This window comes from Coenobita brevimanus, chromosome 104 (assembly GCF_032717465.1).
Source record: "Coenobita brevimanus isolate Jiangsu-jjx chromosome 104, ASM3271746v2, whole genome shotgun sequence".
NCBI classification, from domain to species: Eukaryota; Metazoa; Arthropoda; class Malacostraca; order Decapoda; family Coenobitidae; genus Coenobita; species Coenobita brevimanus.
Window position 1 is genome coordinate 48,578,969 of NC_137057.1, and position 67,944 is coordinate 48,646,912.

Sequence of the window (67,944 nt, forward strand, 5' to 3'; positions counted from 1 at the left end):
TGGTGGTGGTGGTGATTTGTCAATAGGAAATGGGTGAAGGTGGTGGTGGTTGTGGTGGTGCTTTGTCAGTAGGAAATGGGTGAAGGTGGTGGTGGTGGTGCTTTGTCAGTAGGAAATGGATGAAGATGGTGGTGGTGGTTGATTGGGATGATAATACAGGTTAGGATAACAGTAATGATGATGAAATGTTGTGATAGTGATGATGGGTTAGGATAATGATGACTAAGGCAATTACGATTATTTAGGAATATGTTAAGTGAGTGTTAATGAGGCTGAGGGTAACGTGCAAAAGAGATGGACAGAGAGAGGATATTTAGTGCAGAAAAAAGTGGTGAATCAGTACAGTAGGGATGGAGGGAGAGGGAAAGAAGAGAGAATGGACATTAACCCTGTTGCTGTTTAACAAGTATTTTGGTGAGAATCCCTCTGAGCATTAGTTTGGGCAGCATCTGTGGCGTAGGGTATCCAGCATCACTCCTGGTAATGTGTGTCTAGTTATTTTTCATCTTATTGGTAGGAAACTGTCCAGCATTTTGTGGGTTGAAGGTGTCAGTGGGCACTTGAGATGTGTACAATATTGAAGGAACGGCATAGTTGATTAGTTTATGGTATAGGATGGCCCAAAATGGAATGAAGGTCTTATGTAGGGTACAGTAGAGGAGTGGATGGGGGAGGGTGGATTCATATCATATCATAGAGGCTGCAACATACTTGTGTGCATCGGCCTTGGTGACCTAATGGCAGCTCTTGGGATGGAGTAACAGATGAACAAGTATTGGGTGAAGGTTTAGCATTGGCTGGTGCAGGGTGGAATGGGATGGAAGGGAAATATTCTGAAAAATATAAAAAATAAGATAAAATTAAGGATTGGCTTAGGATGGAATAATTGACATGGTGATGGGCATACGTGGAGCATTGCTTGGTTCCAGAATAGAGGGATGTTTTATGCCAGGACCAAGTCAGAAGGTGTTATGAAATGGTATATAGTAGCAGGATGAACTGGGAGTGTTTGGTTCTGAGTGACCTGGGATGGGACTATGGGTAGGATTTTAGTACTTTGTGGTTAGGTCGTTTTTACCCAGGCTTAATTTCTTGATGTGAGCGTTGGATATAGAGGGAACTGACATAGATTGATGGCCAGGTTTTATATAATTGTGTCCAGGATTGAATATTTGTGTGAAACAGCACTTGGGTGATAGTTTTATTTTGTGCCATTTTCCATTCAGCCTGGCCACCCCACTTCTGATAGTAGGAATAGGGTTAGCATGATGATGTCAGAGAATAGGGAGAATCATTAATGAGTATGGAGCTCTTAGGACAAGATTTATTTTGTACAACTGCCTGGGAAATTAGCCCCACATGGCCATTGCTGCCATTTTCATTTTAATCAGGCCACCACCACCAGATGATTTTATTCAGTTTAGAAAAGTACCTTATTAAGAAAGGGGTTATTGAAGGCTCTGAGAAACCTCTGCTGCTCGGAAAGTTTATCCGCGTATGAATTAAATTATTTGGATAGCAAGAATGAAATAGCAATAGCATCCATGGGCTTCAGTGCTTAAGTTTTTATGTGCAGCAAACCCTGGGTAAGGTGTCATTTTTTCATGCATACTGTATATTCGTGAACACGAAAGGTACCAATGTGACTATCGGTTTAATGCAATCAGGCACACTGTAATGGGCTGTATGGTGTCACTGTTTGCTCGTCAAGTGTGCTGAATATCATAATAGAGTACGTTGCACCATATTCAAACTATGGCTTTATTACCATATTTTCTGAAACATAACCAGACTTATTTGAAGAGAAATAAGTGAAATAACAAGTAGTCCAATGGGAGTTTCCAGTTGTGGGAAAGTATAGGTAGTGGTTATGTAATGAGGTGATGGAGTCTGGTGGGTGTGTAGCAGCAGACTGTGGTGAGGTGAGACCGATGTCTTGGTAACACATAGACAGCTCACATTGGCCAGACTGATTAATGTGTCTGTCGTCCACTGCCCCATTCAATTTTGCTTTGTTGCCATTGCTTCATTTTAAAAGGCTCCAAAATGCTAGTGTGTTGGCCGTGTTCACCTAAGGGCAGCTCTGCATGCAGCCCAAACCCGAGCAGGCTCTCTGTTCCGTGTCCCTGAAGTCACATTGTTTTACATTTAGAGGCCATTGACCATACTGGCATGTGTAGATCTTTCACTTGATGGCAGCTCTCCATGTCTCACGATCTTTAGCCATTTCCGTAGTCCTATATCCTGAAGGTCTCCTCACAGGACTTCATCCCATACTGTTCTAAGTCTGCCTCTGGACATTTCTCCACATACACCCTCTCCAGACAATACCCTTCCTCCTTTCAACATATTACTGGGGCATAGTTTTTTAATACATGTGTGGACAAGGTGTTTGGGATCATTTTGGCAAGTAATTATAGGGAAATAAGTAATGAAGAGTGACTTCACCTGAGTGGATAGTACAGTACCATACCATGGGGGCCATTCTAATGGGTTTCCATTGCCTGATTAACACAAAGCTTGGCTACACAGATTTGGTTAACTCTGCAACTTAGTAGAATAAGGTAGCCATATTACCCAAGGGTTTGCTGTATAACATTAACTTTTTAAGCTTGTCAGGTGCTTTTGACAATGTTTTAGGAGAGTTGGGTTCTTGTTTTTCGTAGTGCAGTGCTTATTTTTATATTTTACGATCTTCTTACAGCTCCAGATATTGCAGCGTCTTCTCTTTTCGTTCCAGGTGATGTCATCATCCTTCCCTTATCCTTCCCCACAACTTCCTAAGATTGCTCTTCTGTCACCTCTTGAACTCTCTCCTTTATCTCCTCACAAACCCTCTTCTTTGACTTTTCCCCTTTTCCCCATCATATCTTGACTCCACCTCCCCTCCTGCCCCTTTCATTACAGGTGTGAAAGGTAGACCATCAACCCAGGGGACCAAGATGATGGCCAGTACCAGCCGACTCCAGGACCGTCGTTCTTCCTCTCTACTCTCTCTCTCTCTCTCTCTCTCCTTCTTCCTTTTTGTGTATTTCCTTCTCTCTCTCTCCTTGTGTGTGTTGTGTGTGTACCCCATACCTCCCGTGTGTTGTGTGTGTTCCCTTACCTTACCTTTCCTTGTACCTTACCTCTCCTGTATGACTGTGTACCCCTAACCTTTCCCCTGTGGTGGTGTGGTGTGCAGGGAGGGGGGATGGAGGGAGGGCTGGGAAGGGGGGGGCTCAAGAAGGGGTGGGTAGGTAGGAACCCGGGGACATAGTGTCCTCTCCCTGATGGGTCGGGGATTGGGCAGGGAGAGGGCACTCTGTCCCTCTACCCTCCCTTTCCTGTGCTTCCTCCTTCCACTCTCACAGCTTTCCCTCTGTCTCTTCTCCCTCCCTGGCCAGCACCAGGAACCCCGGCCAGCCACAGTGGCCTCAACCTGTGAGGCGGCAGTGTGGTGGTGGTGAGTCCAGTTGTGTTGTGGCGTGAGGGCTGTGGTGGGTGGTTAAGACTGTGCTGTATAGGGTAACTTGTACAGTACTGCCTGGCCTTCCATCATACCCATACCACATCAGTGTGTTGTGGAGTGAGGCTTGTGGTGGGTGGTGGGTCAGTGCTGTATAGGGCTACCTTGTACAGTACTGCCAGGCCAACCACCACACCCACACCACACCATTCGTAACAACTGGTTCACCTCACCTCCTGACGTCTCACTCACTGGTGGGTGTGGTAGTGAGAGTGGTGGTGGTGGTGGCAATGGGGGGGTACATAGAGTACCCCCTCATTGCCACCCCCCTCCACTACTACCCTCACCCTACACCCAGACCACTGGGGTCACTGTGGCTTCCAAAAGCTTCTAGAAGCTTCTAGAATGTTCTAGAAGGTTCCAGAAGGGGTGGAATAGACTTAGGTGCTGGTCAGGGTAACACCACACCACCAAGTATGACTGTTTGAATGGAACTCTTCTTTTCTTTTTTCTTTTTTTTTTACAGCTTTGGTGATTGGCAGTTAAGAAGACTTCTTTCTTCCACAGGTATAAATTTTGTTTATTCTGAACTGTTCTTGGATGGTGTTACTTCTTTGTACTAAATACATTGTACGAGATGGATGGTAAATAAAAAGAATATTGTACTCTTACCTTTTATTACTCCTAAACATGTATATTTGGGAAGAAGACAGAACATGTTACTGAACTTAGAATTATAATACCTACACTATGAGAACAATAACAGATGAATAAATATTACATACTGAAATAACTGAAGATGATACATGAAAGATGAAGTATGACAAAAGGAACAGATAACTGTACTCTGTTGGGGAACTGTAAGCCAAGATGAACATAAAACTCAGATGCAGTTATATAAAAAGGCTAAGTATTATTAAACATCAGTTAAATAAAAAGGCCATCAGTAATCCCAATTCATGAAACAAAGTACAAGTTATCACAAGGCCAACTATGATAACTGAAAGTAAATTTTGAAACTGTGGTCATTTATTTTTAAAATGTGAATGATGACATACTGAAGACATAATACCTTATACTACCCCACTTGCAAGCCTGCATATAATTTAGAACAGCTACTGTACTGGCAACTGAAATATAACTTGCAATAAACTTAGCCACATACCTAGTGTTTCTTCTGTCCAACTTGCCTTGGGCTAGACTTTGGGATTTATAAACATTCATCACTATCCTGTTAGTTACACTAGTAAAGGCAGATCATGAGTACAAATGAGGCCCTGGCCTTAGTGACACTATCAAGTGCTTAGATAAAAATGTTCAAGCTGTATAATTCTGATAACTCTGGACCCAGTTATTATTATGCTAATAAGATAATGAACTACAATCACTACTCATTTTACGTTGATTCACTTCACAATAATTTGCTACAACGATAATAAAAAAGTTCCACCCCAAAATCCAATTTACGATAAATTTTCCACTATAACGATTTTGCCATTGGAAAGTGCCAGGTACACGCAAGGTGACCGTCACTCAGGTCCCACCACCCCTTCAAAGCCCTGTCTTTTCAACTTGTTCATGTGTGCCCCCGTTATCGTCACCTCAGCTAAACATCGTACTACAGTAGACATCGTGTAGCACCAGGCCAACTTTACACGTGTGATATTGAGATGTTGCAACGATTTACTGTACGTGAGTAACTCTGCCTGTACTGGTGTGGTAGTGTTTCTCGGTGAATTACTGTACAGTACTGTGGGTTTGTGTGCTCAGTGGTAAGGTCAGTGCCAGTGTAGGCCTCAGTGCTATGGTTGGTGCAGGTATAAGCCCCAGTGCTAAGGTTGGTGCAGGTATGGGCCGGATTCCCCTCCCCCTAACCTGTTCCTGTCTGACTCAGAGGCTGACCACTAGTGCCTGTAAGCACAGGCTGTCCCCCAGCCTTGGGGGGGATGACTTGGACCAACACAGGAAGGAATGAAGGTGGGTTGTCATTTATGGTTCAGTCTTGGTTGGGTGACTTTGGGAAGTTGAGTTGACGTAACCCCCCTTTTATAATGTGTTTCTATCTCCCGATTTACGATAAAATCGGTATACGATACGGTATGACCTGATGTAACCCCATCATAAAACGAGTAGTGACTGTAACTGGATTCAAGTTACTGCATTCACAAAAGTTGCACTACTGAACTTTTGTTTTTCCCCTGTTTACTTCTGGTGCTTGGAACACTTACTAGGGGCCTCATAAGAAAGACATTATGGCTTACAATACACTGATAACAATCTGAATTTACATGTCAAAATGCAAGCAAGTAAGTGGAGCCAAAGAAACCTCATGAGTACAGAAAATCCTGGAAAAGTATGTCCCAAAACATTACAACTAATACTACAATTTGAGTGAAACAGCAATCAACTCTACGGGTGCCAACGGAGCCCGACTTAGTGTATACTCTTTTCATCATGACTTTAGCACATATTTAGCCCTCCTGAAGCTCATTTCACATAGTTCAATGATCGTAAGACAATATTATGCCTCTATATCCTTTCCACAGAACTTCTTCATAAGCTAGCACCATATCCTAAAGTTAACCTACAACTCAGCATTCAAGGTGGTTAGATGAAAACAGTATGCTAAGTCAGAGCACAGGAAGTAGAGGTCATTCTTCTGCCCATCAGCCTCGGGGCATCATTTTTAGTCCTGCTATTACCTGAGTACATTACTTAGCTTTGGGGAGACCCATAGTAGCGGAGAGTTAATAAAGGGTACTCTAGTACACAGAAACGACAATGATTAAATGGATGTGTTGCGTGTCCTTGAATGCAGGGCCGGGGGGGGGAGGGCTAGGTTTATGATTAAAGAGTTGGGAGGGAAGATAGGACTGGAGTGTATTGCTGCAGTGATGAGGAGGGGCAGACTGAGATGGTCTGGGCATGTGGAGTGGATGGGGGATAACAACTGGGTGCAGAAAGTGATAAGTGTGAATGTTAGGTGTACAGCTGTGAAAGGCAGATTGAAAAAGACCTGCGACAAGATCACAGAGTGTGACCTTGGTGATAAGGGACTGAATAGGGAGGCTGCCAGAGATTAAGCAGCGCGGACAGCTGCCATTAGGAGAACATGGCCAACGCATGCAAGCATGTCAGAGCCTTTATAAACAACACAATACAATCTAAGCCCTCAAGGTTGAAAAGTCTCTACTGAGCTGAACGTAACAATGGGGGGGGGGGGAGGGTCATCATAAGGAAGGGACTGACTTTCATTTTGGTAATGTTTAATACTGTATTTTAGTCCTGCTACCGCCTTTATAGCTGAGCAGCTGAGTGGTTGGTGCTGCTAGTTATTTAGCTGTCAGGCCTTCAGTGCCAACTTTTAAATCCTGTGGTGTGGGCAGATGGCACCACAAGGGTCTACCCACCCTCTGTGGGCTCGTAGGTACAATGAGTACCAAGTGTAACACCTTGAGGAGGTAGCTGGTAACCTGGCCTTTACACAAGGGGAGTGGCTGAATAATAATATACCACAGGCTCAATGGTCAAGTTACTGAGATGAACACTGCAACATCCCACCTACCCCAACCTTTATTACAGGCTACCTTTTAACATCCAAAAAGTTTTGATCACCTTAGGAAAGACGTTTCAAACTAAAGAGAGACAATACTGCCCATAATCTAAATAAAACTGTCTGGCAGACCAATAATAAAGTACAAATGATGTCCTTGGGCTAATGGGTTTTAACAGCAAAACTGAATGTTAAAATAGGGCAACTTACTACAAGAGCGCTCAACAGTCTGTGGTTTGAATACAGCACATTAACATACTATCTCTGGCCACCCCTTATATACAGAGATAATACTACTAGTTTTCTGTTAAAAATCATGTTCAAAAATATCACAATTTTTCCACACAATTGGTACAGGTAGCGGTGTAGCAAGATGGACAGCAATGGCCAGCAAACCCCTGAAATATACCTGGTCACACTAGAGTCCCAGCAGAATACTCCTAAACCCATTAGTTCTCCTAGGGCCACCCCACAACCTGGCCTGGCCACTCCATTTTTAAATTCCTAATTACATCTAACAGCTGGTACTGAAAACTAAGTGAAACAGCCACATCAGTTTAAATATGCAGCAATGGAACTTTGACTGGCAATTTTTATGCAATTCACCATGAACCAAAAAAAAAAAAAAAAAAAAAAAAAAAAAAGCAGATAGAGGAATTACTATAATCCTCTTCTACACTTGGGATGCCCTACCGACAAGCTATGGGCTAAATACAGCTAATACACTCTTTCCAGCCATCATTCATGAATCAAGTGTATACAACCAGTCCTTTAAATAATTCATGGATACCTACTGGCACTTTTTCATTATAATTTGCATAATACTGTCCATTGGGGGATACTTGCAAATCCAATCTAAGGGTAAAGCAATGGAACTCTAACGTATTCAGTAAGGACATCACTATGAATTATTCTTGCTATCTACAAACTATTTTATTCAGCTAAGTGAAGGCTTTTCCAACACTGCCTCTCTCACAACTTACACTGTTCCCTTCACTGCCACTGTCACTTCAATGTTTCTGTCCCTTTCAATATCTATTCCTTTCACATCTGTAGTTCCATCCCTATCACTTCTATAGCTGTCCCTATCACTTCTATTGTTCTCCCTTTCACTACGATATGTCTATCTTCCTACTCTGTCCATTCTTTCACTACTACACATAAACTATACATCCATTCTTTCACTATTATACATCAGCTATACGTCCATGCTTTCACTATACCTATACATTTGTCCCCTTCACTGCTACATGTCTGACTTTTCACTGTCTCTCACTAATAATGGCCATTCCTTTCACTACTAGTCTGCTCCTTTAACTATCACGATCTGTCCTCTTTCACTAACCTTTCACTGCTAGTCTGTTCCTTTCACTAATCCTTTTACTACTAATGTCCCTTTCATTGCCCCTTTACCACTAATTTGTCCCTATTACAATTTATCTGCCCCTTTCACTGCCATTTCATTACTAAGCTGTTCCTTTCACTGCCTCTTTTATTACTAATCTTTCCCAGCTGCTGCCCCTTTAATTACTAATGCCCTATCATTCCTTCTCTATTACTAACCTGTTCTTTTCACTGCCCTTTTTATTACTAATCTGTCCCTTTCACCGTCCCTTTATTACCAATTTGTCCCTTTCACTACCCTTTATATTACTAATCTGCTCCTTTCACTAACTCTCTATCTAATCTGTCCCTTTCACTAACTCCCTATCTACTAATCTGCTCCTTTCACTAACTCCCTATCTACTAATCTGTCCCTTCCACTAACTCCCTACCTACTAATCTGTCCCTTTAACCCTCTATCTACTAATCTGTCCCTTTCACTAACTCCCTATCTACTAATTTGTCCCTTTCACTAACTCCCTATCTACTAATCTGTCCCTTCCACTAACTCCCTATCTACTAATTTGTCCCTTTCACTAACTCCCTATCTACTAATCTGTCCCTTTCACTAACTCCCTATCTACTAATTTGTCCCTTTCACTAACTCCCTATCTACTAATCTGTCCCTTCCACTAACTCCCTATCTACTAATCTGTCCCTTTAACTCCCTATCAACTAATGTCCCTTCCACTAACTCCCTATCTACTGTCCCTTCCACTAACTCCCTATCTACTAATGTCCCTTCCACTAACTCCCTATCTACTAATGTCCCTTCCACTAACTCCCTATCTACTAATCTGTCCCTTCCACCAACTCCCTATCTACTAATGTCCCTTCTACTTTTACATCTATGCCCTTAAATAATAAAAGTCAACCTCACAGCTTTTCCCACAGAGCTGTATTTATTTTATTTATTCATTTATTTACATAATTTTAGTACTCATTTTGCTGAACCACAGGGCACTTCTTCTCTGGAAATTTTGCTGATAATTAGTAAGTTGTAATTAATGTCAAGAACCTCTATTTCTGATGGCTCCGTCCTCCATTTTTGTTTGGGTTAGGGTTAGTTTGCAGTGTAGGTTAGACTCAGGTTAAGTTTGGTTAGTTTGGGTTATTAGATGGTTAGTCTGTTAGCTCATTCACACTAGGTTGCACTTGATTTGGGGCCTTGTATGTTTGAATATTCACTAATGCCATCCTGGCCAAAACAGTTTTCCTTACAGCAATGCCTTCTCTGACAAATTTTGCTTATGGTGCCGATGAATAGTCTAATGCACTGGGCCCCATGCATTAAAACATTCATCCACACCACACCAGCCAAAATTATTTTCTCTGCAGTACACTGACTGACTAATTATATCAGAGTATCAGAGATCACAGCAGCATACAACAGAGGTCACTGCCACCACATACAGTACAAGGAAAACAATTTAATACTGTACGTGTTATATCCAACATTAAAATCCTTTTCTGCCAAGCATGTTAGTGGCATCAGTGAATATTCTGTGTGTGAGGCCTCGTATGGTGCATGTCAAGGAGGGCAGCCATCTTGCCACTGAAGGTTTTCCTTTATATCTTTACTGGAAATTATACTTTTCTTAATATACATTTGCAGCAAAATGACCAGGGCAGAAACCCCCACTGATCTGATGAAACATGACTGAAAAAGTCAGTTTTAAGTGTGACAGGCGACAGATTGAGCAGTGTGGAGAGCCGCCATTAGCCGACCAGGGCCAGCATATGGACGCTGGAGCCTACATACATATTAAAACAAGGCCTAACATAAAATAATAAAAATGTATAAGCTCTGTGTGGTACATGCCAGACTGGCCTTTTCACAACTACAGATTAATCTCCTTCATAAGTCTTTTTTACATATGTCTCATTCATTGCTCTTTTTACCACCACAACATTCACATCTTCATTAATGCGTTTACTATTAGAACCTTTCATTGCCCCCTTCACTACTAGATGATTATCCTTCACTAAACTTTTTGCCACTAAACTCTTCACTGTCCCTGTAATCTCTCTCTCACTACTAGAAACCTATACACTGAACTAATCCTTTCACTCCTACTCTCTTCACTGTTCCATTTACTACTAGTGGTCTGTCCCTTTCACTATTTTAGTTTCACCCCCTTCACTATCTTTTATAGTTGTCCCATTCACTGCCCCTTTTACTACTAGAAGACTGTACCTTCATTAACCCTTCACTACTGTCTCATTAATTACTAGTCTGTCCCTTTCACTGTCCCCGTCACTACTAAATCACTATCCTTCAACAATCCTTTCACAATCAAATTCTCAATCTCCCTTTCACTACAACAGGTCCGTTCTATTCACTGTCCCTTTCACTAATACAGGTCTGTCCCTTTCACTACTAGAACTGTCCCTTTCCTTACTAGATGTCCCTTTCCCTACTAGATGTCCCTTTCCCTACTAGATGTCCCTTTCCCTGCTAGATTTGTCCCTTTCACTAGTAGATCTGTCCCTTTCCCTACTAGATCTGTCCCTTTCACTAGTAGATCTGTCCCTTTCCCTACTAGATCTGTCCCTTTCCCTACTAGATCTGTCCCTTTCCCTACTAGAGCTGTCCCTTTCACTGAGATCTGTCCCTTTCACTATTCAACGCCCCTTCCCTCCACTAACCCTTTCACTAATACACATCCATCCTAGCATCTGTCATCAGTAAGAATAATATATACATGATGTCCTTAGGCTGAAGGATTAACAGGCGATGTTTCTGTAACAGGCGATGTTACTTATTCCTATCCCATAGATAAATCTCAACGAATTTCACACAAACATTGAATTCAAAATGCAGCAGTCTTTCAGTTCTGTTAGGTTAGGTCTCTGAAGGGATCAAGGCCTGAATGCTACTTTTTCATTACCACATAATAAGCCTCAAACACTTACTTTAAAAAAAAAATGCAAATCTGTAATAAGCCTTGAGCACAAGAAAAGACCTTGCAAATCTGTAATAAGCCTTTAAAAAAAAAAAACAAAAAAAAAAAAAAAAAGCACCAGCATAGCCCTGTGAACCTCCTGTGGGTCAGGTGCAATGGATCTCATCACAGCTACTCAAAGTGGGAATTTCCTGCTGCTCAGATGTTCACCAAGGTTTTCACTCCATCAAAGTACCTGGCTGCCTGTGTGGTAGTAAATCTTGTGCTGGAATAGGCTGTGGCTGACATGCTAAAGCTCTGAGTCCTACAGGTGGTCAGGGATTTTTCTTGCCTGTAAAGCACCACAGGGGAGTGTGTCAGTCTCCTACCCTTAAATGTTATGGATTATGGCAGCCCACCCTCACACCCCTACACTTTGAATGGGGCAGAATGGGTCTGGCTGTCACTATTTCATTGAACACCACCACAGCTCTGTCCAACTTGCTTTGCTTTGCACTTTTGGAGAGACTTGCAAGTGTTTCTTTATCTCCTTTGTGGAGTAGCTAGCCAGCCAAACACTTAGTTCTTCCTATGTGTGTGTGTGGAGGGGTGAGGGGGGGAGGGGTTGTCCATAATTGGTGCTTGTCTCTCATTCAACTTCATTTCAGCCTGCCCTTTTCTTTTCTTTTCATTGTCGTCTTTCCTTTGTTTGCACCTCTTGGAGTTTGTTCCTTTCTTCCCTTGGTTATTTTGTGCTTGTCCAATTCTGTTGCTTTGCTTTCCCTTGTGTTTTGTTTTGTTTGTTTTTTGCATGCACCACTCCCATCAGCATTTTTCCTCTTCTTTGTTGCTGAAGTAATGGGCATCTGACACTGCCTCTCCATGACTTCCAGCAGGATCTTACCAGCTGTTATTACCACTTGGCTTGCTTGCTCCCAGAATGTTCAGTCTGGCAGGTCACCTTTTCCCTTCCCCTTGATTGTAGAAGCCAGCTGGGAAGTGAGACCTCTCAGAGTTTAAAGCATCTGGTTATAAACTGACTAGGAATGAAAACATTTGTGAAGGTAAGCAATTTGTGGTGTGCATTTTGAGGGGCTCTGATGAGACCAACTCCACTACACTTGACCCAGACTAGGTTCACAGCATTATGTACAATCATTATCAAAAGTACTGTTGCTTTTCCTGCTTTCCCTCCAGACTCTGAAAATCTGTGATGAATCTGCAGATACTAACAACGATGACTTTAGCTACTAATCACTGTCATCAGTATCGGCTGCTACAGACTCACCACACTTATTTTCAAAGTCCATGGGGAAAAGCAGGAAGTGAAAGGATTTTATAATGAAGAAGTAGCAGCCGTGGCTCAGTGGGTTAGACGCTCCGCTCTGACCGAAGGGTTGGAGGATCGAATCCACCCAAGGGTCATTGGTAGACATCAGGAAGGGCATCCGGTCATAAAATGCTACACGCTCCAAACCAAAGTCCTCTACCCAGGGGCAACGCTTTATCCCTTATCCAAAAATGGGGTACCTGGCGTAAAACTCACTTCTTCTCTCTTCAATGTCCTGTAGACAAATGCCTAGCCATGCTCTCATCACAGGTCCTCTTCTCTACCATGTGTGTTACAATACTCAAGGCATATTACAGGCATAGTATGTGGGTAACAAGATTCAGGCAGTACACCCCTTGACCTTGGATATACAGGGTCTTATTCTGTACTGGGCCATTTTCAAATTTTCATCATCATCATCATCTGCAACATCACCACCATCATCCTGACCATTTTTTTTGCCACCGAAGGAAGGAGTATAGTAGATGGGATTTCTGATATTTGTGTTAATGTAAGATATTCACGGAAGAGATATTCACGGAAGAGATAAGCGCAGCGTGTGAGGCGGTTTGTGGAGTAAGGAGGAGATGCAAGGGTGTGCAAGGGACAGCATGGTGGAATGATGAGGTGAAACGAGCTGTGGAACAAAAGAAGAAGGCATATGGTGAATGGTTGGCGAGTAGAGGTAGGGGAGAAGATGAGAGAGAGAAGAGAGAGGTATATGTGAGCAGGAGAAGGGAGGTTAAGAGACTGGTGAAGGAGAGTAAGAAGAAAGTGGATGAAGAGTTTGGGAGGAATCTGAGTGTGAAATGGAGGGAGAGTAAGAAATTGTTTTGGAAGGAGGTAAAGAAAGTAAGGCAGTGTGGAAGGGGAAATAGTAGGGGAGTGAAAGATAGGAATAATAGATTGTTGGTGGAGAAAAGAGAGAAATTGAGGAGATGGAAGGAGCACTTTGAGGATTTGTTGAATGTAGAGAGTGAGAGCAGTGTGAGTATAAGTGGTTGGGGAATGGCTGGGAGAAGAAGAGATGAGAGGAGGGAGGAAGAGATCAGTAGGTCGAAGTAGTGGAAGCGATGAAGAAGATTAAGCTGGGAAAGGCCCCAGGAATTGATGGAGTGTGAGGTGAAATGCTTAGGTATGGGGGTGAGATTGTTGTGGAGTGGATATGGAAGTTGTGTAGATTGGCTTGGGAAGAGGGAAGGGTTCCAGAGGACTGGAAATCAGGTATAATTGTTCCTCTGTACAAAGGAAAAGGGGAGAGAGAAGTATGTGGTAACCATAGGGGTATTTGCCTTCTTAGTGTGACTGGTAAAATATATGGTAGAATACTCATTGATAGGGTTAGGCATATGACAGAGGAGCTAGTTGGAGAAGAACAAGGGGGATTTAGGAAGGGAAAAGGGTGTGTAGATCAGATATTTGTTCTAAGATGCTTAGTGGAGAAGTATCTAGAGAAGGGAAGGAAAGTGTACGCTGCCTTCATGGACTTGGAGAAAGCTTATGACAGAATAGATAGGAAAGGTATGTGGAAGGTATTAAGAATATATGGAGTGGAGGGGAAATTGTTGAGTGCTGTGAAGAGTATGTACGAGGGAGCTAGAGGCTACGGTGCGAGTGGATGGTGAGCTGAGTGAGTTCTTTGATCTCAATGTGGGACTGAAACAGGGGTGTGTAATGTCTCCATGGCTGTTTAATATATATATGGATGGGGTCGTAAAGGAGGTACAAGGTAGGGCAGTGGATGTGGGGGTGGCCCTAATGAATGAGGGTGAGATTTGGAAGCTTCCGGTGTTGCTGTTTGCTGATGATACAGTATTGTTGAGTGAAGATGAATGGGAGTTGCAAGGTTTGGTGAATGAATTTGGGACAGTGTGTAGGAGGAGGAAGCTGAAAGTTAATGTAAACAAAAGTAAAGTTATGGTGTTTGAGAGGAATGAAGTCACAGAGTGTGAAGTGAGGTTGGATGGTGAGGATATGGAGAATGTGAGTGCATTCAAGTACTTGGGTAGTGTGATGAGTAAGGATGGAACTTTGGGGGATGAAGTACGTGAAAGGGTACAGCAGGGAAGGAAGGTTGTTGGCACACTGAAAGCAGTGATGAGAAATAGGGAGGTGAGTATGGAAGTTAAGAAGTCACTGCATGATGGTATTGTGATCCCTACCCTGACGTATGGAAGCGAGGCGTGGACCTTGCAAGAGGGGAACAAGTCAAGAGTGAGAGCAGTGGAAATGAGTTACTTGAGAGGAGCATGTGGAGTGACATGGAGGGACAGGTTGACGAATGAAGAAGTGAAGGAACGCTGTGGGGTAGATGTGGATGTGGTTGAAAAGATTAGGAGAAATACACTGAGGTGGTTTGGACATGTGGAGAGGATGGAGAATGAAAGACTGACTAAGAGGGTGTATGTAGGTGAGGTGGAGGGAGGGAGAGGGAGGGGTAGACCGAGGATGAGGTGGAGGGATGGAGTTGAGAGGTATATGAGGGAGGGGGGGGTGAGTTGGGGGGAGGGGAGTCAAATGGTGGGTGACAGAGTGACTTGGAGGCGTTTTGTCTGCGGCCACCCTTTGCGGGATTAGGGCGTCGGGCTATAGATAGAATAGATAGACAAAAATATTACTTACTACTGACCCTTCAGCCTGGGGATGTAAGCTTTATTTTACTGCAGCTACATCCAAATCACTTTATATATACAGCTGGCATCAAAGTCTAGTTGCCTCTTCTAACTGCTGGATTCATACATGATTGAATGAAACAGCCGACGAAGGTATATATTATCATCTGAAGATGAATAATATGCACCTCAGTCCACTACACCACATTCCAGTGTCTATAAATCCAACAATGAAAAGAAGGCAGAAGAGAGACCAAGACTTTTGAAAATGACTGTACCTGGTGTGTGCAAATATTATAAACTTTCTGCCTCAGGATGTCTTAATTTATCCACCCAGCACCAACAAAGTACTGCACCACCAGGAGTTTTAGGAAAGGGGCTTGGCTAAGTATTTACAAACTTCAGGCAAGAGTGGCTGCTTGATTGCCCCTTAGTGGTACTGTATAAGTAAGGGCAGTAAACCCCAAACACCCCTCAGAATTAAGAGCCACATTCACTTGGAGCACCTTGACTTGCTAGACCACCAGGAGAGAGTTTTATTCCACTTACGAAAGATGTCCCCAGGCTGTTGGGATTTAAATACATAACATACAAATCCCAGTGTATGATAATATTCTGGGGACAAGTACTGAATACACCAACTGAGTGGCACAGTACGATACCTAAAAAATGAACTCCTGAGAAAACAATAATAAATACAGCAATGGTAATCAATTATAATGCCTATATAAATATATATCCCTGAGACTGTGAGGCCAGAATACTAGTTACCAACATCAACATCATCCCAACCCTTTTCCCATCACCATCATCATCATCCCAACCCTTTTCCCACCCAACAATCATCATCATCATCCCAATCCCCTTCTGCCACCTAATAATCATCATCGTCGTTGTCGTCATCACCATCCCCTTTTCCCACCTAAGTATGGGGTGATGGAATAGTGTAATAATGTTACAGGAGAATACAGGAATGCTAGAACTATGATGCTGGAGTACTACAAGACCAAAATATGGGCAAACTGGTATACTGAGAGACCACAGAATACAAATGTTCAAGTACTAAAAGGCCATAATATTATACTAGAGCCTCTCATCATCATCACCACCACCACCATCTTAGCCTTATTCTCCCTAAGATCAACATGGTGGGTACGGTTCAGAAACACGATAAAATAAAACATGATATAAGAGGAATCTATTTGGTGGTGGACAGTCATGTACCCTCCAATATTATGGATTACTGGAGCCTAGCCTGGGGCCCCTATACCTTAAAAAGTACTAGTGATATGTGACTGGATGTTAAAAGATGAAACTATAAATAATACAGTAAAACCTCACTATATTGCACAAAACTAGTGGAAATAAATGATAGGAAAAAAAGCCAATGTTTGATATACACCAGCCTTCACTGCATCCAAATTTTTCCTGGATATACCAGACTCTGCTGCAAGTAAGTAGATTCAAACTCCAAGCTGATACTAACACACTGCAGCAAGTCTTAATACATATCTTATTTTTGTTAATAGTTTCCAGCAACTGACATAACGTAATTAGGTGGTTTCAGTCCTTCATTTAGCTTCCATTTCGTAGATCACATCAGCTGTATTATGTCTAACCTTACTATGTGGATTCCTCAAGGGATAGCATGGCATAATCTGATTTGATTGTGATATAATGAGGTTTTACTGTATTTAGCCCCTTCAATATGAGAGGACTTTACAAACTCCGATTAATTCATCTGCATAGCAAAACTAAACTTGAGAAATTACAATGAAAGAGGTTTATGGGTAATGAACTAATGATTCTATGCCGTTCCCTATTTCAAGCTTTTCCAAGGTTAGATAAAACAGCTATACAGTTGTCCAGATATATTGGGGCAGCTGATGACCCAGTTGTTGACACCTCAGTCCAAGTACCAGCAACAGCCTGGCACAGGTGTGATCTCAAGAAATGACTGAGGTCTTTTTTAATCGTGTAATGCCACCAAGGTAAGTAGGTTGGTCATCTACCCATAAATGTATTGAATTTTTTGGGACTAGCCTCTACACCCTGGAGACTAATTGGGATTAGTTGTTGGCAAAAAAAAAATCAACTGTCTCAGTGAGACTTCCTAACACCTCCTCCTTACCTATTTATCATGCCACGTTCACCTAAATAGTCTGTTGTGTGTTATTTATATCATTAACAGACTGTATAAAATAACACACAATAAAAACAAGCCACATGCAGGAATAAAGAGGTAAGAAGGAGGTGCCAGAAAGGGTCCTGAGCTGACAAAAATACTGGTCTAGGAGATGCCAGATTAAAATATAAAAATGAGTCATCATATTGAAGGGGAAGTACAGTTGCTCCCCCACTTACCAACTTAACTGGCACCGAGATAACGTTTGCTACTCGAAAAGCTGGTCCAAGATTCGTATTGTTACTCAGAAAGTTTGTTAGAGAATATGCACTAATACCTGAGGCCAAATACTGTATGCACAAATTATAGGATGACATTAAGAAAACTGGTAGAAACTGAATATCACTGATGTACCAACTGCTTCAGGCAAATGTGATTAATACCCCTGGCAGTAAGTCTTAAGTACTGGACTGGAAACAGTCTTTTGTATGTCACTTAACTTTATGACTCTCGTAACTCATATCCAAAATCCATAACTCAGTAGTACAAGCAGTGTTTTATACATATCGAAAAATTTATCTAATAAATGCTTCCCAGTGTTCATTATCTCCTTAAGTTCCTATATCTGCTAATGTTTGCATCTCTGAAAGTTGGTAAGTAGGGGAGCAACTGTATACAGCTGTGTCTCCCTCCAGCCTCCCTCCTCTCCCCCCCCTCACAGAGAAGGGAGGGTTTCTGGAGGTGACTGCTGTCCATGTAACATTATTAATCTATACTTAACACTGTACAAAACATCCAGTCACATACCCAGAGTACTTACTCTATTGCCTGTATTCTAAGTGGTGCTGGAGATTTCCTTAACACCTCTTCCTTAGTGACTTATTCTACACTTCACACCTGACCATTCTCTAGTATGTTACCGATGAAATTATGTTAATGTTAAAGTGTTATACAGGAGAATGATCAAGGTGTACTGTGCAAAATAAACCACTGAGGAAGAGGTGCTAGTCTTTAACACCAACTAGAATACAGCCACTGGAACACTAATTTGACTTGTAATCATAAGAAACCATCAAAATTTCCCGCATTCCAGTATTTTATCTCCCAATGTTCCACCTCAACAATATACTGTACTGCACTGGCCTCACAATATTCCATAAATCCACTAATGTTCCACCTCAACAATATACTATACTGTACTGGCCTCACAATATTCCATAAATCCACTGATGTAGCACATCTCAATAGTCATGGCTATGTTCTATTACACTACCATCATCATCAACCTCCCAATATTCCATCATCATCATCATCATTACCATCTGAGTCCAACCCCCCAGTATTCAATTATCATCATCTAAGTCCAACCTGTCCACCTAATGCTATCTGACTTCAAACTGGCAATGAATCCCGAGATTTAATCACCACCATCACCACATACCCTTATTCCCCAGCTACAGATCAGGGCAGGTAGGATCCAAAAAATTACATTCTGCTACTACTCCAGCCTCCCTGTATCTCTCATTTAACACTTCAGGCTCTTGACTCACTCTTCATAATGAATATATTTGATACCATTTTTTGAGCTAGGAAAAAGGGTCAGGATGACGATAATCAACAGAACAGAAGAGCATTGACTGAGGAGATTAGAAAAGATAGCTAGGTTCTAACTCCTTCACTATCATGTTAAATTCAATACTGTGGCAACAGCCACAATAAAATGGAAAAGACACCATTGATTGAAGAGGTAAGTGGATGCAAGTTTATAATGTTCATGCTAACCCCTTCAATCCAGTGGTCTGTTTTCCCTCTTATTCTTGCTACCTACAGAATTTATTCAACTAAGAAATGATCTATTGTACTGAACAGGTTACTGAAAGCTGTAACTAACCCATCCACTTCAAAAATGTCACTCCTAAACTAAATAAAATGGTCTGGTTGTAGCAAGAATGAGTGAAAAATAATTCATTGCACTGACATGGTTAAGGGAGTCCCTGCCCTACCCAAATTTAACAAACATTATAGCACCGATAACAACAATTTCGTTAATAAAAATGTTTTGGTAGGTTGCTGATGCTGTTATATTACCCCCGTCTCTCTGGCATCACAGTTCCGTCGACCAAAGTAACTGCTTCTGTGGTGCTGTTGTAGAGGTAAAATACAGCACATTTCATAACTGTACAGGGAACTGGGGCCCCATTGTGATAGGCAGCTCACCAGGGTGAGCCCAGGGTGACAATGGCAAACCAAGACTGTAGGCTGTGAACACTACCTGGATTCTGTGGTATGTAGGATGGAGGCAGGATGGTGTGCTGTGGCATCATCTTTACCACACTGCCACATCTCACCTGAACATCATTGGAATGGGTTAGATTTCCAGTACCACATCCCAGTACTTTCTCACATTACTCCTCTGGTCACTGGGTTCACCTTGCCTGGCCACCTGTGTAGTTCTTCAATCATCTACTTCTCCACCTGTCTCTTCCTCCCACTCCATCTCTAAGTTCCCATCTGGACATCAATGCCACATCAGTCCTGCAAAATATCACTATCATCACCATCCTGTTTCCCATTACACAGGGATCTAGAAGCATCATCATCATCATCATCATCATCACCATATTCCACATTGCAAAAGGGCGATGGATCCAGGAACTACTACTACAGTATCAGGTATTACTATCATCATCATCGTCGTTGTCCTATCCCAAATTACAGGAAGGATCCAAAATCATTATATCTAACAATATGAAAAGTGAGTAGGATCCACAATAATCATTCATCATCCCCTAAACCCACTTCTCACATAAAAGTACAACATCTACAGAATCATCACCAGTCACCCAATTTCCCACAAAACAAGACAGCGGGATCCAAAATCACCATCATTAATATTCTCACTTACCAAAGGGAGAGAAAAACCCAGAAATATCTTGTCTAACCATTCTAACCCAATTTCCCATACAACAAAAAGAAATGGGTAAGGATGCAGCCCAGGAGTAATGACTGGCTAGTTACCATGCTTGTAGCCACCATTTACTCTCATGGTTGTATCTGCCTGGGTCAACAGTAGTCAACTATCTACTACTTTACCCGAAATTAGCTAAATTAAAATGCTGCCCCGTAAATGAAGAATTACCAAACCCTTACCAGCAGAGGTGTTTCAGCCACTGGTGTAGTAATTCCATCCTTATGTCCCGTTGTTATTGATACCCAGTCCATCATACATAACTAATCATAATTGTCTGCAGAATATCAATAATGTTTTCACCAATCCAGCTCTCTTCTCTAAGGCACTGAAGTCCTCATTAAATTTTTTTATAACTATTCTGTGTTATATTTTCCACAGTACACTAATGGAATACTGCCTCCTGGAGTTCAATTGCAATCTGCAGTACAAAGCTGACTCATCCAAGTAACCCAATTTACAGTACCATACTTATATTGTATGGAAAGAGTTGAACTGGCTCTCCCCCAAGCATACTCACTATACACCAACACTCACTAGGTAGTCACACACACACACACACACACACACACTAAGCCTTAAGAGATCAATCACTACCTTTGGTTGCCAGGTTTAGTGAGTCTGCACCAAAACTTCACGTAAAAGGACTGTACAATGTGCAGCAGTTTTTTCGGGTTCTGCTCTAAACTTACAGTAAAACCTCAACTTAAGTGTACTTCGACAAACAGGACATAAGATTTAATGGACACAATGAAGCCACTGGATTTCCATCTGCTATAAAGAACAATGTCTGTTAAATGGGGCACAACGGGTCGCAATACATGTTTCAGGAAAAAGTGCATTGACAAGGATGTGAAATAAACTGCAAAATGGCAAAATTATGGACCAAGTTAGTATATAATGGGTATGGTTTTCATTTTTAGTACTAGAATATGCAGTTTTACTCATTTACTTTCATTCATGTGCTTGAAATCCCACCTAGGGGTAGATATTTGTCTTTATCAGTTCAGGCTTCTCCCCTATTCATTCAGTATAATGAGGTTCTACTGTATCACATTACCACTGTACCTGGCATCCCATAAGGAGACTGACATATTAGCTCTTTATAATAACACAACGGGTTCTGTTAATGCCGGCACCTTTTTCTATTACTGATCTGACAATATACAGTTGGAGCACTCACCGATACTGACATGACACAGCTGACACTACATTACCAAATAAATCTTCCTCCATGAATAGTTTCTACGGCTCTTTTAACCCCTTGGCTGCTAAGAGCCTCACTGAGGCGGACCTACCGTTAGCCTGCTACAGATCTCTCAGAAGGAGCCCTCTGATTTCAAATTTTGCGCCTTTGATTTTGGCAGGAATGCAGTACGTATCAGCCCTCCCAAGCACAGAGTTCATATGCAGTGGTTTTCTGAATCGCCCAGCATCGCCAGGCTGGTGGCGAGCGAGTGGGGTGAGTGGCAAGGCGGCCATGGACTCAGAGCGACCCGAAAAAACTGCCAAAAATGGCCCTTCTCCAACCTGTTCCCACGATGCCATAGAAGGCTCTACCTCTTCACAAACACGCTCATACGTAAGTAGGAAGGTGTCGACTTCTGATGCATGTGCTTTTTCTTTTATTTTTTGTCTCTATAAGCAAACATGAGTTGAAAATGACCGATTTTTGCCCAAAGTAGCTGCAACACGGCACAACGTAGCTCAGAGCCTGCCGCAGCCTAGGGGTTAACCAAGGATAATTATTTCTCTGACGTAAATGCATCTTTACTGAAATACAGGCCTCCCACATATCCATTATCTTATCAAACTCAACCTTGGTTTGCTGGTGCTGCCCTACCAATCCTGAATACCCACACAACTGGGAAGCCTTCAATATGAGAAAATGTAGGGTCAAATGCTGAAAAAAAAAATATATTATCAGTAGACATTATGCTCCGTACACGGACCATCTCAATAATTCTGCAGAGCATACCCAGCTCAGTACTCAATCCTACCTGGCTTACTGCAGAACTTTCAAATCCAGGCCAGTGCGGCAATTAATTTTGTAAGTTTGTATAACCTTTCAAGCCGATGAGCATCAGTTATTATTGAGTCTGGCCATGTAACCCCAGCAGGACCCCATCCCTCCAAGGCAAACCCGTCAACATTTCTCAAACTGAGGAACAAATGCTAGACCCCACTCAGGAACCTACCAAGAAATATCGTAATAGTTCCTAACCTAACTTTGGCTGAAAATGCTGACCATATACCCCGGTTAGAGTCTGATCAGGTTTGGTTAGACTAAGTCGAGGTAAGTTTCAATTCATTATGGTAGTCCTGGTCTTACTAATTACACAAGAAAAAATACATGCAGCAATGAATGGAAAAAAAAAAAAAAAAAAAAAAAAAAAGCCCTGTAAAAAGAATTAAAAAAAAAAATTGGTGCAATTTTTCTGCTGCTTTAACTTACAGCATTACTCTGTACAATAGTCCTACATTCTTCCTAGTCTTCAAACCCATTCTTGTTCAAGATTGGTTGGAAGGAGAAGGCAGTACAGTATGTCTGAAACCATGCAGTTTCAAGAAATCTTCAGGACACGTCACCCACTACGCAGCAATGAAAATTACGATCATGAAAAATATACATGGATAATCAACAGCACATCGTCTGGAATCAGAATATACCTGATTAAATCATGGTGGAGAGCCAGATCTTCACCACTGGGCCTAAAACAAAATCCACGGACACTGCTGGTTACATGGAATAACACCTCAAAATTTTATCCATTCATACCATCGCCATCTTCTAGGTATGCATATTTTCCCTTTCATAAAGCCACTCTAGCGACTCTGCAGGACTTCTTTTTCTTACTAAATTACATCACATACCTTAAACAGCGACGCAACCGATATTGAAGTCCATCACCGAACCCCAGTCCAACCAACCACCACCATGTTTAAAGGGAAAAGAGACAGATGAAGGATGCTATGCGTGACTCGTGAGTTACATTCTCACCGTTTTAACAGGAGCTGCAACCCTGACATATCCCTATATGTATTTTGATTACCCTTTAGGGCTTTATCACCAAAATTCAACCATTATTTGGGTACTCATATTCCGAAATTAATGACTTTCAAACTTTAAGTTGGTATTTAAAACCCGGAATGAAGTGCTTGCAGCCACCGACAAAATGTCTTGAATGAACAAGTTGTTTATAGAATTCTTTTGGAATGAATTAATACTGGCATCGGATAAGCATGATTAAATGAGTAAATCATATTAACGCTGAGGGAGAATGATGAATGAGTGAATAATGAACAGACCTTTATGAAAAAGCATGCTAGTTGAGATATCTATGCGTCTATTCACCTGTTGGAAACTCTACGTGCACTGTTTCTTGCATCACAACATACCAATGAACTACCTTAACTACTGCTTACTAACATAATTCCAAAATAATGAAATAAAGAGAGCAGTGTAAATGAAGGAATATTTGCACTGAATGTTAGCTCAATGTTGCCTAAGCAAAGCCGATTTTAATTTGTATCCCACAGATTTTTTTTTTTTTTTTTTAGCGTTCACTAGATATATTTATCTTTATAATGAATGACTCGCTTTATAGACGATTTAAAAGTAAAAAGCCCTTTACAACACACAGCATCACACTTGCTGACAAGGGCATTCCTCCTCCCTCCTTCTTTTCCCCCTGAATCCTTCTCTCGCACCTTCCTTTCCCCATTTTTGTTTTCTTTGTCCCACCTTTCTTCTCCTCCTCTTTCCTATTTCCCCTTTCCTCTCTTGGACCTGTTCTATCCTCAGGTTGCCTGCCCTCCTTGCCATCATATCTAAACTATACCTCGTTTACTTTAAGTTGGTCTAAAACTGCTTCTTCTCCAGCTTCAATTCTGAGTGTAGCAGTAAATTAGCATTATACTAGTCATGAAGTGCTATGGCAAGGACGTAGAACCATCAAACATGTGAAACGAGATGCAAAAAGAACGAAAATCAGGGCCAAGTTAATGTGAAAGTACTATAGTATCCCTTACCTTTATTTTATTTATTTTTTTTTTTTTTTGTCCACCTATTTCAACCTGACCGAGTTTCCTAACCGCTTTCATTTCAATGGACAAGTGTGGTGAGACTGGAGAGTTGATTTGACTAGTGACCAAGAAGACTCATTCCTACCTCAATTAAGGCTAATCACTTTTATGCAACCACGATTATTGAAGGTGTAAGATTGGACCAGCTCTGTCGGATGAAACCAAGCCCAGTACAGTTCGAGAGAGAGAGAGAGAGAGAGTAGTCCTTGGCAGATTATAATTATTAAATGAAGGAATAGGCATTGACATATTTCTTTATTAAATTACAAAATCAAATCCTGTGAAAAGCAGTAAAGGACTACGCATACAGATTTCTTTATAGTATTTTAAAAATCTAGCTCATGGAGAGGCAAAAATGGGATAGGCATACAGACATTTTTTTAAATTATAGTATAAAAAGTTAATGCAAAGAGAAGCAACGGAGGAACATTTTTTTTTATTATTATTACTGTACATTCCATCCAGTGAGAATTAGCATTAGAAATAGTTACAACCCCACGCTCATCTGAATGTGATCCCGTTCAAATTTTGGCCAAAGATCCACCCCTTCAGCAGTCCACCATCCTCCTTTCGGAAGGTAAAGAAAGAAGTGAGGGATGTTTGTGTGGCAGTGAAGTAGTTCAGCTATATCAGTGCCACCACATGAAGGCGTCCCTCCACAGCACCGAGAAGCAATGGAAAAAATCACAATCATTCTCAGGAACACAACGCACTGAGGTGATGGAAAGGGATGTCTACCTGTGGTGCCATCAGCCTGGTTATACAAGCGTCCCTCAACTCAATCCCTGTTCCACAAGAGGAGAAGGATGGACTGCAGAAGAAGAGCAATGGCAACCTTCAGTGCACTAGGCTCTTGTTCAGATAAGCCTGGGACAACAACAATGGCACAGGAATTCGATGTTCTAAAACACTGGCCAGAATAGCTCAGTGGTAACGCTCGTGATTTATGACAGTAGGGTTGGCAGTTGGAGTCCGCACCAGAGTAGCGTATTTCTGGTGAAAGCTGTAGCGGTCTCTCCAAGGATCTCTCCATTGGTCCTAGCTCTGTCCATCCACCTATCTGTTTATCTAAGTCACGGCTTCTTCATGGTCTTTTCAATGAGTCCCGGGTAGCCAAACCAGACATTGAAGTGCTGCGTGGCCAGATAGCGATACCCCTTGCCCACCAGGAAGTTAATAATTGCTGGCTCACCCTCAGGAGTCAACACCTTCTCTACGCATAGGATTCTGATCTTGACCTTATCCCAAGGCACTGTCTTGAGCACCTGAACGAGACCTATTATTATTATTATTATTATTATCATCATTATTATTATTATTATCCATCCATCCATCATCTATTATTATTATTATTATTACCGGTATTTATTATTATTATCATTATTATCCATCCATCCATCATCCATTATTATTATTATTATTATTATTATTATTATTATTATTATCATCAGCGTCCTCCTCGTCATCATCATTATTATCTTCGTCATCATCATCATCATCATCATTATTATTATCCATCCATCCATCATCCATCATTATTATTATCATCGTCCTCCTCGTCGTCATCATTATCATCATCATCATCATTCTGTATCTTCTCTACACACCATATTCTGATCTTTAGGGGAAGTGTACTGTGAAGAATAAATCGCGATGAGAGAAGTGTTACGACATTGCCTCATCTGCCCTCCCTCCGCATCAAGATATCAGAAATCAGTCTTTTGTTATTACAGATGTGATATAAAGCTGACTCTCTCTCTCTCTCTCTCTCTCTCTCTCTCTCTCTCTCTTACCTTCATCTCTCCTCCCTCTATATCAAGGGAGAGGAAATCAAACTCAGTCCTGTTCATGGCTAGTAATATGGAGTAAAGTGGATAGGCTTCAACCTCCACTGTCTTGTTACTAGCGCCATCCTCTCTCACGTGACCAACTACCCCATGATGTCCACGTGCTCTGTTGGTAAATCATCATCATCATCTTCATCATCATCAACATCTTCATTTTTATCATCATCATCATCATCATCATCAACATCTTCATTTCCATCATCATCATCATCATCAACAACATCTTCATTTCCATCATCATCATCATCATCATCATCAACATCTTCATTTGTCATCATCATCGTCATCACCATCATTACCATTATTAGTATCATCATCATCAGCCATCATCGTCATCTATTGTTTAATTATCATCATCATCATCATCATCAATAACATCTTCATTGCTATCATCATCATCATCATCATTAGTATCATCATCATCAATCATCGTCATCTACTGTTTCAGTGTCATCATCATCTATTATTATTATCATCATTATCATCATCATCATACCTAAGGACTGGTTGAGGTAGGGTTCAGAGAAAAAAATCGCCTAATGGATGGGATTAAGTATAAAAAAAAAAGTACACACACATCGACACACACTGAATTGAATGAACTTTGGTACACATACATACAGACACACACTGGCTCTAGCTGGATTAATATACACCGAGTTCTGTTGGTATACACACACAACAGATTTACACACACACACACACACACACACACACACACACAACTTTCATGTGTGTGTGTGTGTGTGTGTGTGTGTGTGTGTGTGTGTGTGTGTGTGTAGTTACATCGCCTGCCTTATAGACATGTGAATGGCAAAACAATGGCTTTTTGTATATACACCTCAAAACACGTGATGGATGGGACAGAAAACAATGTGTGTGTGTGTGTGTGTGTGTGTGTGTGTGTGTGTGTGTGTGTGTGCTTTTTGTACATACACCTCAAACACATGTGCTGGATGGGACAGAAAAAACAGAAAACAATGTGTGTGTGTGTGTGTGTGTGTGTGTGTGTGTGTGTGTGTGTGTGTGTGTGTGTGTGTGTGTGTGTGTGCGTGCTTTTTGTACATACACCTCAAACACATGTGCTGGATGGGACAGAAAAAACAGAAAACAATGTGTGTGTGTGTGTGTGTGTGTGTGTGTGTGTGTGTGTGTGTGTGTGTGTGTGTGTGTGTGTGTGTGTGCGTGCTTTTTGTACATACACCTCAAACACATGTGCTGGATGGGACAGAAAAAACAGAAAACAATGTGTGTGTGTGTGTGTGTGTGTGTGTGTGTGTGTGTGTGTGTGTGTGTGTGTGTGTGTGTGTGTGTGTGTGTGCCTTTTGTACATACACCTCAAACACATGTGCTGGATGGGACAGAAAAAACAGAAAACAATGTGTGTGTGTGTGTGTGTGTGTGTGTGTGTGTGTGTGTGTGTGTGTGTGTGTGTGCGTGCTTTTTGTACATACACCTCAAACACATGTGCTGGATGGGACAGAAAAAACAGAAAACAATGTGTGTGTGTGTGTGTGTGTGTGTGTGTGTGTGTGTGTGTGTGTGTGTGATTTTTGTACATACACCTCAAACACATGTGCTGGATGGGACAGAAAAAACAGAAAACAATGTGTGTGTGTGTGTGTGTGTGTGTGTGTGTGTGTGTGTGATTTTTGTACATACACCTCAAACACATGTGCTGGATGGGACAGAAAAAACAGAAAACAATGTGTGTGTGTGTGTGTGTGTGTGTGTGTGTGTGTGTGTGTGTGTGTGTGAGAGAGAGAGAGAGAGAGAGAATCCACTTACTCAAACGACACAAAGGAGAACTCATCAGTAAAAGACAGTGCTGCGTGGAGGTGGTGAGACTTCCTGTGTTTTCCCAGTAGCTGTTGGTAGGTAGTGGGGTTCGCCTCTATCAGTAACCCCTTCCACCCCATCCGCCTCTCCAGGAATAGGCTGTTGCTGAAAACCTCACCGTCCACAGCCCCAACCTCAACGAAGAACCCGTCCCTCTGTGGGGTTAGGTGAGGTTAGGGTGGGTTAGGTTGGGTAGGGATGGAGTGGGGTTGCTTAGGTGAGGTTAGGATGGGGTAGACTGGGATGGGTTGGGTTGGGTTGGGCTGGGCTGGGCTGGGCTGGGTTGGGTTGGGTTGGGTTGGGTTGGGGTGGGCTGGGTTGGGTTCTACAATTTGATTAGGTTAGATTACATATTTTTAAAAGTATGAGTATGCGTAATCTGTTATAACTCTCTCTCTCTCTCTCTCTCTAGCTACCCCTCACCTCCCTCCCTATCCCCAGAAAGGACGATGGTGGACTGCAGGAGTCTTCTTGTTAGGTGAGTGATATCCAGACACACCCACACACACACACACACACACACACACACACACACACTTACCATATCGTTCAAAAAATTCTTCATCATGTAGGCCGTCTCGCCAAACTGAGAGAAGTGTTCCTTTTTAGGGTTGGCCAGCTTGTAGGGTAAATGAGACGGAGGCACGAGGCGGCGGCGAATGTGTGTGATCAAGGCGGGATGCGTCTGTTTCATGCCCTCCTCTGGTGGACGATTCTGATTTTCTGCGACTCGCCTTATGGTTGGGAATTTTAGGACCTCTGTGAAGATTATTATTATTATTGTTGTTATTATTATTATTACTATTACTACTACTTCATGCCCTCCTCTGCTGGACGATTGGAATTTTCTGCGACTCGCCTTATGGTTGGGAGTTTTAGGACCTCTGTGAAGATTATTATTATTATTATTGTTATTGTTATTATTATTACTACTACTACTACTACTATTGCTGTTGTTACCACTACTACTACCACTATTATTATTATTATTATTATTATTCGTAGGCACAAGCGTACAGAAATTATAATTAGGTGGATGAGTAGTGCGTCCTTGAGTGCGAGGCCTGGGGGGGCTAGGATAACGGCTGAAGAGTTACGAGGAAGGATGGGACTGGAGTGTATTGGTGTTGTGATAAGGAGGGGTAGACTGAGATAGGGCATGAGGAGAGGATGAAGGATGAGAACTGGGTGCCGAAGGTGAGAAGTGTGAACGCTGGGTGAAGAGATGAGAGAGGCAGATCGAAAAACACCTGGGACGAGGTCATGGTGTGACCTCTGAGATAAGGGGCTGAATAGGGAGGCTGCCAGAGATCGAGCAGCATGGACAGCCGCCATTAGGTGACCTAGAACAGCGCATGCAAACATGCTGCAGCCTTAATTGTAAACGATATGATATGATCTTCATCATCATCATCATCAAAATCATCATCACCACCATCATTATTATTACTATCAGCAGCAGCAGCATCACCATCACCATCATTCTCATCATTACCAACATTACTATCATCATCATTATCACCATTACTATCATCACCATCATCATCATCATTATCACCATGACTATCATCACCATCATCATTATTTTTATTACCATCATTATCACCATGACTATCATCATCATTACCAACATTACCATCATCATCATCATTACCAACATCATCATCATTATTATTATTACTATTATCACCATTACTACCATCATCTTCATCATCACCATCATTATTATAATCATTATCACCATTACTATCATCATCATCATCACTTACCATGCACAAAGACTATTACACCGAGAGAAAACAGCAGCAACAGACCACACTCTTGCACGGAGAACCTGCCCATTCTGCAACACAGTAGTAGGCTTGTTAGTAGATATGTTAATGGATAAACAGATGGATAAATGGATAAACAGATAGATATATAGACAGGCAGGTAGGTAAGCAGACAGACAGGTAGAAAGATACGTGGATGGATAAACATACAATGGTAGGTAGATAGATCGAGACAGACATAGATAAATAAGTAGACAGACAAATAGACAGATAGATAAATAAACAGACAGACAGATAGATAAATAAATAAATACGCTTACCTCATTATGAACTATAGCCGACTAAGTATATGCACCGAAACCACACTCTGAGGCGCGGGGGAAGGCAGCGGTCCGCCCCCGTGTTATAAGCGATCGTGACTGTTGCCATAATCAAGACTTACATTTTCCTGGCCGGTATACAGCCTGCCAAAAAAAGTATTAACCAGTTTACCGCATGTACCACTCTCAAAAACGGACGAAGAATTTTGATATATGGGACACCCTGTAATTATAAGTGCAATTACTGTCCTTGGTAATTATTTGCAACTCGAAATCGCCTACATCGTCACCTATTGGATCGTATATTTTTTAAGGCAATGTGTTAGGAAGTTCATGTACGTCTGTAAAGGTAGCTCATTTTCACAGCCGTTGAACTCCAGGTGTGCGAGACATATTTGGTCAACTGTACGCTAGCTGTCTTTTTTTCCTCTTTTTTTTTTCTCCTAGCACATCCTTCTTACCGGTTCATTTTTGAATTTGAAAGTTAAATATTTTTATCTGTTATGGAACTTATGTCGATTTTGAAAAAGGTACTATGCAGGGCAGTCCGTAAGCAGCGCCCCACTAGAAACTCACCGTACCTTACGTGTTGCTAGAGCGGCTCAGTCTGCTGGTGTGGGCGTGGGTGTGGCAGTGGCAGTAGGCAAAAAGTAAATGACGCAGGGTAGACATTGCTGACTAAGCTGTCCCCAAAACACAAGTGGAGTGAAAGAGGAGCGCTATTTATGAACCACCCTGTATTTAAAAGTAATTTTATGTACAACTGAAGCTTAGGATTGTTTATATATGCAGGGTGGTCCAAAAATAACGCTTCTCTTCCACTCCACTTTCTCGTGTGTTGGACAGCTGTGCTATTGTCTATCTTGCATTAGTTATTTCCTACTGTCACACCCACACCAGCAGACTGAGCCGCACCCACACGCCACAAAAGATGCCGACAAATGGGTTTCTACTGGAGCGTTATTTTTGGGCCACCCTGTACATACGCCCCCTTGATATCAGTGACGCCCGTAATCTCGCTCCCTAGCACCTTTTCCTAAGCGATTAATTTTGTTTATTATACCTTACAATCCTCTTCTGTGTTACTTAAAACCCTTCCAATATCCCATCCTCCGCAAAAATAACATACAAGAGAATATTAACCAGGCATATCGAAAAATAAATCACTAAGGAAGAGATGTTGAGAAAGCTCCCTAACACCTCCTACGTGAGTTATTTTGCATATTACGCCTTCTCGCCCTCTCTCTTGATATATACCGTACATCCTTCCAATACTGCCATACTCTGCACCAGTATCGTAGAAAAGGATGCTAATCAGCCATATCCAAAAGTAAATCGCTAAGGAAGAGGTGTTAGAGAGCTTGCATAACTGAAGGGGGATACGTGGGCCAAGTTGCCTGACGCTGATAAGATTACAAGAGATTTCGGATTAGAATTTCAAGAACAATAATAATAATAATGCTACTGTTAATTCTTTTACTGCAAAATGTGGGTGGTAGATGGCGGCCACCATCCACTCACCTGATATAGTGCTGCCTTCTTCCTTCACCCTCGTCATTCTTTTTCTGTGCCTGTTCTCCTCCCTTCCTATTTCTCATCATGATCCACTCACCTGATGTAGTGTTGCCTACTTCCTTCACCTTCATCATTATTTCTCTGTGCCTGTCCTCCTCTCTTTCTATTTCTCATCATCATCCACTCACCTGATGCAGTGCTGCCTACTTCTTCCTTCACCTTTATCATCTTTTTTTTCTGTGCCTGCCCTCCTCTCTTTCAATCATATCATCCACTCACCTGATGCAGTGCTGCCTACTTCTTCCTTCACCTTTACCATTTTTTTTTTTTCCGTGCCTGTCCTCCAATCTTCCTGTTTCTCCCATCCTTCCTGCCATCTTTTTTTTTTTTTATCTTTTTACTACTTCAGGTGGCTCTACACTGAGTGACAAGCCTAATGGTTTCCTATAACCCAGGAAACCATCTACACACACACACACACACACACACACACACACACACACACACACACACACACACGAGAGAGAGAGAGAGAGAGAGAGAAAGTTTCATTTCACGTCGCACGTTATCATCTTATCCATTACCTTATCCTTCAAATCAATCACTTGATTCAGGGAAGGTGGAGAGAGAGAGAAATAGCCTCTTCAGTCTCCATCATGGCCTGACTAGACCTAAAATTGCCATCTCTCCGTCCTGAATACTAAGTTTTAAGAATAGGTTAACAGCAAAATATGATGCTAGTCACGAAGTGCTGTGGAAAGAATGTAGAGCCATAGCATCGTCTTCTTCAGCCAATGACCTAAGAGAAATCAGCTGCAAAGGACAAAAACCAAGGTGAAGAATAAGGTGAAAAAATTTAGTAATCTTCGAAACTGCCAAAATATCTACCCAACCCTGACCAGCAAACTGAGCAATCCCAACAACACAAGAGAAATCGGATAACTGAGTGGAAACCGTCCCCGCAACACGAAAAATATCGGATAACGGAATGGAAGATGTTCTCGCAACACATGAGAAAATCAGATAACGGTGCAGATGTCCCTGCAACACATGAGAAAATCGGGAAAAGCAGTGGAAGATGTCCCCGCAACACGAGAAAATCGGATAATGGAGTGGAAGATGTCCCAGCAACACATGAGAAAATCGGATAACGGAGTGGAAGATGTCCCCGCAACATATGAGAAAATAAAACTGAGCAGAAGCCATCCCTGCAACACACGTGAAAATTGGTTGACGGGGTGGAAGATGTCTCCGCAACACGTGAGAAAATCGGAAAAAGGAGTGGAAGATGTCCCCGCAACACATGAGAAAATCATATAACGGAGCTGAAGCCGTGGGATGTAGGACAACGGCGCAGGTGTCCCCGCAACAGAGAAAAATCGGATTGTGGCGCGAAAGGAGAGCGTACGTTATGCATGGATCACCCTTTTGGACCATCCTGTAGCGGTGCAGCCTGACGTACCCTCCCGTTCTCCTGGGTAATAAACATGAGTCAAGCACCGCACACCTGCCCCATGTGTTGCGAATAATAAAATACTGGAACACCTGTATGTCTACGTGGACAGTATGAGAGACAGAGAGAGAGAGAGAGAGAGAGAGAGAAATGCAAAACAAATCTCCCTGTATTCTCCATATGTATTCATATTCTAGGTAGAACAGCGTAACATCTCTCTAGCCAATTGTTGTACATATATCACCAGCTTTCATGTGTGGAGAACAGGCAATACAATAGCCTAAAATGAGCTATACTGGTCTTACTCTAACTTGGCCTAATCTTGTCATCTCACCATCTTGAATTCTGAGCTGTAACAATAGATTAATACTAGAAAATGATGCTAATCACAAAGAAGTGCTGTGGAATGGATGCAGAGCCATAGCAGTGTCTTCTATTGTCTATAGCTATGTGAAACAAATTGCAAAAGAATGAAAGTCTAGGCCAAGTTAGTGTAAAAGAACTTTAGTTGTCCTCTCTGTATACGTTATGGGGGCATCGTAACGCCTCTTCCTTAGCGATTCATTTTCCACGTTATATCTTTTTTTCCATAGCGCTACTAAAATAATACAAAATGGCGTAGAATATCAATGCGTAATATCCATAATAAATCGCCAAAAGCAAGGTCCTACGAAGTCCCCAGATCCATCTTTAAAATAAATTAATTAATAAATCTATTTTTGCTCTCCGTAAACAACCGTATATAGGGACCCGGGGTCAGGCTAATCGGTCCCAATATTTTATGTAAGGATGACCAACCTCCCTCTCCCTGAGCAGCATTCCGTGAACAAGAAACCCTTAGACCAGTGGTCTTCAACCTTTTCGAGACCATAGCCAACTTCTGGCATTTCCAAATACTCATGGCCCACTGCCCTTCGGATTTAGAATAGGATTTTAATAAAATAAAGAAAACAAATTATGAAATATTATTACGGTTACTTTTGTATTCACGAAATTAACCGCTGTACTGTAATCACTGAAAATACAACTTGCGTATTGTACTTGAAACGTAATATACCTTCAGGGCCAAAAGACAAATATAAACAAAATTAATCTACTGTACCATGTAACTACTAACTAGGTTAGGCAGCTAATGTGATGGCTGCATTTGCTTCTTATCTATAAGCCTATCATAGCGGGGGGCCAGTTGCCGATAAGGCACATCGCATATCATCCTACACCTCTAAGCGGTTTCCTGATTTTTTAATCTGAAGCAGGGCAGAAAAGCCTCACACAAGTACGGTAAGTGGAAGCGAAAGGTACAAGTGTTTTTAGTGCAAGCTTTCCAATGTCAGGGTATGATACACTTTATATATATATCCATCCATCATCTAATCCTACGTTGCCCCATGAGGAGCATAGGAGCCCGGGGCTAGGAAAGTTGGTCCTGGCATTTAAGATGAGTGACCAGCCTCACTCATCCCTGAATGGCATTACGGGAGCAATAAACCCCAACCACCCCTTGAATATAAACCTTCACCGGCTCAATCCGACTGGAGCACCTTTATTACCCACTAAACCACCAGGAGCCAAAATTTGGTTATATGGTTACCACCCAGCGCAGTAAATGGTTTCCTGGTGTACAGGAAACCATTTGGCTTATCACTCAGTGTAAAGTCACCCACAGGCAGAAGGAAGAGGAAAGAATGAAGGAAAGACACAAGAGAGAGTGTAAAGTCACCAGCAGGCAGAAGGAAGAGGAAAGAATGAAGGAAAGACAAGAGGATGGTTGGAAAGAAGGATGGAGGAGAGGAAAGGGCAGACACCCGAGAGCAGCACTACATCAAGTGAGTGGATGGTGAGCGCCCCCTTACCTACCACAAATGTATTATATATATATATATATATATATATATATATATATATATATATATATATATATATATATATATATATATATATATATATATGGTGGGCCACGGACATTTACTAGGGTAGAAATAAATAAATGTATATATTAATATATTTATTTTTTTTATATATTTTTTTAATTTTAACAACCTAGTAAATGTCCGCAGCCCACCTGAGAACCAGCCCATGGCCCACAGGATAAAGACCACTGCCTTAGACCCTAGCCAACTGGAGCACCTTAACCCACTAAACCATCAGGCGCCATCTGGTTATATGGTTACCACCCAGCGTGGGAGATGTAGTCATGGGATACAGGGAAATGTTTGGCTTGTTAGTCAATGCAGTCATCAGGAGAGAGAGAGAGAGAGAGAGAGAGAGAGAGAGAGAGAGAGATTAAAAGTAAAAAAAAAAAAGAATCGACACTGAGTTTGTGGGCATCCTACCTTGGTTTGATGAGAGAGAGAGAGAGAGAAAGAGAGAAAGAGAACCGGTATTCGATCTTGTGTTGGTCTGTGTCCAGCCTACCTTGCTTTGGCGGGGTTGTGTGTGCAACGCCTGATTGCGAGCGACTGATTCTGGCACCAACTGCAGACCGCTGAAGTGAGCAACGTTGCAAGTACGCGCGCGCGCGCGCGCGCGCGCGTGTGTGTGTGTGTGTGTGTGTGTGTGTGTGTGTGAGAGAGAGAGAGAGAGAGAGAGAATGCGTGTGTGTGTGTGTGTGTGAGAGAGAGAGAGAGAGAGAAAGAGAATGCGTGTGTGTGTGTGTGTGTGTGTGTGTGTAATTCACCGCGTCGGTCAGGATCACTTGATGGTCGTGATCGTCAGCTTTTACCCTCCCGGAAGGGAGCTGAGAGCTCATATAGTCCGATCTAAGGGCAAGGCTGTGACCATCACACACGCACACACCCGTCCCTTTGCTCAAGGGGGACAGTAACCACCCACTTCGTCAGTGAAACTTTTCGCAACCTGAGCGAGGCGCGGACTCCCGTCCACCAGTTGGCAAGCGAGAGCGTTACCACTGCACCAGCGAGCGGTGTGTGTGTGTGTGAGAGAGAGAGAGAGAGAGAGAGAGAGAGAGAGAGAGAGAGAGAATGTGTGTGTGTGTGTGTGTGTGTGTGTGTGTGTGTGTGTGTGTGTGTGTGTGTGTGTCAGACTGGAAGGTGGACTTAACTATCCTAAGTTCACCTTAAACTGGCGGGGATCTTCGTTTTTAAATTGGCATCTACGTATCTCAGTGGCGAAGTAAGACAATATTACGACTCGACGTACTTTCCCTAGCACTTCTTCGTGACTATCCCGTTTTTACTCTACCCTGAACCAGATTTTCGTCCACTTGATACTTACTTCACGTAGCTCCAACAGAAAGGGGACAATGCTACCGTTCTACATACTTTCCACAGCACTTCTTTGTGACTAGCATCATCATCTTGCGTCAATCTATTGCACTCTTTGTGACTAGCATCATCATCTTGCGTCAATCTATTCTTATAACTCAGCCTTTAAGATGGATATATGGGAATTTTAGGCCAAGTTAAAGTGGAGAGAGAACAGTAACCAAGGAGACTAAATTCCTACCTCTTGCCGTGGATACGCTCTTCTTTCAGCCTCCACTATAACTTTTTTTTATTTGCATTAACGGCTGAAGACGTCGTAATAAGCAGCATTCTCTTCTCTTTGTCACTCCTGCAATAAGAAAATAACTCATGATAATCTTTTTCTCTCGGAACTGAGAGAGAGAGAGAGAGAGAGAGAGAGAGAGAGAGAGAGAGAGAGAGAGAGAGAGAGAGAGAGAGAGAGAGAGAGAGAGAGAGAGAGAGAGAGAGACTGATCCTCCATTCCACGGAAAAGAACTTAATTCTACGGTATTTACTTCCATAATTTCACCGTATACAAAGAGGTCCGTAAATAACATTCCGTGGCATCTTACGTGTTGCTGTGATGGCTCAGTCTGCTGGTGTGGGCATTGGAGTAAAAATATATGATCCGAGAGAGACAATGATAACGCCGACTGAGCCGTCCCCAAGACATGCGAGATTGCCCATCCCTTATTTACATTCTACCAAATCCTAGGGAGGGACACCTTGGCGAACATCCCTCAACCTCCTCCCTACCGTCCAAAAATGGAGATGGTGGACTGCAGCAGGAGGGCAATTCAGCCTCCAATCCACATGTTCACATAAGGCTGGAGCCACAACAACAACAGTAACAACAATAATTCACACCAATCTTGTCTTCCCCCCCCCCCCAACTTTCTCACCATCACTTCATTAAAGATAAAAATTCACAGCCACTCAACCTAATCTATAGTTCCTTCACCTTAACTTGACCCAAATTTTAGTCCTTTTGCAACATATTTCCCATAACTCATTGGCGGAAAAAGACAATGCAACAGCTCAATATCCTTTCCATAGCACTTCGTGACTACCGGCATATCCTAGTGTTAATATATTGCAACAACTCAGCACTAATGGTGCAGGAGCAATTTTAGGTCAATTTAAAGTGCAGAGTAAACAAACTGAACAGATGTGGTTACTACTCTCTTAAGGGCAGCTCTGTTCAGTTCTAGCTACTGAGAGATGATATAATAAAGCTTAAGAGATTATATAGGTGCTTAGGGTTGATACTGGTATGATTAACCTTCTTACAGTAATAACACTAAAAGTATATCCAATAATAACAAATGTATTCAGCCGAGTGAGTCAAAGGAGTCTGTATTAATACTGTAATGACTGACTTTCTCACACCAAAACAACTCTAGCATTCTATCTCTACCCATCCATCATCCAAATCTATGCTGCCTAATGAGAAGCGTAGAAGCATGAGGCTAGGCAAGTTGGTCCTAACATTTAAGATAAGAGTGACCAGCCTCACTCATCCCCGAGTGACACTACGTGAGCAATAAACCCCAACCACCCCCTGGATGTAAGCCTACACAGGCTTAATCTGATTGGAGCTCCTTAATTACCCACTAAACCACCAAGCGCCATAATTTGGTCATATGGTTACCATCCGGCGTAGTAAACGTTTCCTGGTGTACAGGAAACTATTTGGCTTGTCACTCAGTGCAGAGTTACCCATAGGCAGAAGGAAGAGGAAAGAGTGAAGGAAAGAAAGACAGAAGAGGAAGGATGGTAACAATTTTTTCGGCTGGGTCATAGGGGGCCTCAGTGTCAAGGAATAAAATCCAAATACACAGACAGTTCTTTATTTTCTTTGCAAATGGTATACATATTGTGTAATATATAAAAAACATTAAATGCTTTTCACTCCTTTGAATACAGCTTCTAATCATGCCACTGAGAAAGAAAAAAAAATACTGCAGTGGTGATGTGGACACAGCATTCTGTTGTGCATAAAATGTAGTGGCTTTAGAGTGTGTTTCAGAGTGTGCTCAGATGGTATGACTATATGGAAAGAATAAGTGTGAACAGTGAGGTGAACAGGGTATATCTGAGCAAGTCTGAAGGTGGGAAAGAGGCATGGTAGGCCGAGAAAAACGTGGATAATATGGCAAACAAATGTATGAGAAAGTGAGGTATGGAGGGTGATGAGGCTAGGGAACTGACAGCTGATTAGGATGACTGGAAGAATTTTGTACCGTGGAATGTATAACAAAGTTACGGCATCCTTGTTCCTTCCCAATAATATGATGGTTGTTGGACTGACTAGCTGACGAGTGGTATGAAAAGCATAAAGTGTGATGCTAATGCCTGTGAGGTGGAGTTACGATTCTGGGGGCTTTTGGTGTTGAGTGAGTAAGGCCCAGTCAATGGACACTTTGGGTTATTTCTCATTATATAACATTGTTTTTTTTTGCTTTCTGTACCCTACATCACTCCATCCTTAGGTGTGAAAAGAGGTCTGGATGATAATGATGATGTTATACTAGTTTTGAATAATCTTCAGATAGAATGGGGAAAAGATTGTTTCTCTGGCTGTACCGGACCAGACAATGACAGCCTAGCCTCAGACCTCATAGGATAGTAGTATTAGTATTAGTAGTAGTAGCAGTAGTAATACTGTAGTTAGTAATGTAGTAGTAATACCTAGGTTTGTCTGAATGTGAACCTATGGACTGTTGGTTGACTCTGCCCTTCTCCCTCAATCTACCATCCTCCTTTTGGGGGGATAGGGAGGAAGCTGAGGAACACTTATATAACCAGGGAGTAAAGCCAACTGGTTGTATCAGTGTCACCACATGAAGATGACCCTTTCGGCATTTCCTAATAGGGTGCCTTATGGAATTAACTGAGGCAATACACATTCAGTTTCTTGGATAACACTTTAAAGCTATACAGTTTCTGAGAGCTTAATAACTGACATGAAGTAAGGCATTTCTGTTTGGCAAGGCTTGGTTGGACTGGGTTAATGGGGTTGGGTTGAGGTGGGTTAGGGTTACATAGGTTAGGGCAGGTTAACTTAGGAATGATTAGCTTCAACTAGGACTGGTTAGGTTCAGTCAGATTCATCTGAATTTGATTAGGCTATGTATGGATGGGTAAACAGTAATATAGACTCTATTAGGAGAGAGTAAGTTAGTATCAGCTAGGTTTAGTTAAGTTGTTAGGTTATGTTAGGCTGAGATACGTTAGGTTCCTATAGGTTAAGTTAGAATCACCTATGTTAGATTCTGTTAGTGCTGGGTCTGGTAAGGTTAAGTCAGATTAAAGCAGGTTAGGTTCAGATAGGTTTTTAAGTTAGGATCAACTTGGATGTATCTGATTTACTTTGGTTATTAAGAAAAACAGAGTATGGTAGGGCCAAGTTAAATAAAAACTGACCACAAGAGAGTGCTTGGTGAGATCCAAGCATAAATGTATAAAACAGAAGAGATGCAATTATAGGTAGCACAGGAGGCTTTGTAACACCTTTTCCTTAGTGTTTTATGTTACTTATTACACCTTACCATTCACCGCTATGTTGTATATACTATTTCAATTATTGACCAAGTATGAAACAGTATCCTCACTCTGCTCTAAAGTGGGAAACGAGGTCCAGATGATGATGAAACAGTAATATACAATGGGATACCGAGATGTACTGTGCAGAATGAACCACTTAAGAAAAGGTGTTAAGAAATATAGAGCCACTTAGAATATGACTTTCAATACAAGTTCTTAAAAAAAAGTACAGGAAGCCCTCACTATATATTGCCTTTTTCTATTTTGTTTTGATTTTCCAATTATAAGTAATTTATCTACCTTCAATCTATTCATCTATCTATAACAAGGCACTTTGGTCCACAAAGGGGTGACCACAAATAAATCACCTCCATGTCATTCTGTCCTCCACCATCAAACTGCTCACTCTACAACTCACACACCCTTCACCCATATACCTCTCCACCCCTACCTTTGGCCCCTATTAAGCTCAGAGCAATTTACAGAAAAACTAAGTCAGAGTTCCACTGCTACCTATAATGATTTGGCAACTTCCCAAATTTTCAGGATCAGTTGCATGGAAGAATTTTTTATATGTACAAAATAACAGGGAGAACAGATAAAACTTAACAAATTCAAACCTTTGATGGAATACTGTAGATGCAAATTTGGGAAGCTGCCAAATCAGCTTTAAGGGTAGCAGTGGAACTTTGACTTAGTCTTTCTGTAATTTGCTGTGAGCTTGACAGGGGTCAAAGGAAGGGGTGGAGAGGTACGGTAAGCAACAAGAATCATGTCGTGAAATTTGGTGAAAACATAAGTAACGGGCTAAGCGTCTGGTACATTCCGCCGTCTGTCATACAGACGGTTCATAATGTTTCACGAGTTACATTTAATCTTCGGACAAAACCGCGACACGACTACTGTTGCTCACTGTACATGGGCAAGAGGGGGGGGTGAGTTTGTGATAGTAGGTGGGGATACTCACCATCCACTCACACTTTGTAGTGCTGCTTTAGGTGTCAGCCCTTGCCTCTCTTCCTTCCTTCCTCTTCTATCTCTCTTTACTTCATTCTTCCCTCTTCCTTCTGTCTACGGGTGACTTTACACTCCCTCTTCTGTCTTTCTTTGATTCATTCTCTTCCTTCTGCCTGTGGGTGACTCTACACTGAGAGACAAGCCAAATGGTTTCCTGTACACCAGGAAACCATTTACTATGCTAGATGGTAACCATATAAGTAAATTATGGCATCTGGTGGTTTAGTGAGTAATAAATGTGCTCCAATCAGATTGAGCCTGTGCAGGTTTATATCCAACAGGTGGTTGGGGTTTATTGCTCACGTAATGCCACTCCGGGATGAGTGAGACTGATTACTCTCATCGTAAATGTCAAGACCAATTTGCCTAGTCAAGCACTCCTACACTCCTCATAGGACGACATAGAATTGGATGAGGGATGGATGGATGGCAAACTTCACATGTATAAAACAGAAAACATTGGCAAACTTCACATGTATAAAAAAAAAAAAGAGATACTAGTAACAGATGCAAACTTTATATATAAAAAAAAGATCAGCCAGATGCAAACTTTACATGTGTAAAAGAGAACAAATGCAAACTTTACATGTATAAAAGAGAGATACCAGTAACAGATGCACACTTTAAATACATAAAACAGATAAAGCTAGATGCAAACTTTGTGTGTATAAAACAGAGAACTGATGCAAACTTTACGTGTATAAAACAGAGAACTGATGCAAAACTTTACATGTATAAAACAGAGAACTGATGCAAACTTTACATGTATAAAACAGAGAACTGATGCAAACTTTACGTGTATAAAACAGAGAACTGATGCAAACTTCACGTGTATAAAACAGAGAACTGATGCAAACTTTACATGTATAAAACAGGACTACTAGTAACAGATGCAAATACCACATGTATAAAACATATGCAAACTTTACATGTATAAAACAGAGATACCAGTAAAAGAGGCACACTTTAAATATACAAAACAGATAAACCAGATGCAAACTTTACATGTATAAAAGGGAGAACAGATACAAACTTATGTATAAAACAGTAGGGTGAAGAGATGCAAGCTTCATAATATGCATAAAGCAGCAGGGTGAATAGACGCAAACATCACATCTATATGACACCAAGAGTGAAGAGATAAAAATTTGACATGATAATATTGCAAAACATTACAAAAATATATACAGTACTGCTGGACCCTGAGTGATACTAAACACCACACACATAAATAAATGGTCAATACTAGAACCCTTCACCACAATAAAGTCTTCTGTATTATATTCCTGCTGTTGCTGGATAAATGTATTCACTCTATGACACACCTCTCCTAGCAAAGAAGCACAAACAGAATTTATTTACCTTTTCTTATAATGACATCAGGCAGGGCTCAAACCCACTTCAGCCACTGTCAGTCTTTGGCCATCACACCACTAAGATGTTTATCCTTTCATATATACACACCCCGACTTATTGCAGAGCAGATGGTAGAAAATCTAAGCTATCCCAGCCACCATGGTTGTATAAATGAAAGACTAATGATATTGGGCCAGTGAATTACCTCCATTGTTTTCATTACCGCCTGCACTGCACTGGGTAAGGATGTGTAGATCTCAAAGGAAAAACATCTTAATGGTGTGACAGCCATACATCTTTCAGACCTGCAGTGGCCAGTGGGTGTGAGCTGCACACAAGAGTTGCTTTACCCACCTCATGTTATTATTAACTGTCATTTATATATATGCTGGCCTGTTTTTAACACTCCACTTCCACTCCACCAGGTAATTTTTGGTGCTGGGGGGACAGTTTAGTCTATCAATAATTACCTTGCATCATTTACTCACCTCCTATTCTCACCTGCCACAACCATACCCACACTGGCCAACAGTCATTCCCACAACACATAAGATTCTGTTGTGTATTTTTTATGAAGTGCTATTTACAGGCCACCCTATGTATATCCTTCCTGTACCTTAAAATTTTCCATAACTTGTCTTGATATTACACAATTATTTTAAGTCAACTTGGGGTAACTTTTCATACAGAGTGGATTAATCACTTCACTATGGGAGGTCTATCATGTGCTGAATAAAACACTGTCAGTAGCATGAATAAAACAGACAGCCTAATCACTCCAGACAGAAGTGTTGATGGATCCACTTTTTATACCATCAGATGGAAATCCTTTGTATCTTATTCTAGATAATGCCCGATTTTCGTCAGAAGGTCAAGGTGTTAGGAAGCTGTTGTAGTCGGGGTGTAGTGCAGGTGTGGGTAAGTACAATATTGGAATGAGGTAGGAAATCAGAGTGGATGCAAATGGATTGCACTATAGTGTCTTTATAATATCACACAAACATACTGTGATTTACCTAAAGACCATTGTGGAAAACCATCCCTGTAGTGAAGGTGTAACTGCAACTGTGGGTAAGTACAATATGGGAGTGAGGGGGGAGCTGAGAGTGGATGCAACATTGTTGTTTTATCTATCCATTCATCAATCACAGGATGCTTTAATATTCTAGCGGGGGATTACACGCAAACTGCACAGTTATGCCTTTACAAATTTTCTCACACAAACACACCTCAAGGTACCTAAAGACATACGAAAAACCAGTTCATTACGTCCTCATTACAAATCATCTGTTGTATACTCTTTTTGGTTGCTAAGTGGTAGGTGGGGGCACCCACCATCCACTCATTTTGTGTAGTGCTACTTTCCAGCAACTGTATTTAGTGGAATGTTAAATGTTCCCTTGAAACCAAGGAAACCATCTACACTCACCTCCGCTTTACTACAATGGTTAGTGTGTTTAGGGTCTTATGTGGCACCAGAATACAGTATTTGTTTACTTATGTGTACTGTTATCTGATGACTAAAATGGGGATGTTCCAACACAGTAGATGTGAGATATAAACAAAGACAAAAGTGCCATAACACCCCAAACATACCAACCCCCATAGCACTTACGAAAGGAGCTAATTACACATGTACCTACTGACTGGAAAAATGTATTGTATTTTGCAACACATTCTGTCTGCAATAAGGACTGCCAGTGCAATGTACAAAAACATCATTAAATCTATTACAGTTCATGGAAGGACCTTGTGTTGTTGCATATTTAAATAATATGCCCTTAATACTCTACTGTACATACATGGTATATACAGTACATATAATATGAGGCATACACACATACATCAAAAATACAAAATCATTTATAGAAAAATTCTATTATAAAATTGTAGAGGGACATAATCTATTGTCTTAAAACTGTGGTATCCCAAAACATGTGCAGATAACAGGATCAGAAAATCTTCATCCACATTACCAAATAATCTAATGATATGTACTTGGACACATTCATACTAGCTATTCAAATTCCAGTACACAACTGAGAGTACTATTTTAAACATATCAACCCTTTGAGCCCAGGTATGTCTTTTCCACCACATTATTGCCATCTCCAGACCTTTTCAGACTGGAGGGTTAGATACAGCCTTCACAAACCCCATAAATACAAAAGGCCTATTACTACTCTTATTTTTATGTTTATACTGCACAAATGAAGCCATGTCTACACATGTGCAGTATGTAGGGTTGTGTAATGGATGATCCCAAAATTCTGCTGACTGCATTCCGAGATGCTGATGACAGATGAGTGGGAGGGTGCTGAGCTGTGCTGACCACTGACATTATTGACCTCAGTGCCATGACACCATCTCTCGCATGTTCAGTTCCCTCACTTATCTTGTATCAAAAGGGCTACACAATACTGTCCTCCCAACCTCCAGCAAAGAAGGACAAAAACAAGAATGCTGGACTTTTAATCAAACAAACTACATTATTCACAGAGGTGGCCATGGTGGCAGCCTTTCTTAAGCTGAAATAAATCCTCTGGCAGATGCAAAATTGCATCAAGTAGGACATCTTCCGGGTTTTACGAGGTTAATTAGCAACTGCAACCCTGCGAAATCATTATGTCCAGCACAGTGTAATGGGTGGACATCAGACTCTCATCAAAAATTATCCAAACACCATAAAAGTCCTCGGATGAGGTCAAAGAATGAGACCTTAGGGATAAGGAACTTGAACAGTGAGGCTGCTTGAGATATGGCAGGATGGAGGGCCACCATCAGGTGATCAAGGCCGATGCATGCAAGCATGCTGGAGCCTTTATAAATTATATGATACGATATGAAGGATACTCTGACATCTAAATAATGCTGGCAGGAATATGTTGGACAACATTTGCTCATTACAGTTATCATCTTTTGTTTATAAAGTATATATCATCAATAAAACATTATTCTGTTTATACTCCACCATGTAGCACTTCTGGGACATACAATACAAGAATTATTATGATAATCCCTTCACTTCAGAGGGTTAAGTGGCCAAACAGATTTATCAATTCAGTACGATACAAACTCTCAAATCCACAAAATCCAAATTCTAAAACCCTCCATCTTCCCAAATATTTTGTCATGCAATATGGGGATGCTGATATCACTTGTCCTCACACATTCAATGCATACCTGAAGGCAAAGTTTTTTTTAAAGGACACAAATATGAACAGATGATCAATTACCAATACAAGGTACTACACCGTACTACAGTAACTTGACAGTACTGTACGTTGTAATGTACATACAACAACTTCAAAAGCAACAACACCAATAATAATGATAGTAATAATAATAATAATAATAATAATAATAATAATAGTAGCATAATAATAATAATAGTATAGTAATAATATTAATACTGTAATAATAATAACAATAATATGTTGATCTTGTGTCTCAAAGGCGCCCGTTCTTCTGAAAAATTCGCTAGCATTCAAAACACATACACCTTTACTATTACAAGAACTGTGACATCACTCATACACAAAATAACATTACATTTTACTTTATTCTTTTTACTTACTAATAATTAACTTAGAAAAGGCCTCTCATACTGACTGGTCTAACAATTCTCCACTAATCCATTTGGTACGAGTCTTATATCTGACAAAAGAGCAAAAATATTATACAGTCCTTCTTCACATATAACTTTATACACTGGAAGACAGGACTTTATCAAACACCAGATTATTTTATTCCACTATGGATGAGAAGAGGAGACTGTGAGTGTTAGTTATTACCAATTACTAATGACTAACACTTTCTACAATATCAAGACTAATATCAACATTAAGGCACATAAATTAGCATATAGTTTGATATGATATGTGTGAAAGGGAGGGTAGACCAGCAAGATGGGAAGGGGGATGGGGGGGGCAGAGGGGAAAAGAGAGAGAAGGAGGGAAAAAGGGAGGTAGGGATAAGAAAGAGGGAGAAGGGAGGAGAAATCAGATGGTAGTGGAAGAGGGCAATGGAAAGCATGGAGGGAGGGAGTGATGTGTACTTTCCTCCCAAATTGTAGCTGAGATTATGTAAATGCAGAAAGATTGAGGGGGAAGTGGAAAGCATAAGGAGTGTGAGTCATGTAGGGAAAGTACAGTGCACAGAGAATGTAAGTAATGAGTGGGAAGTGCATATAGAGTGTGAGTATTGACGGGGAAGTGAATATAGAGCATGAGTAATGAGGGTGAAGTACATACAGAGTGCGAGTAATGAGGGGGGAAGTACAGGGCATTACATACTTTCCTCACGTATCCTGCTGCAGGTCTTGGATATCATCGGAGTTGGATAAAAGGGGCTGGCGATGTCTAGTACCTTCACCATGATCGTCCTGCCCGAACTGACTCTCCTCACTGCCATAGCTCTCATCCCTGTTGTCCTCCAGCAAGTGCCGATGCTCGTCATTATTGCTTGAAACATGCCTGGGGTAAGAGGGCAGTGTTAGAAATCTTAGTGAGCAACAGTATAAGTGTTACAGACCCTTGTGTGGAAGAGTCTGAATCCCCAAGAGACAGCTGGATGTACCTGGTATTTTAACTACGTAATGCCATCACTGGGTGCAAACTGACCCCCTCATCAAATAAACAAACACACACACGCACACACACGTCTACTCATACAAGCATGCACTTAGGCTAGTCCTTCCTGCAAAAATATATTCACATTAACCAGCAATCAATTCCATAATAAATATAATTAATCTGACAGCATGAACAACCAACATGAGGCAACTGTATGCTGGCCTATCCTTGTCTTTCCTAAAAAAATAGTTGTCTTCTAACTTTCTGACTCTGCCCACTGACCTGCCAAGATTAACAGCCTCCTGGATAGTGTCAGGGAGGTTGGTTCCAAGAGTCTCTGGCATGATTATATTGAGTGCCCCGGCCACCAGTGACAACACCCCAAACACCAGCATTGGCAGTGGCCCATATATGGCACCCTGAACAAAAATAAGAATGAGAAGAATTATATCTATTATCATCCTAGCCCTGTGAGTATATGAGAGAAGTACCTGAGTAGCAACTAAAGTTCAACCTCACTATCTGACCAGGTTATGTTCATGGAAAACCAACTGGATAACGATCAGACAAATATCACACATATGGATCCTATAAGCTAAACTGGTGTCTGTGTATCAAATAACAGTGCTTCAAGAGAGATCACAGAACTTGCATATGTGAAAATGGCAATTGCACACCAAAGAAGGACACTATAATGTCAAACTCTCATGAGCTAACAATTATATAATGGTCAATCACAAAAGAGACTGACCCACAAACATGAACACTAACTACCCTAACTACCCACCAGGTCCTCAGAGAAGGGCGCCAACATGCCACCAACACGTGCCCACGTGGAGCTGAGGCCCAGCACGGTGCCTCGGGCACTAGTGGGGAACATCTCAGACGTGAACACAAAGATGATGGCAAACCCACACGCGATGCAGCACTTGCCCAGTAGTGCAGGGATCAACACAAGATTTACTGAGTACTCTGAAATACAACTTGTTAAGGTGAGACACTGGTAACCCTATCAATCTAGTGATGTATATTTAGGTTTGTTCTTGTTACCTCCAAAAGAATTACACTTAACTCAGGAGTGGTGTTCAAACTGGAGGGCTAAACACTGCATTCATTAATCCCTCCAGTGTGAGATGGGTTTCCTAAGCTGAACATCTCAGGCATGTAGACAAAGATTATGGCAAACCCACATGTGATGCTGCAATTACCCAGTAGTGCAGGGATCAACGCAAGTACTTCGAAATATAATACAAAATGGTATATATATCTTATTATCAGTTTGTCTATCTCTGACTACCTGCACTTATCTACACAGATTTATTTAACTTACTACTCTGAAATATAATACCTTAAATTACCATACAGCATTTTATATGAACAGTGCTGGTTTTATTCACACCAAGATGGACTTTATGGACTGAACTGGATGAGTTACATTTAGCCTTCACTAGCACCTTCACAACTAAGGTGCTCTTCAAAGCAGAATAAAATCCATCTGGGAACAGCAAGAATAAAATAAAAAAGGCTTTCTCCTAGTTGTTGCTAGTTAACCCTAGTTGTCCGGCCAAGCAAACCTGTCAACCACAAGTAAGCAACTGCTGTGGGGTTGTCCTACAGCCACATTACAGTACACACACCACACAAGGATCCAGCGCTCCCATTTGGATGACTACGCCACACCAGGGTCAGCCCATAGTGAGGTGCCGGGAAATATGAGGAGGTTTGGCTCCCAGGTGGATACAGCAGCTGCTCCACTCTGACTGCACACTGCCACCACATGTAGGTCTCTCATCAGCACAACATTTTTCTAGTGAACATGCTGATGCGCACACAAATGTCCAGGACTGATACCTGCAGTGAAGCCAGCAGCAACACAAGCAATGCCCCCGACGATCATGGAGAATGCCAGAGAATTTCTACGCCCCCACCACATCATACCCACCCACGCCAGAGTGTACCCTGAAATGCAGTATCAGTATTATGAATTTTGTTTACATATATATCCTAACTCTTCCCCATTTAGTAAATTTTATGGTATCTCTTCCACCCATCCATTATCATCCTATTCATTCATGCAATCCTTTATCCCTATGTGCTTAACATTTAAAAAAAAAAAAAAAAAAAAAAAAAAAAAAAAATGGTCATACAGTACTCCATCATCATCTTCCCTGATCATACAGTTATAAGAAAGAGGAATGAAAACTGGAGAAATATAAAAAAGAAGGACCAGTAAAATAGAATGGAAAAGATTACATAAATAAATAGATATATCAGTAAATACATCAATACATAAAATAAATAAACAGTAAATGAGAACCATATATGTGTAGAGGCATACCTGGAAACTCAACCAAGGCAGCCAAGATGAAGTTAATGTAGGGGCGAGAGGAGGCGTTCCCAGCACTGCTTAGCTCAGCCAGGTTTAGGCTCAGACCATAGTACAAGAGAGTGATGACGATCCTGTGGGACAAGGATAGATAGACAGGTATATCATACACATTTTAACTAACTGATGACTTACCTGACTGATATATACTGAACATACACTGATAGATAGACTGTAGATAGGCAAAATAACCAGCAGATCATATGACTGCCTAAACTAACTAACTAATACTGACTGATAGACATAATGGCAGACAGACAGAGCAATATAGCAGCAAGAGTATCAGTACAGAGTTAATACTGGATCATGAAGTAACATCCCCAGTATTTCTCGTCTCAGCCAAATTTAAGCTCACACCATTAATAGATGAGAGTGATGACAATCCTGAAGGGAAACACTGTTACAAGTACTGACTGATTAATAAAAAGTTGACCATCATCATCATCATCATCGTCTCCAACACCGGGCTAATTGATTCTCACATGTTTCACACACTCCCTCAGCTATTCTTCTTCCTCTTCCTTGTTTTCTCCAATGTACTGTTCCAATCTTCTCTATCACACCAAACATGTCTTCCTCTTCAAACATCACTTGCTAATATTCTTCTGTACCCCATGTGGAGTGGATGGAGAATGAAAGATTAGCTAAGAGAGTGAGTTAGGTGCAGGGGAAGACCAAGGACGAGCTGGAGGGATAAAATGGAGACATTTATGTGAGGAGGTATGAGCTGAAAGGAGTGCAGCCAAATGGTATGGGGCAGGGCGACATGGAGACTATTTGTTTGTGGCCACCCCTTACTGGATTAAGGTGTCTGGCTCTAGGTAAACTGCCTGGTCCACTGCAATTTAGCTGCCTTCCCTCCAACTCACACCCCCTCTTTCATTCATCTTTCCACTCCATCCCTCCATCTCATCCTTGGTCTCCCCCTCCTCCTCTCCTCCCTCAGCTCACTCATATATTGTACACTCTTTTAGCCAGTCTTTCATTCTCCCTCTCCACATGGCCAAACCATCTCAAAGTATTTCTCTTTAACACTTTCAAGCAACTCACCATATGAAAAACATGGCAAACATTCTAATACACAGCAATGGTGTCAGTAGGACGTCTAGTATGCTCACCGGCTTTGTTCTTGCCGATGTTGTTGGTCTCTCTTCCTGGAACTGAAGAATAAAGACACACAATGTAGATCACAATGTTTCGTGTTTGTAATCATCATCATTAATTCACATCTCCCTTCCCCTGTCTTGTCCTCTCCATCTCATTCATGGCCTACTAGTTCTCCTTTCAACCATTCCCCACACATATCCTTGCCAGCCTCTCATTTTCCATTACCTTCATTTGATTATAACATTTCAAACTACACAACTTTACACTGCCCACTACATTCACTGTCACATTATTTTTGTCTAACAAATGTTCACTTGCTCAAAAATATTATATCCACACACCTCCATACAACAACTGGCCATACTGTAAGACTACAAACGTTTTTAATGACGAAATGGGTCTGTATCAAGCAGAAATTGTTGCATCCATTCTATAAACAAAATTTCAGGGTGTTCTTCTTTGCATTCTCTTAAATTTTATCTTTCACATACAAACTCAGACAGTATGAGGACACCTCACCCTGTTAAGCATGTCGGCAGTGATGGGCTTGCCATTTTTGTGGGCAATCTTTTCAAGGACAGTAGTGACTTTCTGGTGTTTACCACGTGACTGCAGCCATCTGGGAGACTCTGGGATAAACCTGTGAAAGCAAATACATACAGAACTTTGGTTGGCATTAACTGGCATCATCATTATCCTAACTGTTTTTCAAGTACATGGATAGAGTGAGGTAGACTTCAGGAGCAAGTAACAGTACAAAACACAAAACAGCATAAAATACACACCACCAGTAAAATACGAAGGCTGAGGCGGGAACGGATATGACCATCTGAATCATGCGCCACTCCCGGAGCCCCCACGCCACCAGCCCCAGCAACACCTCACCCAGGGCATAGAAAAACTCGTTTATCACCCCACACATCACACGCTTGCTTGGACCAACCATCTCCACTCCTGTGATGGTTAGAAGTGATTATGACTGAATTACAAGAGGATAGGGCAGTTAGAAGTTATTAAAAATTATTACATCTCTTCACACACTTGCTTGGACCAACAACCTCCATCCTACTGTAATTAGAAGCAGTTTTGGAGTAGCTAACTAGTAGGCTCTATCTATTTACAGTATCTGTCTATCTACTTATTTATCCATAGCCAGACGCCTTCCTCTTTACCTTCACCAGGGCACAGACGTACATATCAACTTCTCTAAATGATCAGGTTACGTTCATGGAAAACTGATCGGATGACAATCAATCGTATATAAAACTTAGGGATCGTAGTGACTGTATAAGTAAAATCAGCAAATCATATACTGAAATATGGTGCTTCAAAGCAATTGCAGTGACAAGATAAAATGTTTACCTCATATAGGCAACTGATCATATAATGGTTGATTGTAAAATGAGGTTCACCTTTGTTTATGGCAGTTCTGGAGTGACTAATCTGTGTGCTTTATATATCTACAGTATCTCTCTACTTATCCATTTGTAGTCAGACACCTTAATCTCCACCTCCCCCAGGGCACAGAAGTATATGTTCAAGACCCCACACATCTTATCCATGCTTGCACCTAGCAAATCCATTTCTACAACTGCACTGATTCTGACTGGTGTATTAAAACAGAGGATAAGTTGATAACATAATTACAAATACAATCTTCAGTAATAATTACAACATTTTTTACCACTGCTGCAGCAACCTGAAAAACATTAGAAATGTTTGTATAAAACACACACGCACACACACATTCTCTCTCTCCCTTTCTCTCACTAACCCAGCACGAAGGCAGCCTGGAATGTGCCTGTAGCAAAGGCCGCGTTAAAGAACCTCATCACATTGAACGTAGTGAAGGATGATACCAGCGATGTTATGGTTCCCGTTGCTGCCATGCCAAGCGCACCAATAATTATCGTCACCTTGCGGCCAACTCTGCAGCAGGAGAGAGAAATTTATGAGTCTGGATTGCTATAGTGGTGGTCCAGCAATTAACACCAGTGCAGAGGGTCACAACCAATGCAATATTTCTGTTTGTGAAGGCAGCATGTAAGCAAGAAATATCTACTCTACCACAATCTACTAAAAGAAAATGATATTCAACCTAATAAACTGTCCTATCTTACCCAAACCTAGTAAAAACTTAGCATACTTACCAATCTGCAACTCTAAATTAATTGAACCTAACCAAGCCTAGCAAAAGACTGGAATCTTTCTGTTGATAAAATACTAAGGGACAGCAAGTGGTGATTGTCAGGTGTGAAACGATTGAACATGCTGGCCTCTTGAGCGTGTGGAAGAGTTTTATTACTTGGGAGACATGTTATGTGCAGGAGGTGGGGCTGAAGCTAGTTCTCTGGCTAGAGTGAGAAGCAGATGGAAGAAGTTCAGTGAGCTGTTGCCTCTCCTGACATTGAGAAGGCTCTCTCTATGCTACGGGATCTTTGTATGCAGCATGTGTTAGGAGTGTAATGCTGTTAAGGCAGTGAGACTGGAGTAGTTAAGGAAGAGGATACCTGTAAGCTCAAATGTACCCATACACAAATGACAATGATTTGGCGGATGTGTAGTGTGTCCTTGAATGCGAGGCCTGGGGGGGCCAGGTTTACAATGGAAGAGTTGAAAGGAAGGACGGGACTGGAGAGTAATGGTGCCATGATGAGGTAGATGGAGATGGTTTGGGCATGTGTAGCAGATGGGGGATGACAACTGGGTGCAGAAAGTGAGATGTGTTAACGCTGGGGATGGGGTTGCAAGGCAGAACAAAAAAGACCTGGGACAAGGGCATAGTGTGACCTCAAGGATAAAGGGACTGAACAGGGAGGCCGCCAGAGATCAAGCAGCACAGAAAGCAGCCATTTGGTAACCAAGGCCAACGGAATGAAGCATGTTGGGGCCTTTGTAAATGAAACAAACCTTTACCCTAACCTACCCCACCCTACCTTATTCTACACTACCCAGACCCAATCTACCACACCCTCCCTTACCCTATCATACAGTAGCAAAACCGAGACATACTCACAGATCTGCCACCAGACCAAAGAGGATGGAACCAACCAAGACGCCGCCAAAGTAAATGGACTGAACCACCTGCCCCTCCCACATATCGCTGCACGTCAGATTATACTGGAAATGTGTGAAAAATTATTGAATTATTCTACGGGCTGTCATCATTTTAGGTCTTCTTCATCCATACAAACCCTGTTGTGATTCATATGACACTGGCCACAATAGTAGTTGTTGCAGCCCTTGGTTCAACTTAATATTGTATGAACCCAAAGGTCTGCAGGCTGCAGCTGATCCTGCCCTGCAGCCCACTATCCTCCATTCAGGGGATATGGAAGGAGCTGGGGGACAACTGTATAACTGGTCAATGGAGCAGCTCGACTATACTCGTAACAGTGCCACCACACAAAGGCCTCCCTCTCCAGCACCAGTGACACTGATACTCCAGGGTATATTAGCTACATACAGGGTGCTACATGTATAATATCCCTCTTTCACATTGCTGGGTGATCCCTTGTGTGTTGAGGAGATGGCTCCATCAACATTACCAAAAGTTACCCTGTAGGCCCGTATCCTTATTTATTTCCTACTCCCACTACCACATCCACACCAGTAGACTGAGCCATTGCTGCAGCACATACAAAACTTCCAGCTGAGACTCTACTGAAGAACTATTTACAGATCACCCTGTGTAAAGCAATGGAACATAATCTGTCAATGGTCAAACACACACATCGGAAGAGGGGGGGGACACAAACATATCGCTTCAGAGCCACCTTCTCCTCTGTCATCACGCTGCCATCCCTTTAACTCACACCAATTTTCTTCCTGTGATTAGGTGAAGAGAGAGAGAGAGAGAGAGAGAGAGAGAAGATTAATGACACTTGAAAATTTACATCTTAAAATGAAGGTGCTCGAGCTTTACATATCACATTTATTTTTCTCATCCTATATTTGAGTGTGGTGATGATGATGATGATGATGATGATGATGATGATGATGGTAATGTGATAATGAATATCCTGGATGATGATGATGATGATGATGGTAATGTGATAATGAATATCCTGGATGATGATGATGATGATGATGATGATGGTAATGTGATAATGAATATACTGGATGATGATGATGATGATGGTAATGTGATAATGAATGTACTGGATGATGATGATGATGATGATGATGATGATGATGATGATGATGATGGTAATGTGATAATGAATATACTGGATGATGATGATGATGATGATGATGATGATGATGATGATGGTAATGTGATAATGAATATCCTGGATGATGATGATGATGATGATGGCAATAATGGCGATGGTTAATAACAACAAACATCCAGAGTGAAATTATTCCACAACATAGCAACATAACAGAAAATGCCACTACACCAGCCACCTTGGAATAATTAGACTCCAAACATATGACTGTATGCAGATGCAGTGAAATTAGCGGTTCTCAAGTTTGCTGCATGGCATGTGGTGAGAATTCAGAATCACCACTACCACCATTACCATCTCCGCTACCACTGCTACTACTACGACTGACACCACTACCATGACTATTACTATCAATGACACTACTACTATCACTACCACTACCTACTACTACTACCGACACCACTACCATGTCTACTACTATTAATGCCACTACTACTATCACTACCACTGCCAATACCACTTCTATTAATGTTTCCACCACCATGAAGAGCACTCACAGCTTGGTACATACCAGCACTCCTTACACTCTCTATCAATTATCATCCTCATTATCACCCAAACCTCTTTCCCCACCTACGGATGGGGTGAAGTAGGGTCCATGCTGCAAGAAATACATGATAAAAGAACTAACCAGCAATTACCAGATGCAATGGGCCAGGCTTTTATTCACTCACCATTCAAGCCCCCAAATCCTGGCACCACCTCCCTGGCACACCTTCCCTGCATATAAGCTTCTGGACTACCTCTCAGACAGACTCAGTCCAACAACTACTCAAGTTTAAAGGAGGAGCCTTAACCTACCAAAGAATCTTATACACTATCAAAAATTCTCATCACCATTGTATTTTTTATTTATTATTGCTTTAGTGTTAGTATGTTGCTGTCCACAGAATTCCTTACTCCACACCTTTCATGAGTCACAGTATTTCATATCCCACCCACTCTCTGTACTCCACTCAAATTTATCAATAATCACATCTCCATTCCTCTTCCCATTTTCAGGCCACAATACACATAAAATGCAAACTTGGTCAAGATATAAAAATTATGCCATGCTTCCACTTGCACAATCCCTGTATTGAGTTTGGCCATGGCACAGCTCATGTTTTCTATGAACTGGCAGCTAGACCAAAGGCCAAAATCAATGTGACAACTTAATTCTATCGTTTTCGTTTTTGATGGCTCAACATGCTTGCATGTATTGGCCTTGGTCACCTGATGGAAGCTCTCCATGATGCTCGATATTTGGCAGCTTCCCTTTTTAGTCCCTTAACCCTGAGGTCACACTCAGTGGCCTCGTCCCAGGTGCTTTTCCGTCTACCTCTCACTACCCTACCCCAACATTAACACTTCTCACTTTCTGCACCCAATTGTCATCCCCCATCCTCTCCACATGCCCAAACCGTCTTAATCTACTACTCCTCATCACAACACCAATACACTCCAACCCCATCCTACCTCTCAACTCTTCCATCGTAAACCCTGCACTTCCAGGCCTTGCACTCAAGGACGCATTGCACATCCACCTAATCACTGCCATTTCTGCACGTGAACCTGCGAATACCCTCTTCCTTTACTGCCCAGGTTTCACTACCATATAACATTACACTCCAAACATATACTGCATACAAAGATCCCTTAGCTGGCTCCAAACCTTCCCTGTTCCAGTCAAGCTCCTCATTCAACAATCGGCTGTAATGCTCTCTCCATGTGTCTTTAATATCCCCACTGTTCACCATAACCCTTCCTTCATCATTCTATGACATAAAAATAATATCTGTAACAATGTATAAGTCTTAGCTTGAGTATAGTCTTTATTTACTTGAGTTGTATGTTCCTGCCAAAGAGTGACGACTGTGTGGCTGGTTACCAAGTGCCCAGTGACACTACACTTTCATGGTAGCATCTCTCAGGATTCATGCTAAAATGTAAACTCCTAAAGATTTTATGCAGTTTACAGCAAGTATCCTTGAGCAGCAATACAGACACCCACCTCAGATACAACTGTCAACACATAAACAATCATATCAAACACCTGACACTCTGGACACCCCACAGTCTCAGTACTGTGGACTCTGGGGTGGGAGAGGAGCTGGTATAGCTGAGTCACTTTACATTTCATTCTTGCTGACCTTGAGTGATTTTATGCTGCTTACTTCCCAGCTGCTTTCAGCTGCTGTTGGGAAATAATTACCAGGTTCTGGCACATAGTGTAGCTCTCAAACCATACAAAATATCAGCTATACCATGGTCAACCTTAGTATGGGGATCCCTTAAGGGGAAGCATGGCATTATTATATATGTTTTGATGTAATCCGGTTTGCTCCAACACCCACCTCAGATACAATTGTTGACTGGTAAACGGTCTTATCAAACACCTTCCCCTCCGGACACTCCACAGTTTCGTTGGTACTGTAGTCCTCTGGGGTGCAGGAGTCACTGGTATGGTTTTCTAGGCGTTGGTAACGTAAACATTGGTTGAGCTTCCCAGTCTTGGGGTCGGTGGGGATGGTGAAATTTGTGAAGTCGACATTATAAGTGGGGTAGCTGAAGTTTTGGTCACACCTGGGCACCAAACACCTGAAAGCAGATGACTAAATAATTACCATCATATCATCAGTAGTATTATCATCAGTGGGCAGGCTGTAGCACCAGCCAATCAGGACTGAACTCCCAAGGAGGATGGTGAAAGGGAGAGCAGGAGCTCCTGTTTCACTAGCATCAGAATATCCTGACCATCCTCCTTTGCTGACCTTTTCAGTGTGATACTAACACAGAATATGCCAGCACACTCTCCCAAACACTTTTCTCCAACTATTTCATGCACTACCCTACATGTGCATTACTGTATATACCACACAATGTACCCCACTACATCACAGGGGCTGATACCAGCAAGGACATGCAGCCAGAAAACTTTGCCCTCACTACCTAGTGGCAGGCCAGAGGGGAGGCCTGGCACAAGTTCCCCCACCGTACTTTTTCCAATGCACGTAAGCATGTTGGAGCCTTTACAAATGATGCAATTATCATCACTAGCATTACCATCTTTATCACTGTCATCATCACCATCTCATTATCAAACATCTGAGAAAAGGACTAAATTCATTAACCCCTTGTTATAAGTCACCATCTTTAATACTTTGTGTCATTCTACCAAGAGTAAGTACAGAAAACTTCCAAGTAAGGTTTTACTTCTTATATTCACTGTATATGCATATAACTCTGGCCATACATGTGACAGTCCATTTCCTAAGGCTCAGCAGTCCTACTGGTCACATTATCATCATCATCATCATCATCATCATCCATACCTCTTTTCTCACCTATGGATGGAGTGAGGTAAGGTCCAAAGAGCAAGAAAAAATATTGATAGACTGAGGATACACGACTACAATGAATCACAAGCAATAGGTGATGCAAGCACATTAATTCATCCGCAACTTAATACTTCCTCCTACCTGTCAAACACCTTAATAATGTATCACAGGAAATAAATGAAGCAAAGGTTTAAATAACACTTGCCACCACATGAATGCATCTGTGTATGGACTTCTAAATGGCATACAAGTGAGATGCTGTTGGGATTAAGGGGACCTGAATGGAGCGTGAATGAGTGTGGGGTCCCTTCAACTGCAGACTTTGGTTATTTTATCCTTCTATCAGGTTTTTTCTTGCTCTCTGGACCCTACCTCACCCCATACTTGGATGGGAGGAGGTATGGATGATGATGATGATGAAAAGGGGAAAAATTCACAGTACTTGCAGCATTTCCACTCTGACTTCTGAGCTTATCAGAGGTTTGTTTGTAATTATAACACTGTGTATGCAAGACTAGTTCAATTCTTAAGCGTATTCTATGACTAGGGAACTAAATCATTTCATCCTTCTCGTACAGTTTGCCATGGAATAAGCATCCTTAATGGAATACACAGAATATGGCTGGCTATGAATTAAAGTGTTAAATAATGAACCAATTTTAAACAAGCTCTGTCTATACTGTAAATTCACTAAACTCTTTTCACACTAACTTGGCCTAAAACTGTCATCTCTCCATTTGGATTACTGAGCTGTAACAGTAAATCAATAAAATATGATACAAGTATAATGAAATGCTGTGGAAAGGATGTACACACACAGAACTGTCTTTTTCTGCCACTGATATTTAAGAAATAACCAACAAAAGGATGAAAATCTGGACCAAGTTATGTGAAAGAACTGCTGTGGTTCCTCCATTTCTTTACACAGCCAGGTTAATGCCCCTGACTTGCACATTGGGGTGGAAGCAATGAAACCAAAGCCTTACAGGATTATTGAATCTGGTGACAGATAGACTGATGGATAAATCAACTGACAGCTGATGCATAGATATATACAGATTAACTGATGGACAGATTGATGGGCAGATAGATACAGTCACACAGACAGACAGTTACAGATAGACAAATAAAAAAAGATTCATCCATACTATATATACTGTACTGTATATACAAACTGCTAGATAGAGAGACATGTTCCTTACCTGTACTGTGGCGTGGCAGCAATGAAGACAAATGCCATGTTACTCAACGCAGTGAGGATACCCGGGAGGCAGAGGAGGAAATAAATGAACTTCTGGTAGCGTCCAAACTCCCCGATGCTGCGGAACACTGCGTCAATATCCACTGCCATCTTGAAGGCCTTCCGCACCTCACCACATGGGAACTACATGCAATACACCACGGCCTGTGTTATCTGAAGATGTAAATTGACAAGATTACATATTACAACTGTCTGTACTGGTGATGAGATGAGGCAACCATCATCCACTCACTTGATGAAGTGCTGCCTGCTTCTTCCTTCACCTACATATATCATTCTTCTTCTGAGTCAGCCCTTCTCTCCTCCTATTTCTCCCACCCTTCTCTCAGATTTTATCACTCTTCTTTCCACTTCAAGTGGCCATACACTGATCGACAAGCCTAATGGTTCCCTGTAAACTGGAAAACAATGCAGGGTGGTAACCATAAAGGCTACCCAACTAATGGGGTGACATGGAACCTACTATGGTGCCTCTGTTAATTAGTGGAGTCACAAATTCTGCATCCTGGAAACCAACCTTCACATTTTTCCCTGCACCTCTCTCTGGTAAGGTGCTGCCTACGGTTCACTAAACAACACGACTGTGCAGGGGTGGCTGCTTGACTGTAGTTGATGGGTCTGCTAGGTCAGACAGGCTCAAGTTACTCAACAACAACAATTTGTATATACTGTACTGTTGTTTGCTGATGATACTGTGCTGTTACGTAAAGATGAATGGGCACTGCAAGGCTTGGTGAAAAAGGAAAGTTTGGGTCTTTAAAAGAAGTGAAGTTATGGAGAGCAGAGTGAGGCTGCATGGTTAGGAGATGGGGAATATGAGTGCCTTCAATTATTCGGGTAGTGTGATGACCAAGGATGGAAGTTAGGAGGATGAATTAGATGAAAGGAACAGCAGAGAAGAATGCTTGCTGGTTCACTGAAGGCAGTGATAAAGAATAAGGAAGAGAGTAGAGAAGTAAAAAAAAGTAACCACATGACAGTACCATGATCCAAGCTCTAACATACGGAAGTGAAGCTTGGACCCTGTTGGATGAACACAAGCCAAGAGTGAGAGCAACGGAAATGCATTACTTGAGGGCAGCAAGTGGAGTACCTGGAGGCAGACAGACAAATGAGGAAATGTAGGAGTATTGTGGTGTTGCTGTGGATGTGCCAGGAAACATCAGAAGTACTTTGAGATGGTTTGGCCATGTGGAGGGAATGAAGAATGAAAACCTGACTAAAAGAGTGTATGTGAATGAGTTGGAAGGAGGAGGGGGAGACTGAGGATGAAATGTAGGAATGGGATGGAGATGAATATGAGTGTGGAGGTGTAAGTTGAAGAGAGGATAGAATTGTGACATGAGATTAACACTAGAATATGATGCTAGTCATGAAATGCAACAAAATGGATGTATGGCACCACTATTGTCTTATTCTGCCACTGAGCTGTGAAATAAGATGTGACAAGACAAAAATCTTGGCCAAGCTGAGGCGAAAGGACTATACGGTAGTAAGAAATTAGTTCTATAATATCACAATTTTTATCATACACTTGCTACTGTACTGGTAATTTATGATAACTTCACAGGCAGCAATATAACCTGTAATGTACACTACAACTGACAGTGTGAGCCATACCAAAGCAGACTGCGACTGACAGTTCTGGTTGCACCTCCCACTAACCAGCCTCCTCAATGACCCCATCCTCTCCCAGTGACCCCCACCATCCCATTAACATCTCCTCCCACCACTCACCACCCACCACCACCATCCCTTACCAACCTCCTCGCACTGACGCATACCATCCCATCTCCACTGCTACACCCCATATCCCGTCCCCATTCCCCACCCCCATTACCTTCCCTTCACTCCTCCCCCAACCTCCTCCCCAGTCCCCTACACCTCATCCCCACCCCCTCCCTCCACCCCTTCTCCCCATCCCCCACCTCACAACCAGCTTCAACTCCCCTACGCTTTTATAGGTAAGAATTTAACTCCAACAGCCAACTGTACTGTAATTTACCAATAATCCAACTGCAAAGGGTAAAACTTTTGTCCTTTTGTTGCATCTTTCCTGTAGCTCAGTCACAAAGTCAATATATATACAGTAAGGATCCAGGTTACGTCACTCTCGAGGTTACGACAGTGTACTACCAAGAAATTTTAAAAGAATAAAATAATGAAGAAATAAACATAAAGCGCAGGTTTTAATTCGTTGTTGTCTGCCGCAAAATGTCTCTTTCCACTTTATGCTCCTCTCATCTCTCCTTCCTTATTTCCTCTCCTCCATCACTCATCCCCTGTTGTTTCCCCAATCCTCTTTCCTTCCTTAACTCCCACCTCCCTCTATATTCCCTCCTCTAATCCTCATTCATTCTCCTTCCCGTCCATATCCTCACTAATCCTTAATCCCTCATCTGTTACTCGTTCCCCTCCCCATTCCTCTCTTCTTTCCCTCTCCCTTTATTTCCTTCTTTTCCAAGCTTCCTACACCCATTTATCCTTCTCCTCCCCCACAAATCACGCTTGCTTTCCCCCCTATTTTTCTGTCCCTCCGTTCCCTACTTCCTTCCTATCCCTTTTATATACTCTCCCCCTTCTCCATTCCTCTCTGTTCTCCCTCTTTTTTCTCCTGTCATCTCTTTTTCCTTCAATTTCTTTCAGTTCTCCCCTCTTCACTCAATCCTATCTCCCTTCTTCCTGCTATTCATCACCTTCTCATTTTGTCCATCCTGCATTCCCTGCCCCTCATATTTCACATCACCTCCCCACCCCCTAACTCACCCCCTTGAGGTATAAATGTATGAGGTACAGTCAGAAAACTCGTACAAAATTGACCTTTCAATAGCATTTCTTCATGACTAGCACCATATTCAAGACTTCATAATCAAATATACTGTATACTATGATTTAACATCCTATCAACAACACTTCTCCATGACTAGCACCATATTACAGTGTTATTCTCTTCTTACAGCTCTGTGGCATAAAAGACAATACAGTACAGTATTAAGTCCCTAGATTCTATCCACAGCACACCTTCATGACTAACAATTATGTATAGTCAAGCTTATCTCATCCTACAGATCAGCACTCAAGGTGGACAGATGGCAACTTCAGGCCAAGTTAAGCGAACGGGGTGCAGCACAGTTGTTACCTCTCTGTAGTTGTGATAAATTCCCAAATCTCTCTATAACCAGATGCCTTAAGTCCATCTGAGGTAGTCACAAAAAAATTACTTTCATGTTACTCTCCCTTCCACGGTCAGGCCGCCACTCCTCCAACTCACACCACCCCTATGCCTCTCCTAAAATGTATTCAACAATGCATGTGATGTGAATGGAGAAATAAAGACTGATTAGGAGAGTGTATGTGATGTGAACAATGGGAAGGCTAAGGATGAGACAAAGGGATGGTGTGGAGTGGTATATGAGTGGGGCTAATTGAAATACAGTACTATCAGTCTACATCCTCACCAGAGCAGTGCTCTGTGATGAGTACCATAATTTAGTGATATTCTATTGTTATAGATCAATAATCAAGATGGAGAGATGGCAATTTTACACCAAATTAAAGTGAACAATACAGTGGTAATGGAGCTGATTAAGTGTATACATAGACAATACTACAGCTCTACATTATCTTCATGGCACTTCTTCGTGACTAGCATCAATATCTAGTGGTAACTTACTGTAACATCTCAGCACTGAAGATTGAAATATGGCAATTTTAGGCCTAATTAATGTAAACAGAGTATGGTGAAGGTGCTGATAAAGACTATCTTATCTAACCCCTCCTTATCAATCATCCCTATATCCAATAAAACCATATGGGGATAGCATGGCAACTGTTACATTACGGGTTGAAAACTTATCTCCCTGATGAATGGGGAGGGGAAAAAAGATTATTTACTGCTGAAAGATATCATTATACTGAAGTGTAAAAAATTCATCTCACTAATGAACTGGGAGTGTAAAAAAAATTATCTCTTTATTTCCTGCTGCTCCACCAGGAACAGAGAGGGACCAGGCTAAACTACCCAGTCAAGACAGTTGTTGCCCCTGAGTGGCATTATGTGAACAATAAACCCCAACCCCACGTCAGCTTCAAACTCTTATGAAACAAACTCTTTTTTCTTTCTTTCTTTTTCCAGAGAAAGCACCAAAGGTTGGCTGCCAGAAAAGTTGTTCCCTCCAAAGTGTGTGAGAGAGAGAGAGAGAGAGAGAGAGAGAGAGAGAGAGAGAGAGAATTAAAAAGTCAAAGGATGTGTTCATTTTTGAAGCCTGGACACATTGCATTTAAAAGACTGGTGTCACAGACTATCTATCTATCTATTGCCAGACGCCATAATCCCGTAAGGGATGGCCATGAACTTTTGAGTTATTTGTTTTACGGGGAGGGGCACTAACCCTCCATCAACCCACTTGTTGACACGTAGGGAGCACGTATGGTTTGGTTATATGGTTACCACCCAGCGTTGTAAATGGTTTCTTGGATACAGGAAACCATTTGGCTTGCCACTCAATGTAAAGCCACCTGTAATGGAAAGAAAAGCAATAAGAAGTGACAGGAAAGATGGGAGAAATAGGAAGAGAGGAGGGCAGGCACAGAAAAAGAATGATAAAGGCTAAGGAAGAAGTAGGCAGCACTACATCAAGTGAGTGGATGATGGTTGCCACAGACAGAGGGGAAAATACACACTGAGGAAGACAGGCATCCATCTCTTGGCTCTATGATTACTACCCAACACTGAAAATTCATGACACACAAAAATAAGGCCGAATTTCACCAATGCTCTTGATAATCAACTAACCACTTACTTCACTGTACAACACTCAACAATGGTGACAGGTGGTGGCAACCATCATTCACTTACTTGATGTTGTGCTGCATAAGACTTGTTTCACCTTTAACATTCTTTTCTGTGTCTGTCCTCCTCTTTTCCCATTTCTCTCATTCTTCCTCTCACTTTTTATTATTCCTATTGCATTTCAGGGCACCTCTACACTGAGTGACAAGTGGTGAGGCACTGTCTACCACAAGGGAACATCAGATCACAGCACAAGATGGCCCTGCAGAGATGGCTGCTTGTCATCAACTGAAAGTTGATGGGTCTGCTCAGCCAGAGGGACTAGTGTTACTCAACAACCCTACATCTATAAGAGAACTCTGAAACCTAAATTTCACAAACCTGAATTACACCACTGCACTCTGTACTCACTTTACTGCACAGCACTCCACACTCTCACATCTGCAACACAGATGTGAAGCCTCAACAGCACCATGACACACCAAGTGCCACAATAACCAAGATAAACACTTGTATGCAGGTGCTACCACATATCAGGACTAACGTGACCATGAAACACACACACGTTGTGATCACGGCCCCTCCTCAGCACAAATAATTACTGAGTTCACACATAATGAATACATCTCAAAAACTATACAACTACAGTATGTAACAATGCACAATTCATCATTTGGCTCTCTCTTGTATTCTGTTTTTCTCTTGGAAGGAAAAGTTATTGCGGGCTTATGGTCTTTGGTTCCTTCTTCCTAGCATTAAAAAGAAAAAAAAAAAATACCAAATACTATACTGTATAATATGGTACTGTGCCACTGTCGTCAGGAATACTGCTAAACTCTTTGGTCCATTATGACTTTTACACAATATTCTGTAAAGCTCACTGGTTTTCAAAGACAGCATCACTGAGTTTCATAAGTCACCGTTCACCATTTTGTTATTTTTCATAAGGAAGTGGATTGATGTTGATGTTTACAACTGTGTCTTACAATTATCAACAGACTTCAAGTGTTAGTTTCAACACTTCCTTATAATCTCACCCAGCTGAGGGAACTAACAGAACTATCTATCTACTTACTGCCAGATGTCTTAATCCCATTAAGGGGTGGTCAAAAACAAATCGCCTTCATGTAATTTGTCCTCCGTCAATATGCTGCCCTCTCTCCAACCTCACACCCCTGATTCACATAGGCTACCTCTCCACCTCATCCCTCCATTTCAACCTTTGTCTCCCCTTCCCCCCACTCCACCTCACTCACACTCTCCTAGTCAATCTCAGTACGCCCTGATTCATGCTGTAGAGGAATGCCTTCATGCAGTGCCATCCATATAGGATAACTGAATGGATATTCTGCCCTTTTCTACAAATGTCCCTCAGTTCCCTCCCTTAACTTGAAAGGAGGATGATCAACTCCAAACGAAGACTGCCGTGGTTATGACAGAAGGATGTGACTTTCTTGGATGGGTCAAGTCCTCTTAGGTCTGGAAGTGTGATTCCTATTGCCCTAATACTGTATCCCATTCAGTGATATCATGGTTAGGACTGAAGGATGCCAAGGTTAGGAATAAAGGCTGCCCTGGGGATGACCAAGGATGCTCAGGTTAGGACCAAAAGTTGCCCAGGTTAGGACCAAAGTATGACAAGTTTAGGACTCAAGGATGCCAAAGTTAAAAAAAAGCTGTTCCAAGGTTGAGGCCAAAAAATGCCAAAGTTAGGGCTGAAGAATGCCACAGTTATAGCCGATGGATGCCCATGTTAGAACTGAAAGTATGCTCCAGTGGTTTGTTTAGGTTAGAGATAGCTCAGATAGAGGCTGACTCGCATTGCTGATTTTTGCAAAGCTACTGTACTGGTATCTTTGCTCTGAAATATAGTACCTAATAATTCAGCCTATTTTGGCCAAAATTGGCTTTTTTTTTTTTTTACACCTTTAACTTAACATCTTACAAATCTAAGTTTCTTCCACTTTATTTTATCTATTAATCTAGCCAATTTTACCACTTATACAGCTCCATCTTTTCCTCTGTCTTTAAAGCTCTAAGCTGCCCAATTTTGTGAAGGTTCATGAGTGCTGAAAGAGTAAGGTTAGGGTATATCTCAACATAGTCACATCTGTTAAATTTTGATACAGTACTGGTATACATTTCCACAGATCACTCAGTTTCTACATCTACCCTTCCCAAAACCATTATTTTCCAAAAGTCCCCCACATATGTCAAGGAAGGAGGGAGGTATAACTCACAAACGAGTGATTTCTAGAGGGAATGGACATGAGAATGGAACAAGAAAAATACAATCTTAGTAAATGTGTACCTGCAAAATCATACTGGGAAAAACCAATTGGCCTGAGTATTCCACCTATTATTCTATGCAACTTTTCTCCTATAAACATCCATTGCAAATTGTCACTGAGATATTTAGCTAACATAACCTAAAATCTTCACAAAGGGCCATTACAGGGTATGGCAGCCCTGGTGCAAGATGCAATATCTTATATGAAACACAAATATTTTATGAGAATTACAGTAAAGCTAACTCAGAGGATGCTTACAGAAGAAATGCTGCTTAGATTAACACATGCTATGCTGTTGGCCTATTGGTTTTCCACAGCATGTGTTTGGTGTAAAAGGTAATATATATAATAATAATAACAATAACAATAACAGTGTATGGTAGGATCAGTTGGTCAAGCACACAGGCTCCCTAAATTTATCAGTTTCATTTAAAGTTAGGAAATCACTGAGCTTAACTAACAGACGTGATATATACCGTAACACATAAGATACAGATTAATTCTTTACCAAACGGACACACAGCCTTTCCATATTTTCTACTGAAATGAGTCTTCCACAGGTTACTTGTTATTTTTCCTGGATTACCACAGCCACTGGGGATTTTTATAAACTTACCTCTGAAAGCTATAAATGAGGATTTAGAATGCATAAATATTCCGCTGACGTCTACCAGCAGCTGGCCATATTTTACGTTCCTAACATGCATTTTTAAATTTGAAAGCCAGCTATCAAATGCAAGTTAGGTTTAGCTGAATTAGGTTTGGTTTGGTTTGGTTGGGTTAGGTTTGGTTAAATCATTAAGTTTCCCACAGCTCTGACACAGAATACACTGATGTGTCCAGCCAGAAAGATGGTTGATAAACAATGCGGCCAGTCGGAGAGATTGTCGGTAAATACTGCCGCAGGGGACCTGGCCACTTCCGTAAGTACCCCAAAACAGGTATACTGTACTTTGCTTTTTCCCAATCACTTCTAGTAGTCACAATTCAACAGTTAAGTATCTATGTTGCATATACAGTATACCACAATTACTAGCCTTGAGATCACGGGTTTGTTATAATATAGGTGGGATTGCCACACCTGTTTGGTAAAAAAATTACCACAACCAGTAATATGGATGCAGAAGTAAACATTTCTACCCAAAGAACAACTATATGCTTTTCACTAGCTGTCAAATATAGGACTAATCACGAAAAAAGGTTTGGGAAAGGATGCGGGGTTGTAGTATTCGTTTTCTGCCATTGTGTGAAATAAGCTGCAAAGGCACGAGAATCCGGGCCAAGTTAGGGTGAATGAGCTATATAATACACTAAGTGCTTTGTTAATGCGTATTAACAAAACACCAACGCATCGCATCTTCGTTAAAGTTTGACCAAGAAAATCATTAATTGACTTCAAGATTAAAATGCCACTGATTCCCTTGGGAAAACCGAAGCTCCATGTACAAAACGAACTGGGCATAATTTACATAGATTAAAGCTTAATACACTTAATCTTACTCATCCCAGCACCCTCACACAATCTTAGAGTCATTCAATGCTTATCAGATCTACTGTATATTTACATAGCAAACAATGACGGTACCAGATCTCACATAGCCACAATGATTCCAGCACCTCACATATACACACACACTTTTGTTTACACGAGGTACCGATAAACCACAACTACACTCACCTC

The 67,944-nt window shown here is 41.6% G+C and overlaps 1 protein-coding gene across 1 annotated transcript; it reads right to left on the reverse strand.

Moving 5' to 3' along the window:
* Window positions 1-25,463: 25,463 nt before the first annotated feature.
* Window positions 25,464-59,270, reverse strand: LOC145416108 (organic cation transporter protein-like). The gene is made up of 14 exons (XM_080285200.1): window positions 59,122-59,270; window positions 56,936-57,179; window positions 53,384-53,487; window positions 52,142-52,296; window positions 51,153-51,321; window positions 50,869-51,007; window positions 50,311-50,420; window positions 49,213-49,334; window positions 48,726-48,833; window positions 47,662-47,846; window positions 47,157-47,293; window positions 46,605-46,775; window positions 26,184-26,343; window positions 25,464-25,655 (listed from the first exon to the last, which is right to left on the reverse strand). The coding sequence occupies exons 1-14, from the start codon at window positions 59,268-59,270 to the stop codon at window positions 25,464-25,466; spliced, it is 2,145 nt and encodes a 714-aa protein (XP_080141326.1).
* Between the last annotated feature and the right edge of the window lie 8,674 nt (window positions 59,271-67,944).

Bases quoted from the DNA above. Each gene is read 5' to 3' on its own strand.
- LOC145416108 (XM_080285200.1), bottom strand. From the start codon at position 59,270: ATGGCAGTGGATATTGACGCAGTGTTCCGCAGCATCGGGGAGTTTGGA. The intron at 57,180-59,121 runs GTAAGGAACATG...ATCTGCTTTCAG, and splicing joins GCTGCCACGCCACAGTACAG to GTGTTTGGTGCCCAGGTGTG. The intron at 51,322-52,141 runs GTTAGTGAGAGA...TAACCATCACAG, and splicing joins CCAGGCTGCCTTCGTGCTGG to GAGTGGAGATGGTTGGTCCA.